The following is a 72089-nucleotide window of genomic DNA, read 5'->3' as shown; positions in this document are numbered from 1 at the left end:
GTCGGGTCAATTTGAGGTCAATAAATGCGCGCAAAATTGCGCGTACGCGTAGGCGCGCGCGTTAATGCGCGCGTAAAATTTTAGATTGCTCAAAATCGTCTTAAATTTTTTTTGCATACGTTTCAGGCCATTATAAGCATTTCATAAAAAATCACGCAAAACACGCATTTTTGCACGTTTTCGTTCGTCACGGCCGAACGAAAAATAATCCCCCAGCAAAAGCTTTTGACCGAATATTCCTCATATTTTTCCGAACAATTTGATACCCTTTTTATCTCTTGATCACTATTAATAACGGAATGAGCGTCCGTTCAAAATAACCGTCCGTACGCACGATTTTTGCAATACATAGCATATATGGGCAAAAACATGCCTATAAAAAGTCCATTGGGATGAATAGGGATTGCCATTTTTTTTTTTCATATTTAGATAGAGTATGAGTCGGAGGTATGATTTCATATCTCATTTGGCCATTAAGTACATGTTAACGGCATCATAATGGCCTTGGAAGTCAAAAAATACAAAATTGCATATTATGACGTCATTGTATTTGTGGAAAATGTAGTGTATTTCTCTCAATATTCATCGATTCTCTTTGAAATGTCGATATGTTGTAGATAAGGCAATTCTCTACAAGGTCAATTTTCACTAAGTTTCATTTTAATGAGGTCATCATAGTACAAAATTCAATTAAAGGCCACATGTCAAAATTTTCGTCATTTGCGTGTTATGTCTATGGAAGGTGAATTTCGTTCACATCATGAATCTACATGGCATTCATCTATGAGCACTATCTATCTTATGTGTGCTCTGTTTTCTCCCAAATTGGGGTATGTTATAGCTGAGACCATGGGCTATAAAAACGGTGTACTTTGTTTTTTAATCAGATGTTGGGATCATGTCGGAATTTTCAATCGAAAGTTGAAATTGCAAATTTTGAAGGAATCATTGAGTGATACGTATCATTAGGTGATACGTACGAAGTCTACGTATCACCTATTGATTTCGTCAAGATTTTCTTTTTTTAGGTGATACGTACGTAGACGTATCACCTTTTGATTTTGTCAAGATTTTTATTATTTATTTATTTATTATTATTTATTATTATTCTTCCTCGAATTTGTTCGCAGGATATCTCAAGACTGAATAAAGCCATTATCATGAAACTTGCCATGATGATAGATCTTAGTCTAACTTAGAACTGCATGACTTTTCAATGACTCAAAATTATCGTGACGTCATCTAGGCGCCATTTTGTGAAAATCAACTTATGATCATATCTTCATAACGGAAAGGAAATTCTCATTTATAATTATCAGGATTAAGATCAGTATCCGTCCGGTCAATTTCAGGTCAATAAATGCACGCAAAAATGCGCGTACGCGTTTGTGCGCGCGTTAACGCGCGCGTAAAATTTTAAATTGCTCAAAATCGTCTTAAATTTTTTTTGCATACGTTTTAGGCCATTATAAGCATTTTATAAAAAATCGCGCAAAACGCGCGTTTTTGCGCGTTTTCGTTCGTCACGGCCGAACGAAAAATAATTACCCATCAATTTTTTTTGACAGGATATTCCTCATATTTTTCTGAACAATTTGATACCATGTTCATCTTTTATCACTATTAATAACGGAATGAGCGTCCGTTGAAGATAAATATCCGTGCGTGCGAGCTCATGTATTACATAGCATATATGGGCAAAAACATGCCTATAAAAAGTACATCGGGATGAATAAGGACTGCCAATTTTGTTTCATATTTAGATACAGTATGAGTCGGAGATATGATTTCATATCTTATTAGGCCATTAAATACATCTTGACGTCATCATAATGGCCTTGAAAGTCAAAATACAAAATTGCATATTATGACGTCACTATATTTATGGAAAATTTTAGTGTATTTCTCATAATATTGACTGATTTTCTTCCAAATTTCGGTATCTTGTAGTTGAGGCAATTGCCTTCAAGGTAAATACACACTCCTTTTTTATTTCATTGACGTCATCATAGTACAAAATTCAATTAAAGGCCACATTTCAGAATTTTCTTAATTTGCGTGTTATGCCTAAGGAAGGTGAATTTCGTTCAAATCATGAATCTTCATGACATTGATCTTTGAGCACTATCTAGCTTATTTGTACTCTATGTTCTCCCAAATTCTGATACGGTGTAGCTAATAAATTATCTACAATATTGACGTACATCATTTATCATTTCGATGACATCATCATGTCAGAATTTTCTTAATTAGCGTGTTAGGCGACTTTTTCTGAAATCCTGATTCTACAAATCTCTATCGAATACCTGAAGGGGGCGCTATACCACTCTTAATGATGGTCTTTATCGTATTTATGATCATTATATAAGATCATCATCGGCACACTTTCATGATAACAAAATAGCACGTATCACCTAATTCGTCAAAGTGACGAATTAAAGTCTAGTATTTATTTTGTGTCTGTATAGAAGAAATTATTATTATTCTTCCTCAATTTTGTTCGCAGGATATCTCAAGAATGGCTAAAGCCATTATCAAAAAACTTGCCATGATGATAGATCTTAGTCTAAGTTAGAACTGCGTGACTTTTCAAAAACTCAAAGTCATCGTGACGTCATCCAGGCGCCATTTTGTGAAAATCAACTTATGATCATATCTTCATAACGGAAAAGTATTTCTCATTCATAATTATCACGATTAAGATTAATATCCGTCCGCTCAATTTCAGGTCATTTAACGTACGCAAATGCGTGCATGCGCGTTCGTCCGCGTGGTTACGCGTGCGCAAAAAATTAAAATGCTCTAAATCATCCCAAATTTTTTTTGCATACGTTTCAGGCCATATGGAGCATTTGACAAAAAATTATGCTCACGCGCATGCGCGCGCGTTTTTTGAGCGTACTAGCGTTTTGCAACATAAAATCGCCGAAATTTCTCTATCATCATATTTGGGACATTTTTCCAAGCATTTTGATAACTTGTTCACCTTTTATTAACGCAATGAGCGTCCGTCAAAGTTGACAGCACGCGCGGATTTGCGTTATCTTTATCCACAATACATGGGCAAAAAACATGCCTATATAAAATTCATTGTTACTCTTCAGAATAGATAAAAACTTCCAATCTTTGTTCATATTTAGATATATTATGAAATGGAAATATGATTTCATGTCTCATTTGATCCTCAATTAACTCATGACGTCATCATAATGGCCTCCAAACTCAAAATTAAAATTTGCATATTATGACGTCAGCACATTTTTGGAACATTAATTTTATCTCTATAAATATCGATCAATTTTCTTTAAAATTTTGATATGTTCTAGCTGAAACAATTTTCTACAAATGCAGTATTCACAAGTTTTATTTTTGACAAAAGTATCATGGTGTATTTTGGGGATTAAAGGAGGCATGTCAATTTTTCACATTTTGCATGTATTCTCTATGGCACATGACTATTTCTCAAAACTGGATTCTACATTTCCCTCTTTCGCGAGCAATATCTTCGTTGTTTTAGCTTTGTTTTTGCTGAGCTTCGGGTATGTTGTAGCTGAGATAAAAGGCTATCTCCAGTGTGCACTTTATTTTTCGATAATATGCCGGGATCATGCTCATATTTCACTTGCAAAGTAGGACTTCAGAATTCCATTTCCCGTTTACGTGTTATCGCTATGGGAGATGTATTGGTATATCAGTAACGCACTTGACTTCCAACCTCGAGATCCCTGGTTCGAGTCCGGGTGTCTCCAACACTTTTTTCTTCACTTTTTTTTCCTTTTGACCTTTCACTGTACCATCTCCTTTGATTTTTTAAACACGTAGAATCGCAAATAATGTCATAAACAACCCTTTTTACTTTATTATTACCCTATTATCACTTAATCCATTACTTTTTGCGTGTAATCCCTAAGGGAGGTGACTTTTTCTCAAATCTGGATTCTACATTCCTGTCTTTTGCAAGCAATATCGCCGTTAGTTCTGCTTGGATTTTGTTGATTTTTGAGTATGTTGTAGCTTAGACTATATGCTATCTAAATCAATCCTTATATTTTCAATAAGATGTCAGGATCGCGCTCATGATCATGATCATTATCATAATGATGAAAATCATTTATCAATTACATTTTCATTTCTTTGAATAAGATAAAATCGTCAAAAGGTGTTCTTCATGATGTAAATTAGAGTCAAATGTTTAACTGGTTACTGCACAGGGTCAAAGGTCATATATTGTTTCAATCTATTTTCCCTAGATCCATGATGATCAAGGAGACACAATTTAATCTTGACATATGAATAGATCATAATGGGAGAAGCATATAAATGGGAGAAGCATTTTACAGAATAATATGTCGTGTAATGCATTATTCGTTATGTAAACCATTATCATACGTATCACCTAATTCGTCTCAGTGACGAATTAAAGTCTAGTATTTATTTTGTGTCTGTATAGAAGAAATTATTATTATTCTTCCTCAATTTTGTTCGCAGGATATCTCAAGAATGGCTAAAGCCATTATCATGAAACTTGCCATGATGATAGATCTTAGTCTAACTTAGAACTGCGTGACTTTTCAAAAACTCAAAGTCATCGTGACGTCATCCAGGCGCCATTTTGTGAAAATCAACTTATGATCATATCTTCATAACGGAAAAATATTTCTCATTCATAATTATCATGATTAAGATCAATATCCGTCCGGTCAATTCCAGATAAATAAACGTGCGCAAATGCGCGCGTGCGCGCTCGTCCGCGCGTTTACGCGCGCGCAAAAATTTAAAATGCTCTAAATCATCCCAATTTTTTTTTGCATACGTTTTAGGCCATATGGAGCATTTGACAACAAATTATACTCACGCGCATGCGCGCGCGTTTTTTGCGCGTACTAGCATTTTGCAACATAGAATCGCCGAATTTTCTCTATCATCATATTTGGCACATTTTTCCAAGCATTTTTTGATAATTGTTAACCTTTTAATAACGCAATGAGCGTACGTCAAAGTTGACAGCGCGCGCGGACCTACGTTTTCTTTATCCACAATACATGAGCAAAAACATGCCTATACACAATTCTTTGTAACTCTTCAGAATAGATAGGAACTCCCAATATTTTTTCATATTTAGATAGATTATGGGTCGGAGATATGATTTCATGTCTCATTTGACCCTCAATTAACTCATGACGTCATCATAATGGCCTCCGAACTCAAAATTAAAATTTTGATAGTATGACGTTTGCATATTTTTGGACAATTGATTGTATCTCTGTAAATATTGAATTTTTTTCTTGCAAATTTTGATATGTTCTAGATGAGATAATTTTCTACAAATGCAGTGTCCACAATTTTCCAGTTTGACAAAAGTATCATGTCGTATTTTTGCGATTAAAGGAGGCATGTCAATTTTTCACATTTTGCGTGTATTGTTTAAGGCACATGACTATTTCTCAAAACTGGATTCTACATTTCCCTCTTTCGCGAGCAATATCTCCGTTGTTTTAGCTTTGTTTTTGCTGAGCTTCGGGTATGTTGTAGCTGAGACAAAAGGCTATCTCCAATGTGCACTTTATTTTTCGATCATACGCCGGGATCATGCTCATATTTCACTTGCAAAGTAGGACTTCAGAATTCCATTTCCCGTTTACGTGTTATCGCTATGGGAGATGTTTTGGTATATCAGTAACGCACTTGACTTCCAACCTCGAGATCCCTGGTTCGAGTCCGGGTGTCTCCAACAATTTTTTTCTTAACTTTTTTTTCCTTTTGACCTTTCACTGTACCATCTCCTTTGAATATTTAAACACGTAAAATCGAAAAATAATGTCATAAACAACCCTTTTTACTTCATTATTACCCTATTATCACTTAATCCATTACTTTTTGCGTGTAATCCCTATGGGAGATGACTTTTTTCAATTCTGGATTCTACATTCCTGTTCTTGCGAGCAATATCGCCGTTAGTTCTGCTTGGATTTTGTTGATTTTTGAGTATGTTGTAGCTGAGATTATATGCTATCTAAATCAACCCTCATTTTTTCAATAAGATGTCAGAATCGCGCTCATGATCATGATCATGATCATTATCATCATGATCATCATTATCATAATGATGATAATCATTTATCAATTACATTTTCATTTCTTTGAATAAGATAAAATCGTCAAAAGGTGTTCTTCTTGATGCAAATTAGAGTCAAATGTGTAACTGGTTACTGCACAGGGTCAAAGGTCATATATTGTTTCAATCTATCTTCCCTAGATCCATGATGATCAAGGAGACACAATTTAATCTTGACATATGGATAGATCATAATGGGAGAAGCATATAAATGGGAGAAGCATTTTATAAAATAATATATCGTGTAATGCATTATTCGCTATGTAAACCATTATCATACGTATCACCTAATTCGTCTAAGTGACGAATTAAAGTCTAGTTTTTTTTATTATTATTCTTCCTCGAATTTGTTCGCAGGATATCTCAAGACTCAATAAAGCCATTGTTATGAATCTTTCAATGATGATAGATCTTAGTCTAACTTAGAACTGCGTGACTTTTCAAAGACTCAAAGTCATCGTGACGTCATCCAGGCGCCATTTTGTAAAAATCAACTTATGATCATATCTTCATAACGGAAAGTAATTTTACATTCATATTTATCAAGATTAAGATCAATATCCGTCGGGTCAATTTGAGGTCAATAAATGCGCGCAAAATTGCGCGTACGCGTAGGCGCGCGCGTTAATGCGCGCGTAAAATTTTAGATTGCTCAAAATCGTCTTAAATTTTTTTTGCATACGTTTCAGGCCATTATAAGCATTTCATAAAAAATCACGCAAAACACGCATTTTTGCACGTTTTCGTTCGTCACGGCCGAACGAAAAATAATCCCCCAGCAAAAGCTTTTGACCGAATATTCCTCATATTTTTCCGAACAATTTGATACCCTTTTTATCTCTTGATCACTATTAATAACGGAATGAGCGTCCGTTCAAAATAACCGTCCGTACGCACGATTTTTGCAATACATAGCATATATGGGCAAAAACATGCCTATAAAAAGTCCATTGGGATGAATAGGGATTGCCAATTTTTTTTTTCATATTTAGATAGAGTATGAGTCGGAGGTATGATTTCATATCTCATTTGGCCATTAAGTACATGTTAACGGCATCATAATGGCCTTGGAAGTCAAAATACAAAATTGCATATTATGACGTCATTGTATTTGTGGAAAATGTAGTGTATTTCTCTCAATATTCATCGATTCTCTTTGAAATGTCGATATGTTGTAGATAAGGCAATTCTCTACAAGGTCAATTTTCACTAAGTTTCATTTTAATGAGGTCATCATAGTACAAAATTCAATTAAAGGCCACATGTCAAAATTTTCGTCATTTGCGTGTTATGTCTATGGAAGGTGAATTTCGTTCACATCATGAATCTACATGGCATTCATCTATGAGCACTATCTATCTTATGTGTGCTCTGTTTTCTCCCAAATTGGGGTATGTTATAGCTGAGACCATGGGCTATAAAAACGGTGTACTTTGTTTTTTAATCAGATGTTGGGATCATGTCGGAATTTTCAATCGAAAGTTGAAATTGCAAATTTTGAAGGAATCATTGAGTGATACGTATCATTAGGTGATACGTAACGAAGTCTACGTATCACCTATTGATTTCGTCAAGATTTTCTTTTTAGGTGATACGTAACGAAGTCAACGTATCACCTTTTGATTTCGTCAAGATTTTTATTTATTTTTTTTTTATTTATTATTCTTCCTCGAATTTGTTCGCAGGATATCTCAAGACTCAATAAAGCCATTGTTATGAATCTTTCACTGATGATAGATCTTAGTCTAACTTAGAACTGCGTGACTTTTCAAAGACTCAAAGTCATCGTGACGTCATCCAGGCGCCATTTTGTAAAAATCAACTTATGATCATATCTTCATAACGGAAAGTAATTTTACATTCATATTTATCAAGATTAAGATCAATATCCGTCGGATCAATATGAGGTCAATAAATGCGCGCAAAAATGCGCGTACGCGTAGGCGCGCGCGTCAATGCGCGCGTAAAATTTTAAATTGCTCAAAATCGTCTTAAATTTTTTTTGCATACGTTTCAGGCCATTTTAAGCATTTCATAAAAAATCACGCAAAACACGCATTTTTGCACGTTTTCGTTCGTCACGGCCGAACGAAAAATAATTTCTCCGCAAAAGCTCTTGACCGAATATTCCTCATATTTTTCCGGAAAATTTGATACCATGTTTAGCTCTTTATCACTATTAAAACGGAATGAGCGTCCGTTCAAGATAACCGTCCGTACGCGCGATTTTTGTAATACATTGCATATATGGGCAAAAACATGCCTATGAAAAGTCCATTGGGATGAATAGGGATTGCCAATTTTTTTTTCATATTTAGATAGAGTATGAGTCGGAGGTATGATTTCATATCTCATTTGGCCATTAAGTACATGTTAACGGCATCATAATGGCCTTGGAAGTCAAAAATACAAAATTGCATATTATGACGTCATTGTATTTGTGGAAAATGTAGTGTATTTCTCTCAATATTCATCGATTCTCTTTGAAATGTCGATATGTTGTAGATAAGGCAATTCTCTACAAGGTCAATTTTCACTAAGTTTCATTTTAATGAGGTCATCATAGTACAAAATTCAATTAAAGGCCACATGTCAAAATTTTCGTCATTTGCGTGTTATGTCTATGGAAGGTGAATTTCGTTCACATCATGAATCTACATGGCATTCATCTATGAGCACTATCTATCTTATGTGTGCTCTGTTTTCTCCCAAATTGGGGTATGTTATAGCTGAGACCATGGGCTATAAAAACGGTGTACTTTGTTTTTAATCAGATGTTGGGATCATGTCGGAATTTTCAATCGAAAGTTGAAATTGCAAATTTTGAAGGAATCATTGAGTGATACGTATCATTAGGTGATACGTAACAAAGTCTACGTATCACCTATTGATTTCGTCAAGATTTTCTTTTTAGGTGATACGTAACGAAGTCAACGTATCACCTTTTGATTTCGTCAAGATTTTTATTTATTTTTTTTTTTATTTATTATTCTTCCTCGAATTTGTTCGCAGGATATCTCAAGACTCAATAAAGCCATTGTTATGAATCTTTCACTGATGATAGATCTTAGTCTAACTTAGAACTGCGTGACTTTTCAAAGACTCAAAGTCATCGTGACGTCATCCAGGCGCCATTTTGTAAAAATCAACTTATGATCATATCTTCATAACGGAAAGTAATTTTACATTCATATTTATCAAGATTAAGATCAATATCCGTCGGATCAATATGAGGTCAATAAATGCGCGCAAAAATGCGCGTACGCGTAGGCGCGCGCGTCAATGCGCGCGTAAAATTTTAAATTGCTCAAAATCGTCTTAAATTTTTTTTGCATACGTTTCAGGCCATTTTAAGCATTTCATAAAAAATCACGCAAAACACGCATTTTTGCACGTTTTCGTTCGTCACGGCCGAACGAAAAATAATTTCTCCGCAAAAGCTCTTGACCGAATATTCCTCATATTTTTCCGGAAAATTTGATACCATGTTTAGCTCTTTATCACTATTAAAAACGGAATGAGCGTCCGTTCAAGATAACCGTCCGTACGCGCGATTTTTGTAATACATTGCATATATGGGCAAAAACATGCCTATGAAAAGTCCATTGGGATGAATAGGGATTGCCAATTTTTTTTTCATATTTAGATAGAGTATGAGTCGGAGGTATGATTTCATATCTCATTTGGCCATTAAGTACATGTTAACGGCATCATAATGGCCTTGGAAGTCAAAAATACAAAATTGCATATTATGACGTCATTGTATTTGTGGAAAATGTAGTGTATTTCTCTCAATATTCATCGATTCTCTTTGAAATGTCGATATGTTGTAGATAAGGCAATTCTCTACAAGGTCAATTTTCACTAAGTTTCATTTTAATGAGGTCATCATAGTACAAAATTCAATTAAAGGCCACATGTCAAAATTTTCGTCATTTGCGTGTTATGTCTATGGAAGGTGAATTTCGTTCACATCATGAATCTACATGGCATTCATCTATGAGCACTATCTATCTTATGTGTGCTCTGTTTTCTCCCAAATTGGGGTATGTTATAGCTGAGACCATGGGCTATAAAAACGGTGTACTTTGTTTTTTAATCAGATGTTGGGATCATGTCGGAATTTTCAATCGAAAGTTGAAATTGCAAATTTTGAAGGAATCATTGAGTGATACGTATCATTAGGTGATACGTAACGAAGTCTACGTATCACCTATTGATTTCGTCAAGATTTTCTTTTTAGGTGATACGTAACGAAGTCAACGTATCACCTTTTGATTTCGTCAAGATTTTTATTTATTTTTTTTTTTATTTATTATTCTTCCTCGAATTTGTTCGCAGGATATCTCAAGACTCAATAAAGCCATTGTTATGAATCTTTCACTGATGATAGATCTTAGTCTAACTTAGAACTGCGTGACTTTTCAAAGACTCAAAGTCATCGTGACGTCATCCAGGCGCCATTTTGTAAAAATCAACTTATGATCATATCTTCATAACGGAAAGTAATTTTACATTCATATTTATCAAGATTAAGATCAATATCCGTCGGATCAATATGAGGTCAATAAATGCGCGCAAAAATGCGCGTACGCGTAGGCGCGCGCGTCAATGCGCGCGTAAAATTTTAAATTGCTCAAAATCGTCTTAAATTTTTTTTGCATACGTTTCAGGCCATTTTAAGCATTTCATAAAAAATCACGCAAAACACGCATTTTTGCACGTTTTCGTTCGTCACGGCCGAACGAAAAATAATTTCTCCGCAAAAGCTCTTGACCGAATATTCCTCATATTTTTCCGGAAAATTTGATACCATGTTTAGCTCTTTATCACTATTAAAAACGGAATGAGCGTCCGTTCAAGATAACCGTCCGTACGCGCGATTTTTGTAATACATTGCATATATGGGCAAAAACATGCCTATGAAAAGTCCATTGGGATGAATAGGGATTGCCAATTTTTTTTTCATATTTAGATAGAGTATGAGTCGGAGGTATGATTTCATATCTCATTTGGCCATTAAGTACATCTTGACGGCATCATAATGGCCTTGGAAGTCAAAAATACAAAATTGCATATTATGACGTCATTGTATTTGTGGAAAATGTAGTGTATTTCTCTCAATATTCATCGATTCTCTTTGAAATGTCGATATGTTGTAGATAAGGCAATTCTCTACAAGATCAATTTTCACTAAGTTTCATTTTAATGAGGTCATCATAGTACAAAATTCAATTAAAGGCCACATGTCAAAATTTTCGTCATTTGCGTGTTATGTCTATGGAAGGTGAATTTCGTTCACATCATGAATCTACATGGCATTCATCTATGAGCACTATCTATCTTATGTGTGCTCTGTTTTCTCCCAAATTGGGGTATGTTATAGCTGAGACCATGGGCTATAAAAACGGTGTACTTTGTTTTTTAATCAGATGTTGGGATCATGTCGGAATTTTCAATCGAAAGTTGAAATTGCAAATTTTGAAGGAATCATTGAGTGATACGTATCATTAGGTGATACGTAACGAAGTCTACGTATCACCTATTGATTTCGTCAAGATTTTCTTTTAGGTGATACGTAACGAAGTCAACGTATCACCTTTTGATTTCGTCAAGATTTTTATTATTTTTTTTTTTATTTATTATTCTTCCTCGAATTTGTTCGCAGGATATCTCAAGACTCAATAAAGCCATTGTTATGAATCTTTCACTGATGATAGATCTTAGTCTAACTTAGAACTGCGTGACTTTTCAAAGACTCAAAGTCATCGTGACGTCATCCAGGCGCCATTTTGTAAAAATCAACTTATGATCATATCTTCATAACGGAAAGTAATTTTACATTCATATTTATCAAGATTAAGATCAATATCCGTCGGATCAATATGAGGTCAATAAATGCGCGCAAAAATGCGCGTACGCGTAGGCGCGCGCGTCAATGCGCGCGTAAAATTTTAAATTGCTCAAAATCGTCTTAAATTTTTTTTGCATACGTTTCAGGCCATTTTAAGCATTTCATAAAAAATCACGCAAAACACGCATTTTTGCACGTTTTCGTTCGTCACGGCCGAACGAAAAATAATTTCTCCGCAAAAGCTCTTGACCGAATATTCCTCATATTTTTCCGGAAAATTTGATACCATGTTTAGCTCTTTATCACTATTAAAAACGGAATGAGCGTCCGTTCAAGATAACCGTCCGTACGCGCGATTTTTGTAATACATTGCATATATGGGCAAAAACATGCCTATGAAAAGTCCATTGGGATGAATAGGGATTGCCAATTTTTTTTTCATATTTAGATAGAGTATGAGTCGGAGGTATGATTTCATATCTCATTTGGCCATTAAGTACATGTTAACGGCATCATAATGGCCTTGGAAGTCAAAAATACAAAATTGCATATTATGACGTCATTGTATTTGTGGAAAATGTAGTGTATTTCTCTCAATATTCATCGATTCTCTTTGAAATGTCGATATGTTGTAGATAAGGCAATTCTCTACAAGGTCAATTTTCACTAAGTTTCATTTTAATGAGGTCATCATAGTACAAAATTCAATTAAAGGCCACATGTCAAAATTTTCGTCATTTGCGTGTTATGTCTATGGAAGGTGAATTTCGTTCACATCATGAATCTACATGGCATTCATCTATGAGCACTATCTATCTTATGTGTGCTCTGTTTTCTCCCAAATTGGGGTATGTTATAGCTGAGACCATGGGCTATAAAAACGGTGTACTTTGTTTTTTAATCAGATGTTGGGATCATGTCGGAATTTTCAATCGAAAGTTGAAATTGCAAATTTTGAAGGAATCATTGAGTGATACGTATCATTAGGTGATACGTAACGAAGTCTACGTATCACCTATTGATTTCGTCAAGATTTTCTTTTTAGGTGATACGTAACGAAGTCAACGTATCACCTTTTGATTTCGTCAAGATTTTTATTTATTTTTTTTTTATTTATTATTCTTCCTCGAATTTGTTCGCAGGATATCTCAAGACTCAATAAAGCCATTGTTATGAATCTTTCACTGATGATAGATCTTAGTCTAACTTAGAACTGCGTGACTTTTCAAAGACTCAAAGTCATCGTGACGTCATCCAGGCGCCATTTTGTAAAAATCAACTTATGATCATATCTTCATAACGGAAAGTAATTTTACATTCATATTTATCAAGATTAAGATCAATATCCGTCGGATCAATATGAGGTCAATAAATGCGCGCAAAAATGCGCGTACGCGTAGGCGCGCGCGTCAATGCGCGCGTAAAATTTTAAATTGCTCAAAATCGTCTTAAATTTTTTTTGCATACGTTTCAGGCCATTTTAAGCATTTCATAAAAAATCACGCAAAACACGCATTTTTGCACGTTTTCGTTCGTCACGGCCGAACGAAAAATAATTTCTCCGCAAAAGCTCTTGACCGAATATTCCTCATATTTTTCCGGAAAATTTGATACCATGTTTAGCTCTTTATCACTATTAAAAACGGAATGAGCGTCCGTTCAAGATAACCGTCCGTACGCGCGATTTTTGTAATACATTGCATATATGGGCAAAAACATGCCTATGAAAAGTCCATTGGGATGAATAGGGATTGCCAATTTTTTTTTCATATTTAGATAGAGTATGAGTCGGAGGTATGATTTCATATTTCATTTGGCCATTAAGTACATCTTGACGGCATCATAATGGCCTTGGAAGTCAAAAATACAAAATTGCATATTATGACGTCATTGTATTTATGGAAAATGTAGTGTATTTCTCTCAATATTCATCGATTCTCTTTGAAATGTCGATATGTTGTAGATAAGGCAATTCTCTACAAGATCACTTTTCACTAAGTTTCATTTTCATGAGGTCATCATAGTACAAAATTCAATTAAAGGCCACATGTCAGAATTTTCGTCATTTGCGTGTTATGTCTATGGAAGGTGAATTTCGTTCACATCATGAATCTGCATGGCATTCATCTATGAGCACTATCTATCTTATGTGTGCTCTGTTTTCTCCCAAATTGGGGTATGTTATAGCTGAGACCATGGGCTATAAAAACGGTGCTTTTAGTTTTTTGATCAGATGATGAGATCATATCACAATTTTCAGTTGAATGTTGAAATGATGAATATGTCACGTATGTCCTATTTGTGAAACTTAAACGTTAGCAGTGTCCTCGTATTGAAATTATGTAAGGAAACCCTTTTACTTTCTAGACTGTACTCTCAGACACTATTGAGTGACTGACTGACATCTTTTTTTCTCTGGTAATAAAATACATAAAATGAGCGTTATAGAGAACATGAGCATTCGGCTACATTAATAACCCACTCTGTTCTCATTGTTCATTTCCTATTCAAGACTTGAATAATGACGAACTTCATTCAATATTTGGTAGTAATACTACAGATACTTATACTGATATCAATGATTTAAACTATTTATCCGAAAAAGAATATGAGTTTCATTTCAGTAGGTTTCTGAACTGTAAATATTATATTGATGAGGATTTTACGACTGAATTCAGTAACATTAACTATCATTTTTTAGTATTTTACATTTTAATTCGCGTAGTTTAAACATACATTGTAATGCTTTATCCAATTTCATCTGTACTTATGTATAGAAACTTGGGTTAATGATAGTACGCCACTATTATTCAATGTATCCGGTCATTCATTTATACAATTTAATCGCCAAGTACAAAAGAGTGGAGGTGTTGGTCTATTGGTCGCTGACAATTTTGAATATGAAATACGCAATGATATATGTATATTATACCCATCATACAACTATGAATCACTGTTTATTGAAAGCAATTTCCCTGTCGTTGAAAATGTTTTACAAAAAACACATACTGAACATAAACAGGTTTATATAATGGGAGATTTTAACATTGATCCCGTGAAATTTACTGGCAATGCTGTATGTAATTTCTTGAGCGAAATACATTCAAATCTTTGTATTCCTTTAATTGACAAGCCTTCAAGAAAGACTGACGGATCAATATCCCTCTAATCCACATTCTTTATACAGTGACAGTATATATCCATCCGATATTTAAAGATTTTATTTTCAAGCAACTAGTGAATCTCACGTCGACAACTCAAAATGATCGCTAATGTATTCTCACACTTTTCATTTACGCCGGGACATCGTGACGTCATACACTATACATTTTTAATTATTCAGGCATAAGCTCTTATTTATCAATTATATTTTCATTTCTTTGAATAAGATAAAAATCGTCAAAATGCGTTCTTCATGATGTAAATTAGAGTCAAAGGTGTAACTGGTTACTGCACAGAGTCAATGGTCATATATTGTCTCAATCTATCTTCCCTATATCCATAATGATCAAGGGATCGACACAATTTAAACTTGACATATGGATAGATCATTATGGGAAGAGCATTTTATAAAATAATATGATATCGTGTTATGCATTCTTTGTTATGTAAACCAATATCATACGTATCACCTAATTCGTCTAAGTGACGAATTAAAGTCTAGTTTTTTTTTATTATTATTCTTCCTCGAATTTGTTCGCAGGATATCTCAAGACTCAATAAAGCCATTGTTATGAATCTTTCAATGATGATAGATCTTAGTCTAACTTAGAACTGCGTGACTTTTCAAAGACTCAAAGTCATCGTGACGTCATCCAGGCGCCATTTTGTAAAAATCAACTTATGATCATATCTTCATAACGGAAAGTAATTTTACATTCATATTTATCAAGATTAAGATCAATATCCGTCGGGTCAATTTGAGGTCAATAAATGCGCGCAAAATTGCGCGTACGCGTAGGCGCGCGCGTTAATGCGCGCGTAAAATTTTAGATTGCTCAAAATCGTCTTAAATTTTTTTTGCATACGTTTCAGGCCATTATAAGCATTTCATAAAAAATCACGCAAAACACGCATTTTTGCACGTTTTCGTTCGTCACGGCCGAACGAAAAATAATCCCCCAGCAAAAGCTTTTGACCGAATATTCCTCATATTTTTCCGAACAATTTGATACCCTTTTTATCTCTTGATCACTATTAATAACGGAATGAGCGTCCGTTCAAAATAACCGTCCGTACGCACGATTTTTGCAATACATAGCATATATGGGCAAAAACATGCCTATAAAAAGTCCATTGGGATGAATAGGGATTGCCAATTTTTTTTCTTCATATTTAGATAGAGTATGAGTCGGAGGTATGATTTCATATCTCATTTGGCCATTAAGTACATGTTAACGGCATCATAATGGCCTTGGAAGTCAAAAATACAAAATTGCATATTATGACGTCATTGTATTTGTGGAAAATGTAGTGTATTTCTCTCAATATTCATCGATTCTCTTTGAAATGTCGATATGTTGTAGATAAGGCAATTCTCTACAAGGTCAATTTTCACTAAGTTTCATTTTAATGAGGTCATCATAGTACAAAATTCAATTAAAGGCCACATGTCAAAATTTTCGTCATTTGCGTGTTATGTCTATGGAAGGTGAATTTCGTTCACATCATGAATCTACATGGCATTCATCTATGAGCACTATCTATCTTATGTGTGCTCTGTTTTCTCCCAAATTGGGGTATGTTATAGCTGAGACCATGGGCTATAAAAACGGTGTACTTTGTTTTTTAATCAGATGTTGGGATCATGTCGGAATTTTCAATCGAAAGTTGAAATTGCAAATTTTGAAGGAATCATTGAGTGATACGTATCATTAGGTGATACGTAACGAAGTCTACGTATCACCTATTGATTTCGTCAAGATTTTCTTTTTAGGTGATACGTAACGAAGTCAACGTATCACCTTTTGATTTCGTCAAGATTTTTATTTATTTTTTTTTTATTTATTATTCTTCCTCGAATTTGTTCGCAGGATATCTCAAGACTCAATAAAGCCATTGTTATGAATCTTTCACTGATGATAGATCTTAGTCTAACTTAGAACTGCGTGACTTTTCAAAGACTCAAAGTCATCGTGACGTCATCCAGGCGCCATTTTGTAAAAATCAACTTATGATCATATCTTCATAACGGAAAGTAATTTTACATTCATATTTATCAAGATTAAGATCAATATCCGTCGGATCAATATGAGGTCAATAAATGCGCGCAAAAATGCGCGTACGCGTAGGCGCGCGCGTCAATGCGCGCGTAAAATTTTAAATTGCTCAAAATCGTCTTAAATTTTTTTTGCATACGTTTCAGGCCATTTTAAGCATTTCATAAAAAATCACGCAAAACACGCATTTTTGCACGTTTTCGTTCGTCACGGCCGAACGAAAAATAATTTCTCCGCAAAAGCTCTTGACCGAATATTCCTCATATTTTTCCGGAAAATTTGATACCATGTTTAGCTCTTTATCACTATTAAAAACGGAATGAGCGTCCGTTCAAGATAACCGTCCGTACGCGCGATTTTTGTAATACATTGCATATATGGGCAAAAACATGCCTATGAAAAGTCCATTGGGATGAATAGGGATTGCCAATTTTTTTTTTCATATTTAGATAGAGTATGAGTCGGAGGTATGATTTCATATTTCATTTGGCCATTAAGTACATCTTGACGGCATCATAATGGCCTTGGAAGTCAAAAATACAAAATTGCATATTATGACGTCATTGTATTTATGGAAAATGTAGTGTATTTCTCTCAATATTCATCGATTCTCTTTGAAATGTCGATATGTTGTAGATAAGGCAATTCTCTACAAGGTCAATTTTCACTAAGTTTCATTTTAATGAGGTCATCATAGTACAAAATTCAATTAAAGGCCACATGTCAAAATTTTCGTCATTTGCGTGTTATGTCTATGGAAGGTGAATTTCGTTCACATCATGAATCTACATGGCATTCATCTATGAGCACTATCTATCTTATGTGTGCTCTGTTTTCTCCCAAATTGGGGTATGTTATAGCTGAGACCATGGGCTATAAAAACGGTGTACTTTGTTTTTTAATCAGATGTTGGGATCATGTCGGAATTTTCAATCGAAAGTTGAAATTGCAAATTTTGAAGGAATCATTGAGTGATACGTATCATTAGGTGATACGTAACGAAGTCTACGTATCACCTATTGATTTCGTCAAGATTTTCTTTTTAGGTGATACGTAACGAAGTCAACGTATCACCTTTTGATTTCGTCAAGATTTTTATTTATTTTTTTTTTTATTTATTATTCTTCCTCGAATTTGTTCGCAGGATATCTCAAGACTCAATAAAGCCATTGTTATGAATCTTTCACTGATGATAGATCTTAGTCTAACTTAGAACTGCGTGACTTTTCAAAGACTCAAAGTCATCGTGACGTCATCCAGGCGCCATTTTGTAAAAATCAACTTATGATCATATCTTCATAACGGAAAGTAATTTTACATTCATATTTATCAAGATTAAGATCAATATCCGTCGGATCAATATGAGGTCAATAAATGCGCGCAAAAATGCGCGTACGCGTAGGCGCGCGCGTCAATGCGCGCGTAAAATTTTAAATTGCTCAAAATCGTCTTAAATTTTTTTTGCATACGTTTCAGGCCATTTTAAGCATTTCATAAAAAATCACGCAAAACACGCATTTTTGCACGTTTTCGTTCGTCACGGCCGAACGAAAAATAATTTCTCCGCAAAAGCTCTTGACCGAATATTCCTCATATTTTTCCGGAAAATTTGATACCATGTTTAGCTCTTTATCACTATTAAAAACGGAATGAGCGTCCGTTCAAGATAACCGTCCGTACGCGCGATTTTTGTAATACATTGCATATATGGGCAAAAACATGCCTATGAAAAGTCCATTGGGATGAATAGGGATTGCCAATTTTTTTTTCATATTTAGATAGAGTATGAGTCGGAGGTATGATTTCATATTTCATTTGGCCATTAAGTACATCTTGACGGCATCATAATGGCCTTGGAAGTCAAAAATACAAAATTGCATATTATGACGTCATTGTATTTATGGAAAATGTAGTGTATTTCTCTCAATATTCATCGATTCTCTTTGAAATGTCGATATGTTGTAGATAAGGCAATTCTCTACAAGATCACTTTTCACTAAGTTTCATTTTCATGAGGTCATCATAGTACAAAATTCAATTAAAGGCCACATGTCAGAATTTTCGTCATTTGCGTGTTATGTCTATGGAAGGTGAATTTCGTTCACATCATGAATCTGCATGGCATTCATCTATGAGCACTATCTATCTTATGTGTGCTCTGTTTTCTCCCAAATTGGGGTATGTTATAGCTGAGACCATGGGCTATAAAAACGGTGCTTTTAGTTTTTTGATCAGATGATGAGATCATATCACAATTTTCAGTTGAATGTTGAAATGATGAATATGTCACGTATGTCCTATTTGTGAAACTTAAACGTTAGCAGTGTCCTCGTATTGAAATTATGTAAGGAAACCCTTTTACTTTCTAGACTGTACTCTCAGACACTATTGAGTGACTGACTGACATCTTTTTTTCTCTGGTAATAAAATACATAAAATGAGCGTTATAGAGAACATGAGCATTCGGCTACATTAATAACCCACTCTGTTCTCATTGTTCATTTCCTATTCAAGACTTGAATAATGACGAACTTCATTCAATATTTGGTAGTAATACTACAGATACTTATACTGATATCAATGATTTAAACTATTTATCCGAAAAAGAATATGAGTTTCATTTCAGTAGGTTTCTGAACTGTAAATATTATATTGATGAGGATTTTACGACTGAATTCAGTAACATTAACTATCATTTTTTAGTATTTTACATTTTAATTCGCGTAGTTTAAACATACATTGTAATGCTTTATCCAATTTCATCTGTACTTATGTATAGAAACTTGGGTTAATGATAGTACGCCACTATTATTCAATGTATCCGGTCATTCATTTATACAATTTAATCGCCAAGTACAAAAGAGTGGAGGTGTTGGTCTATTGGTCGCTGACAATTTTGAATATGAAATACGCAATGATATATGTATATTATACCCATCATACAACTATGAATCACTGTTTATTGAAAGCAATTTCCCTGTCGTTGAAAATGTTTTACAAAAAACACATACTGAACATAAACAGGTTTATATAATGGGAGATTTTAACATTGATCCCGTGAAATTTACTGGCAATGCTGTATGTAATTTCTTGAGCGAAATACATTCAAATCTTTGTATTCCTTTAATTGACAAGCCTTCAAGAAAGACTGACGGATCAATATCCCTCTAATCCACATTCTTTATACAGTGACAGTATATATCCATCCGATATTTAAAGATTTTATTTTCAAGCAACTAGTGAATCTCACGTCGACAACTCAAAATGATCGCTAATGTATTCTCACACTTTTCATTTACGCCGGGACATCGTGACGTCATACACTATACATTTTTAATTATTCAGGCATAAGCTCTTATTTATCAATTATATTTTCATTTCTTTGAATAAGATAAAAATCGTCAAAATGCGTTCTTCATGATGTAAATTAGAGTCAAAGGTGTAACTGGTTACTGCACAGAGTCAATGGTCATATATTGTCTCAATCTATCTTCCCTATATCCATAATGATCAAGGGATCGACACAATTTAAACTTGACATATGGATAGATCATTATGGGAAGAGCATTTTATAAAATAATATGATATCGTGTTATGCATTCTTTGTTATGTAAACCAATATCATACGTATCACCTAATTCGTCTAAGTGACGAATTAAAGTCTAGTTTTTTTTTATTATTATTCTTCCTCGAATTTGTTCGCAGGATATCTCAAGACTCAATAAAGCCATTGTTATGAATCTTTCAATGATGATAGATCTTAGTCTAACTTAGAACTGCGTGACTTTTCAAAGACTCAAAGTCATCGTGACGTCATCCAGGCGCCATTTTGTAAAAATCAACTTATGATCATATCTTCATAACGGAAAGTAATTTTACATTCATATTTATCAAGATTAAGATCAATATCCGTCGGGTCAATTTGAGGTCAATAAATGCGCGCAAAATTGCGCGTACGCGTAGGCGCGCGCGTTAATGCGCGCGTAAAATTTTAGATTGCTCAAAATCGTCTTAAATTTTTTTTGCATACGTTTCAGGCCATTATAAGCATTTCATAAAAAATCACGCAAAACACGCATTTTTGCACGTTTTCGTTCGTCACGGCCGAACGAAAAATAATCCCCCAGCAAAAGCTTTTGACCGAATATTCCTCATATTTTTCCGAACAATTTGATACCCTTTTTATCTCTTGATCACTATTAATAACGGAATGAGCGTCCGTTCAAAATAACCGTCCGTACGCACGATTTTTGCAATACATAGCATATATGGGCAAAAACATGCCTATAAAAAGTCCATTGGGATGAATAGGGATTGCCAATTTTTTTTCTTCATATTTAGATAGAGTATGAGTCGGAGGTATGATTTCATATCTCATTTGGCCATTAAGTACATGTTAACGGCATCATAATGGCCTTGGAAGTCAAAAATACAAAATTGCATATTATGACGTCATTGTATTTGTGGAAAATGTAGTGTATTTCTCTCAATATTCATCGATTCTCTTTGAAATGTCGATATGTTGTAGATAAGGCAATTCTCTACAAGGTCAATTTTCACTAAGTTTCATTTTAATGAGGTCATCATAGTACAAAATTCAATTAAAGGCCACATGTCAAAATTTTCGTCATTTGCGTGTTATGTCTATGGAAGGTGAATTTCGTTCACATCATGAATCTACATGGCATTCATCTATGAGCACTATCTATCTTATGTGTGCTCTGTTTTCTCCCAAATTGGGGTATGTTATAGCTGAGACCATGGGCTATAAAAACGGTGCTTTTAGTTTTTCGGTCAGATGATGGTATCATGTCACAATTTTCAATTGAAAGTCGAATTTGCAAATTCCGTAGAACTTTGCAGTAATTATGATGTCACGTATGTCCTATTTGTGAAATTTTAACGTTAGCAGTGTTCTAGTATTGAGTTTAATTGATGATGGTTTGATTGAGAATAAAAATAAAAGAACAACAATGCATTGCGGCATAAACGGATGAATTAGGAAATGTTTTACAAATTTAAAATACAATATATTCAAACATTCATATCAAATAACATCGAAATTAAAGAATTGAACCTGAATGAGTAAATTGTTAAAAACAATATTCAACTTCGAAATTTGTATTTCATTTTTGATCTTCCGAAATCATTTGATATAAAAAGGAGATACACAAAGTGAAGAAGAACATGATGATGATGTAAAGCAAAGAAAGAAAAGAAAAGTTGATGGTAAGATGGTAAGAGGATAGACAGAGGGTATAGTAACACTATCCTAAGGTATCGATATCAATATTCAAGCATTACACATTATACAAATTACAAATGATAGAGGCGAAGTTATTATGCGAATACTTATATGACAAATTGTACACATTTATATTTTCCTCTAGGTAATAGCTACTACAAGAAAAAGGTTATGTTTTATCCAAACTGTAAAAAAAGGGGAATTATTAGAAGAAGTAAAAGTAGAAGAAGAAAGAGGGAAAAGAGAATTGAGAAAAAAGGAGATGGGTGAGATGCCTTGCTGCCTTCCTCTTTATCTCTTGTTCTGTCTCGATCTGCCTCTCTATTTCTGTATAGTCTCCCCCTTTCTCTCTGCATCATCCCAGTGTCTCATTTATTAGTGTATTACATGTATACAAATCAAATCAAAGGAAATTTGAGGCAATTTCAATCGTTTAGCCATTCACTGCCATGCATACTAACAATCATTTCTAGAATTAACATCTTATAGATGTTGGTTTATGGATGGGTAAAATATAAATATCTTACTCATATTTTATATTGAATCAGGACTAAATAAATCACTGTGTTCATGTTTAATTGATAAAAAAAGGGCTTACAAACTTTATTTGCATGTTATCTCAAGACTTGACAGATGGCACACGGAAACATTCACATCCTTAGTGCGTTAAAACGTTATTCAAACGGTAGATCTTTCTTTCCAATACGGAACGGTCAATAAGCAGCATGAAACTTAGTTAAGATATAGTCCTTATTAGTCATAATCAGCTCTATTGACGTCATTGTTGCGTATTTAGTGCGTCGAAATATCACTTCAATGATTGGTATAAGTATATCTCTGCAATGTTTAGTAATAGCAGGGCACTCTCCCTGGTAATAGTTAACAGTTATCATATATAACGATCCTCAATCGAAAACATGAAGGGGGCGCTTTGCCACTTTCAATCATGGTCATCATTTTAATATCGTCATCATCGTATTCATGAACATAATCGTTTTTTGATTATCGGCAACACTTTCATGACCAGTATTCAAAAGAGCTTATTTATGCTAGAAATATGGAAGGCATTGTTCTCAATTGCATCTCTCTCTCTCCTCTCTCTTGCTGTGTTTCCCTTCTCCCCTCATGTTCTGCCCCTCTCCTTTACTTGGTCTGTCTCTGCATCTCTCTCTCACTCTCTATCTCTCTTTCCCTCTCTACACTTTTATCCTCTCCCCCTCTCTCTCTCTCTCTCTCTTTCTCTTGCCTTGCCTTCTTCTTATTATATTGCTCTGTCTCCCTCTGTTCTACACAGTTGAAACTTGACTCATGGATATACCATAATGGAAGTAGTATTTAATAACGAAAGATGAAATCGTGAAAATGCGTTCTTCATTATGTTACACACGTATCACCTAATTCGTCAAAGTGACGAATTAAAGTCTAGTATTTATTTTGTGTCTGTATAGAAGAAATTATTATTATTCTTCCTCAATTTTGTTCGCAGGATATCTCAAGACTGAATGAAGCCATTGTTATGAAACTTTCCATGATGATAGATCTTAGTCTAACTTAGAACTGCGTGACTTTTTAGAGAGTCAAAATTATCGTGACGTCATCCAGGCGCCATTTTGTGAAAATCAACTAATGCTCATATCTTCATAACGGAAAAGTATTTCTCATTCATAATTATCACGATTAAGATAAATATCCGTCCGGTTAAGTTGAGGTCAATAAAAGTGCGCAAATGCGCGCGTGCGCGTTCTACCGCGCGTTTACGCGCGCGCAAAAATTTAAAATGCTCCAAATCATCCCAAATTTTTTTTGCATACGTTTCAGGCCATATGGAGCATTTGATAAAAAAATTACGCACACGCGCATGCGCGCGCGTTTTCGCGCGTACTGGCATTTTGCAACATAGAATCGCCGATTTTTTTCTGTCATCATATTCGGTACATTTTTCCAAGCCTTTTGATAATTTGTTCACCTTTTATTAACGCAATGAGCGTCCGTCAAAGTTGACAGCACGCGCGGATTTGCGTTATCTTTATCTACAATACATGGGCAAAAACATGCCTATATAAAATTCATTGTAACTCTTTAGAATAAATAGAAACTCCTAATATTTTTTCATATTTATATAGATTATGAGTCGGAGATATGATTTCATGTCTCATTTTATCCTCAATTAACTCATGACGTCATCATAATGGCCTCCAAACTCAAAATTTTAATTTGCATATTATGACGTCAGCATATTTTTGGAACATTAATTTTATCTCTGTAAATATGGATCAATTTTCTTTTTAATTTTGATATGTTCTAGCTGAGACAATTTTCTACAAATGTAGTATTCACAATTTTTATTTTTGACAAAAGTATCATGGTGTATTTTTGCGATTAAATGAGCCATGTCAATTTTTCGCATTTTGCGTGTATTCTCTATGGGACATGACTTTTTCTCAAAACTGGATTCTACACTCCTGTCTTTCGCGAGCAAAATCTCCGTTGTTTTAGCTTTGTTTTCGCTGAGCTTTGGATATGTTGTAGCTGAGACAATGAGTGATTTCAAGTTGGGTGTTTAAGGCTGGTGTTAGTGTTTAATAAACACTAACACCAGCCTAAACACCGAAATGGAAATCAGCTGGTGTTAAGGCTTTGACCTCTGAATATCGTCAACTTCCGGTAGCTAGTGTTATCGATTTTGCAAAATTGTCGTCTGCTGAACCGACCTTTGTGGCTGGTGTTAATATTTTACATACAAATGTCCTATTCACTAACACTAGCCCCTAGGGATTAAGCAAATGTTGATTTCCAGTTCGGTGTTAGTGTTGTACCCGCACACATTCAACACACGAACGACGCCAATTTATTGTCTGACGATCAAATAAAAATATGTGAAACACGTAATTCCTATATTCTTTCGTGTAAAATAAGTTATTTTTTAAGACCAGAGAAATAGGTGTAAATTTATTCTGTACTTTTCATGATATCTTTAGTTTTGATGTACTATTTTTAAATCATCGTCGTAAAATCAAGTATGTGGTGACGTCACTTTTTGTTTTGTAATATTCTTTATTGTATTCACTCAATAAATAATATTAATTCATACAAATTGTAATATATAACATATTAAAACAAATTACAGAGCACAAAATACAATAATCTCAATTATATTGAATGAATTAATATTGTTATAACCCCCCCCCTCTATATTTTGTTCTGTAGTACTAGTATCCCTATAACATATTATAATATATAACATATTGGAACAAAGTACAGACTACAATCAACTTAGTTATATCGAATGAATAAAGTTTGTTATATCCCCTACCCCCGTTAAAAACAAAACCAACAACAACAAACACAAAACAAAAACAGAAAAAAAAAAAAAAAAAAAAAAAAAAAAAAAAAAAAAAAAAAAAAAAAAACGATACAAGAAGACGTGGGCAGTCTATGGCAGTCGAGACCGGTCAATCACACACAGCTGTGAACCGGGCAGGCCCCCCCTTTCCTCATCCCTTGCATTTTCTTGCATATTATCCATGTTTACCTTGAGATGTTCCCATTTTTTATAGTGGAGCGTCAACGTATTTCGTTCAGTAGCACTCTTTCTTTCTTCCTGTTTACTTTTGAATATTTTCTCTCTTATTTCTTCAATACTTGGAGGCTTCTTTTTTTCCCTACTAATAAATATCAAATATTTAATTAATAAAACCACGTGATTAATCATTTGCCTATCTTCGGTTATTTCGTCTAATCCAATGTGAACTTCCTTCCAGCTCATATCTTTAAGGATTGGAATATCCAAACTATCACTACATTGATCCCATAATTTTCTCACCATTTCGCATTCAAAAATATGTGCCTATATGTTTCCTCTTCTTTTCCACAAAATGAGCATTTATCACTTAATATGAATTGAAACCTGTATAAATAACGATTGACATAAACAATTTTATAAAGCAATTTGAATTGAAATTCTCTTAGTTTATTATCTAAAGTACTAATTCTTGGTCGGACAAAAACCTTTTCAATTTCTTTAACCGACAGATTGTATGATGAATGTAAATTCTGAAAACTGACAGGGACGTCTTGCATTTTTTTTGTATGCATGCCCTGTACAGATTTTTCGAACAAACCGATTCAAATTGGAATGTTTTTTTTGTGAACATAAATTCTATTTTTAACACGGCTCGTGTTAAGCTATCGATTTTGATATCGGTATCGGGCTCTTAATTTCATCAGCAAATTCTCCGCTCGATCATAGAGCTCTTGACTGCTCTAAACACTAACACTAACACTAACACCAAACTTGAAATCACTCATTGAGCTATCAAAAGTGTGTCTTTTATTTTTCGATTAGATGCCAGAATTATGCTCATATTTCACTTGCAAAGTAGGATTTCTGAATTCCATTTCCCGTTTACGTGTAATCGCTATGGGAGATGTTTTGGTATATCGGTAACGCACTTGACTTCCAACCTCGAGATCCCTGGTTCGAGTCCGGGTGTCTCCAACACTTTTTTTTCTCACTTTTTTTTCCTTTTGACCTTCACTGTACCATCTCCTTTGATTATTTAAACACGTAGATTCGCAAATAATGTCATAAATAACGCTTTTTACTTTATTATTACCCTATTTTTACTTAATCCATTACTTTTTGCGTGTAATCCCTATGGGAGATGACTTTTTCTAAAATCTGAAGTCTACATTCGTGTCTTTTGCGAGCAATATCGCCGTTATTTCGGCTTGGATTTTGTTGATTTTTGAGTATGTTGTAGCTGAGACTATATGCTATCTAAATCAACCCTCATTTTTTTCAATAAGATGTCATGATCGCGCTTGTGATCATGATCATTATCATCATGATCATCATTATCATAATGATGATAATCATTTATCAATTACATTTTCATTTCTTTGAATAAGATAAAATCGTCAAAAGGTGTTCTTCATGATGTAAATTAGAGTCAAATGTGTAACTGGTTACTGCACAGGGTCAAAGGTCATATATTGTTTCAATCTATCTTCCCTAGATCCATCATGATCAAGGAGACACAATTTAATCTAGACATATGAATAGATCATAACGGGAGAAGCATATAAGTGGGAGAAGCATTTTACAAAATAATATATCGTGTAATGCATTATTCGTTATGTAAACCATTATCATACGTATCACCTAATTCGTCTAAGTGACGAATTAAAGTCTAGTCTTTTTTTATTATTATTCTTCCTCGAATTTGTTCGCAGGATATCTCAAGACTCAATAAAGCCATTGTTATGAATCTTTCACTGATGATAGATCTTAGTCTAACTTAGAACTGCGTGACTTTTCAAAGACTCAAAGTCATCGTGACGTCATCCAGGCGCCATTTTGTAAAAATCAACTTATGATCATATCTTCATAACGGAAAGTAATTTTACATTCATATTTATCAAGATTAAGATCAATATCCGTCGGATCAATATGAGGTCAATAAATGCGCGCAAAAATGCGCGTACGCGTAGGCGCGCGCGTCAATGCGCGCGTAAAATTTTAAATTGCTCAAAATCGTCTTAAATTTTTTTTGCATACGTTTCAGGCCATTTTAAGCATTTCATAAAAAATCACGCAAAACACGCATTTTTGCACGTTTTCGTTCGTCACGGCCGAACGAAAAATAATTTCTCCGCAAAAGCTCTTGACCGAATATTCCTCATATTTTTCCGGAAAATTTGATACCATGTTTAGCTCTTTATCACTATTAAAAACGGAATGAGCGTCCGTTCAAGATAACCGTCCGTACGCGCGATTTTTGTAATACATTGCATATATGGGCAAAAACATGCCTATGAAAAGTCCATTGGGATGAATAGGGATTGCCAATTTTTTTTTCATATTTAGATAGAGTATGAGTCGGAGGTATGATTTCATATTTCATTTGGCCATTAAGTACATCTTGACGGCATCATAATGGCCTTGGAAGTCAAAAATACAAAATTGCATATTATGACGTCATTGTATTTGTGGAAAATGTAGTGTATTTCTCTCAATATTCATCGATTCTCTTTGAAATGTCGATATGTTGTAGATAAGGCAATTCTCTACAAGGTCAATTTTCACTAAGTTTCATTTTAATGAGGTCATCATAGTACAAAATTCAATTAAAGGCCACATGTCAAAATTTTCGTCATTTGCGTGTTATGTCTATGGAAGGTGAATTTCGTTCACATCATGAATCTACATGGCATTCATCTATGAGCACTATCTATCTTATGTGTGCTCTGTTTTCTCCCAAATTGGGGTATGTTATAGCTGAGACCATGGGCTATAAAAACGGTGTACTTTGTTTTTTAATCAGATGTTGGGATCATGTCGGAATTTTCAATCGAAAGTTGAAATTGCAAATTTTGAAGGAATCATTGAGTGATACGTATCATTAGGTGATACGTAACGAAGTCTACGTATCACCTATTGATTTCGTCAAGATTTTCTTTTTAGGTGATACGTAACGAAGTCAACGTATCACCTTTTGATTTCGTCAAGATTTTTATTTATTTTTTTTTTTATTTATTATTCTTCCTCGAATTTGTTCGCAGGATATCTCAAGACTCAATAAAGCCATTGTTATGAATCTTTCACTGATGATAGATCTTAGTCTAACTTAGAACTGCGTGACTTTTCAAAGACTCAAAGTCATCGTGACGTCATCCAGGCGCCATTTTGTAAAAATCAACTTATGATCATATCTTCATAACGGAAAGTAATTTTACATTCATATTTATCAAGATTAAGATCAATATCCGTCGGATCAATATGAGGTCAATAAATGCGCGCAAAAATGCGCGTACGCGTAGGCGCGCGCGTCAATGCGCGCGTAAAATTTTAAATTGCTCAAAATCGTCTTAAATTTTTTTTGCATACGTTTCAGGCCATTTTAAGCATTTCATAAAAAATCACGCAAAACACGCATTTTTGCACGTTTTCGTTCGTCACGGCCGAACGAAAAATAATTTCTCCGCAAAAGCTCTTGACCGAATATTCCTCATATTTTTCCGGAAAATTTGATACCATGTTTAGCTCTTTATCACTATTAAAAACGGAATGAGCGTCCGTTCAAGATAACCGTCCGTACGCGCGATTTTTGTAATACATTGCATATATGGGCAAAAACATGCCTATGAAAAGTCCATTGGGATGAATAGGGATTGCCAATTTTTTTTTCATATTTAGATAGAGTATGAGTCGGAGGTATGATTTCATATCTCATTTGGCCATTAAGTACATGTTAACGGCATCATAATGGCCTTGGAAGTCAAAAATACAAAATTGCATATTATGACGTCATTGTATTTGTGGAAAATGTAGTGTATTTCTCTCAATATTCATCGATTCTCTTTGAAATGTCGATATGTTGTAGATAAGGCAATTCTCTACAAGGTCAATTTTCACTAAGTTTCATTTTAATGAGGTCATCATAGTACAAAATTCAATTAAAGGCCACATGTCAAAATTTTCGTCATTTGCGTGTTATGTCTATGGAAGGTGAATTTCGTTCACATCATGAATCTACATGGCATTCATCTATGAGCACTATCTATCTTATGTGTGCTCTGTTTTCTCCCAAATTGGGGTATGTTATAGCTGAGACCATGGGCTATAAAAACGGTGTACTTTGTTTTTTAATCAGATGTTGGGATCATGTCGGAATTTTCAATCGAAAGTTGAAATTGCAAATTTTGAAGGAATCATTGAGTGATACGTATCATTAGGTGATACGTAACGAAGTCTACGTATCACCTATTGATTTCGTCAAGATTTTCTTTTTAGGTGATACGTAACGAAGTCAACGTATCACCTTTTGATTTCGTCAAGATTTTTATTTATTTTTTTTTTTATTTATTATTCTTCCTCGAATTTGTTCGCAGGATATCTCAAGACTCAATAAAGCCATTGTTATGAATCTTTCACTGATGATAGATCTTAGTCTAACTTAGAACTGCGTGACTTTTCAAAGACTCAAAGTCATCGTGACGTCATCCAGGCGCCATTTTGTAAAAATCAACTTATGATCATATCTTCATAACGGAAAGTAATTTTACATTCATATTTATCAAGATTAAGATCAATATCCGTCGGATCAATATGAGGTCAATAAATGCGCGCAAAAATGCGCGTACGCGTAGGCGCGCGCGTCAATGCGCGCGTAAAATTTTAAATTGCTCAAAATCGTCTTAAATTTTTTTTGCATACGTTTCAGGCCATTTTAAGCATTTCATAAAAAATCACGCAAAACACGCATTTTTGCACGTTTTCGTTCGTCACGGCCGAACGAAAAATAATTTCTCCGCAAAAGCTCTTGACCGAATATTCCTCATATTTTTCCGGAAAATTTGATACCATGTTTAGCTCTTTATCACTATTAAAAACGGAATGAGCGTCCGTTCAAGATAACCGTCCGTACGCGCGATTTTTGTAATACATTGCATATATGGGCAAAAACATGCCTATGAAAAGTCCATTGGGATGAATAGGGATTGCCAATTTTTTTTTCATATTTAGATAGAGTATGAGTCGGAGGTATGATTTCATATTTCATTTGGCCATTAAGTACATCTTGACGGCATCATAATGGCCTTGGAAGTCAAAAATACAAAATTGCATATTATGACGTCATTGTATTTATGGAAAATGTAGTGTATTTCTCTCAATATTCATCGATTCTCTTTGAAATGTCGATATGTTGTAGATAAGGCAATTCTCTACAAGATCACTTTTCACTAAGTTTCATTTTCATGAGGTCATCATAGTACAAAATTCAATTAAAGGCCACATGTCAGAATTTTCGTCATTTGCGTGTTATGTCTATGGAAGGTGAATTTCGTTCACATCATGAATCTGCATGGCATTCATCTATGAGCACTATCTATCTTATGTGTGCTCTGTTTTCTCCCAAATTGGGGTATGTTATAGCTGAGACCATGGGCTATAAAAACGGTGCTTTTAGTTTTTTGATCAGATGATGAGATCATATCACAATTTTCAGTTGAATGTTGAAATGATGAATATGTCACGTATGTCCTATTTGTGAAACTTAAACGTTAGCAGTGTCCTCGTATTGAAATTATGTAAGGAAACCCTTTTACTTTCTAGACTGTACTCTCAGACACTATTGAGTGACTGACTGACATCTTTTTTTCTCTGGTAATAAAATACATAAAATGAGCGTTATAGAGAACATGAGCATTCGGCTACATTAATAACCCACTCTGTTCTCATTGTTCATTTCCTATTCAAGACTTGAATAATGACGAACTTCATTCAATATTTGGTAGTAATACTACAGATACTTATACTGATATCAATGATTTAAACTATTTATCCGAAAAAGAATATGAGTTTCATTTCAGTAGGTTTCTGAACTGTAAATATTATATTGATGAGGATTTTACGACTGAATTCAGTAACATTAACTATCATTTTTTAGTATTTTACATTTTAATTCGCGTAGTTTAAACATACATTGTAATGCTTTATCCAATTTCATCTGTACTTATGTATAGAAACTTGGGTTAATGATAGTACGCCACTATTATTCAATGTATCCGGTCATTCATTTATACAATTTAATCGCCAAGTACAAAAGAGTGGAGGTGTTGGTCTATTGGTCGCTGACAATTTTGAATATGAAATACGCAATGATATATGTATATTATACCCATCATACAACTATGAATCACTGTTTATTGAAAGCAATTTCCCTGTCGTTGAAAATGTTTTACAAAAAACACATACTGAACATAAACAGGTTTATATAATGGGAGATTTTAACATTGATCCCGTGAAATTTACTGGCAATGCTGTATGTAATTTCTTGAGCGAAATACATTCAAATCTTTGTATTCCTTTAATTGACAAGCCTTCAAGAAAGACTGACGGATCAATATCCCTCTAATCCACATTCTTTATACAGTGACAGTATATATCCATCCGATATTTAAAGATTTTATTTTCAAGCAACTAGTGAATCTCACGTCGACAACTCAAAATGATCGCTAATGTATTCTCACACTTTTCATTTACGCCGGGACATCGTGACGTCATACACTATACATTTTTAATTATTCAGGCATAAGCTCTTATTTATCAATTATATTTTCATTTCTTTGAATAAGATAAAAATCGTCAAAATGCGTTCTTCATGATGTAAATTAGAGTCAAAGGTGTAACTGGTTACTGCACAGAGTCAATGGTCATATATTGTCTCAATCTATCTTCCCTATATCCATAATGATCAAGGGATCGACACAATTTAAACTTGACATATGGATAGATCATTATGGGAAGAGCATTTTATAAAATAATATGATATCGTGTTATGCATTCTTTGTTATGTAAACCAATATCATACGTATCACCTAATTCGTCTAAGTGACGAATTAAAGTCTAGTTTTTTTTTATTATTATTCTTCCTCGAATTTGTTCGCAGGATATCTCAAGACTCAATAAAGCCATTGTTATGAATCTTTCAATGATGATAGATCTTAGTCTAACTTAGAACTGCGTGACTTTTCAAAGACTCAAAGTCATCGTGACGTCATCCAGGCGCCATTTTGTAAAAATCAACTTATGATCATATCTTCATAACGGAAAGTAATTTTACATTCATATTTATCAAGATTAAGATCAATATCCGTCGGGTCAATTTGAGGTCAATAAATGCGCGCAAAATTGCGCGTACGCGTAGGCGCGCGCGTTAATGCGCGCGTAAAATTTTAGATTGCTCAAAATCGTCTTAAATTTTTTTTGCATACGTTTCAGGCCATTATAAGCATTTCATAAAAAATCACGCAAAACACGCATTTTTGCACGTTTTCGTTCGTCACGGCCGAACGAAAAATAATCCCCCAGCAAAAGCTTTTGACCGAATATTCCTCATATTTTTCCGAACAATTTGATACCCTTTTTATCTCTTGATCACTATTAATAACGGAATGAGCGTCCGTTCAAAATAACCGTCCGTACGCACGATTTTTGCAATACATAGCATATATGGGCAAAAACATGCCTATAAAAAGTCCATTGGGATGAATAGGGATTGCCAATTTTTTTTCTTCATATTTAGATAGAGTATGAGTCGGAGGTATGATTTCATATCTCATTTGGCCATTAAGTACATGTTAACGGCATCATAATGGCCTTGGAAGTCAAAAATACAAAATTGCATATTATGACGTCATTGTATTTGTGGAAAATGTAGTGTATTTCTCTCAATATTCATCGATTCTCTTTGAAATGTCGATATGTTGTAGATAAGGCAATTCTCTACAAGGTCAATTTTCACTAAGTTTCATTTTAATGAGGTCATCATAGTACAAAATTCAATTAAAGGCCACATGTCAAAATTTTCGTCATTTGCGTGTTATGTCTATGGAAGGTGAATTTCGTTCACATCATGAATCTACATGGCATTCATCTATGAGCACTATCTATCTTATGTGTGCTCTGTTTTCTCCCAAATTGGGGTATGTTATAGCTGAGACCATGGGCTATAAAAACGGTGTACTTTGTTTTTTAATCAGATGTTGGGATCATGTCGGAATTTTCAATCGAAAGTTGAAATTGCAAATTTTGAAGGAATCATTGAGTGATACGTATCATTAGGTGATACGTAACGAAGTCTACGTATCACCTATTGATTTCGTCAAGATTTTCTTTTTAGGTGATACGTAACGAAGTCAACGTATCACCTTTTGATTTCGTCAAGATTTTTATTTATTTTTTTTTTTATTTATTATTCTTCCTCGAATTTGTTCGCAGGATATCTCAAGACTCAATAAAGCCATTGTTATGAATCTTTCACTGATGATAGATCTTAGTCTAACTTAGAACTGCGTGACTTTTCAAAGACTCAAAGTCATCGTGACGTCATCCAGGCGCCATTTTGTAAAAATCAACTTATGATCATATCTTCATAACGGAAAGTAATTTTACATTCATATTTATCAAGATTAAGATCAATATCCGTCGGATCAATATGAGGTCAATAAATGCGCGCAAAAATGCGCGTACGCGTAGGCGCGCGCGTCAATGCGCGCGTAAAATTTTAAATTGCTCAAAATCGTCTTAAATTTTTTTTGCATACGTTTCAGGCCATTTTAAGCATTTCATAAAAAATCACGCAAAACACGCATTTTTGCACGTTTTCGTTCGTCACGGCCGAACGAAAAATAATTTCTCCGCAAAAGCTCTTGACCGAATATTCCTCATATTTTTCCGGAAAATTTGATACCATGTTTAGCTCTTTATCACTATTAAAAACGGAATGAGCGTCCGTTCAAGATAACCGTCCGTACGCGCGATTTTTGTAATACATTGCATATATGGGCAAAAACATGCCTATGAAAAGTCCATTGGGATGAATAGGGATTGCCAATTTTTTTTTCATATTTAGATAGAGTATGAGTCGGAGGTATGATTTCATATTTCATTTGGCCATTAAGTACATCTTGACGGCATCATAATGGCCTTGGAAGTCAAAAATACAAAATTGCATATTATGACGTCATTGTATTTATGGAAAATGTAGTGTATTTCTCTCAATATTCATCGATTCTCTTTGAAATGTCGATATGTTGTAGATAAGGCAATTCTCTACAAGATCACTTTTCACTAAGTTTCATTTTCATGAGGTCATCATAGTACAAAATTCAATTAAAGGCCACATGTCAGAATTTTCGTCATTTGCGTGTTATGTCTATGGAAGGTGAATTTCGTTCACATCATGAATCTGCATGGCATTCATCTATGAGCACTATCTATCTTATGTGTGCTCTGTTTTCTCCCAAATTGGGGTATGTTATAGCTGAGACCATGGGCTATAAAAACGGTGCTTTTAGTTTTTTGATCAGATGATGAGATCATATCACAATTTTCAGTTGAATGTTGAAATGATGAATATGTCACGTATGTCCTATTTGTGAAACTTAAACGTTAGCAGTGTCCTCGTATTGAAATTATGTAAGGAAACCCTTTTACTTTCTAGACTGTACTCTCAGACACTATTGAGTGACTGACTGACATCTTTTTTTCTCTGGTAATAAAATACATAAAATGAGCGTTATAGAGAACATGAGCATTCGGCTACATTAATAACCCACTCTGTTCTCATTGTTCATTTCCTATTCAAGACTTGAATAATGACGAACTTCATTCAATATTTGGTAGTAATACTACAGATACTTATACTGATATCAATGATTTAAACTATTTATCCGAAAAAGAATATGAGTTTCATTTCAGTAGGTTTCTGAACTGTAAATATTATATTGATGAGGATTTTACGACTGAATTCAGTAACATTAACTATCATTTTTTAGTATTTTACATTTTAATTCGCGTAGTTTAAACATACATTGTAATGCTTTATCCAATTTCATCTGTACTTATGTATAGAAACTTGGGTTAATGATAGTACGCCACTATTATTCAATGTATCCGGTCATTCATTTATACAATTTAATCGCCAAGTACAAAAGAGTGGAGGTGTTGGTCTATTGGTCGCTGACAATTTTGAATATGAAATACGCAATGATATATGTATATTATACCCATCATACAACTATGAATCACTGTTTATTGAAAGCAATTTCCCTGTCGTTGAAAATGTTTTACAAAAAACACATACTGAACATAAACAGGTTTATATAATGGGAGATTTTAACATTGATCCCGTGAAATTTACTGGCAATGCTGTATGTAATTTCTTGAGCGAAATACATTCAAATCTTTGTATTCCTTTAATTGACAAGCCTTCAAGAAAGACTGACGGATCAATATCCCTCTAATCCACATTCTTTATACAGTGACAGTATATATCCATCCGATATTTAAAGATTTTATTTTCAAGCAACTAGTGAATCTCACGTCGACAACTCAAAATGATCGCTAATGTATTCTCACACTTTTCATTTACGCCGGGACATCGTGACGTCATACACTATACATTTTTAATTATTCAGGCATAAGCTCTTATTTATCAATTATATTTTCATTTCTTTGAATAAGATAAAAATCGTCAAAATGCGTTCTTCATGATGTAAATTAGAGTCAAAGGTGTAACTGGTTACTGCACAGAGTCAATGGTCATATATTGTCTCAATCTATCTTCCCTATATCCATAATGATCAAGGGATCGACACAATTTAAACTTGACATATGGATAGATCATTATGGGAAGAGCATTTTATAAAATAATATGATATCGTGTTATGCATTCTTTGTTATGTAAACCAATATCATACGTATCACCTAATTCGTCTAAGTGACGAATTAAAGTCTAGTTTTTTTTTATTATTATTCTTCCTCGAATTTGTTCGCAGGATATCTCAAGACTCAATAAAGCCATTGTTATGAATCTTTCAATGATGATAGATCTTAGTCTAACTTAGAACTGCGTGACTTTTCAAAGACTCAAAGTCATCGTGACGTCATCCAGGCGCCATTTTGTAAAAATCAACTTATGATCATATCTTCATAACGGAAAGTAATTTTACATTCATATTTATCAAGATTAAGATCAATATCCGTCGGGTCAATTTGAGGTCAATAAATGCGCGCAAAATTGCGCGTACGCGTAGGCGCGCGCGTTAATGCGCGCGTAAAATTTTAGATTGCTCAAAATCGTCTTAAATTTTTTTTGCATACGTTTCAGGCCATTATAAGCATTTCATAAAAAATCACGCAAAACACGCATTTTTGCACGTTTTCGTTCGTCACGGCCGAACGAAAAATAATCCCCCAGCAAAAGCTTTTGACCGAATATTCCTCATATTTTTCCGAACAATTTGATACCCTTTTTATCTCTTGATCACTATTAATAACGGAATGAGCGTCCGTTCAAAATAACCGTCCGTACGCACGATTTTTGCAATACATAGCATATATGGGCAAAAACATGCCTATAAAAAGTCCATTGGGATGAATAGGGATTGCCAATTTTTTTTCTTCATATTTAGATAGAGTATGAGTCGGAGGTATGATTTCATATCTCATTTGGCCATTAAGTACATGTTAACGGCATCATAATGGCCTTGGAAGTCAAAAATACAAAATTGCATATTATGACGTCATTGTATTTGTGGAAAATGTAGTGTATTTCTCTCAATATTCATCGATTCTCTTTGAAATGTCGATATGTTGTAGATAAGGCAATTCTCTACAAGGTCAATTTTCACTAAGTTTCATTTTAATGAGGTCATCATAGTACAAAATTCAATTAAAGGCCACATGTCAAAATTTTCGTCATTTGCGTGTTATGTCTATGGAAGGTGAATTTCGTTCACATCATGAATCTACATGGCATTCATCTATGAGCACTATCTATCTTATGTGTGCTCTGTTTTCTCCCAAATTGGGGTATGTTATAGCTGAGACCATGGGCTATAAAAACGGTGCTTTTAGTTTTTCGGTCAGATGATGGTATCATGTCACAATTTTCAATTGAAAGTCGAATTTGCAAATTCCGTAGAACTTTGCAGTAATTATGATGTCACGTATGTCCTATTTGTGAAATTTTAACGTTAGCAGTGTTCTAGTATTGAGTTTAATTGATGATGGTTTGATTGAGAATAAAAATAAAAGAACAACAATGCATTGCGGCATAAACGGATGAATTAGGAAATGTTTTACAAATTTAAAATACAATATATTCAAACATTCATATCAAATAACATCGAAATTAAAGAATTGAACCTGAATGAGTAAATTGTTAAAAACAATATTCAACTTCGAAATTTGTATTTCATTTTTGATCTTCCGAAATCATTTGATATAAAAAGGAGATACACAAAGTGAAGAAGAACATGATGATGATGTAAAGCAAAGAAAGAAAAGAAAAGTTGATGGTAAGATGGTAAGAGGATAGACAGAGGGTATAGTAACACTATCCTAAGGTATCGATATCAATATTCAAGCATTACACATTATACAAATTACAAATGATAGAGGCGAAGTTATTATGCGAATACTTATATGACAAATTGTACACATTTATATTTTCCTCTAGGTAATAGCTACTACAAGAAAAAGGTTATGTTTTATCCAAACTGTAAAAAAAGGGGAATTATTAGAAGAAGTAAAAGTAGAAGAAGAAAGAGGGAAAAGAGAATTGAGAAAAAAGGAGATGGGTGAGATGCCTTGCTGCCTTCCTCTTTATCTCTTGTTCTGTCTCGATCTGCCTCTCTATTTCTGTATAGTCTCCCCCTTTCTCTCTGCATCATCCCAGTGTCTCATTTATTAGTGTATTACATGTATACAAATCAAATCAAAGGAAATTTGAGGCAATTTCAATCGTTTAGCCATTCACTGCCATGCATACTAACAATCATTTCTAGAATTAACATCTTATAGATGTTGGTTTATGGATGGGTAAAATATAAATATCTTACTCATATTTTATATTGAATCAGGACTAAATAAATCACTGTGTTCATGTTTAATTGATAAAAAAAGGGCTTACAAACTTTATTTGCATGTTATCTCAAGACTTGACAGATGGCACACGGAAACATTCACATCCTTAGTGCGTTAAAACGTTATTCAAACGGTAGATCTTTCTTTCCAATACGGAACGGTCAATAAGCAGCATGAAACTTAGTTAAGATATAGTCCTTATTAGTCATAATCAGCTCTATTGACGTCATTGTTGCGTATTTAGTGCGTCGAAATATCACTTCAATGATTGGTATAAGTATATCTCTGCAATGTTTAGTAATAGCAGGGCACTCTCCCTGGTAATAGTTAACAGTTATCATATATAACGATCCTCAATCGAAAACATGAAGGGGGCGCTTTGCCACTTTCAATCATGGTCATCATTTTAATATCGTCATCATCGTATTCATGAACATAATCGTTTTTTGATTATCGGCAACACTTTCATGACCAGTATTCAAAAGAGCTTATTTATGCTAGAAATATGGAAGGCATTGTTCTCAATTGCATCTCTCTCTCTCCTCTCTCTTGCTGTGTTTCCCTTCTCCCCTCATGTTCTGCCCCTCTCCTTTACTTGGTCTGTCTCTGCATCTCTCTCTCACTCTCTATCTCTCTTTCCCTCTCTACACTTTTATCCTCTCCCCCTCTCTCTCTCTCTCTCTCTTTCTCTTGCCTTGCCTTCTTCTTATTATATTGCTCTGTCTCCCTCTGTTCTACACAGTTGAAACTTGACTCATGGATATACCATAATGGAAGTAGTATTTAATAACGAAAGATGAAATCGTGAAAATGCGTTCTTCATTATGTTACACACGTATCACCTAATTCGTCAAAGTGACGAATTAAAGTCTAGTATTTATTTTGTGTCTGTATAGAAGAAATTATTATTATTCTTCCTCAATTTTGTTCGCAGGATATCTCAAGACTGAATGAAGCCATTGTTATGAAACTTTCCATGATGATAGATCTTAGTCTAACTTAGAACTGCGTGACTTTTTAGAGAGTCAAAATTATCGTGACGTCATCCAGGCGCCATTTTGTGAAAATCAACTAATGCTCATATCTTCATAACGGAAAAGTATTTCTCATTCATAATTATCACGATTAAGATAAATATCCGTCCGGTTAAGTTGAGGTCAATAAAAGTGCGCAAATGCGCGCGTGCGCGTTCTACCGCGCGTTTACGCGCGCGCAAAAATTTAAAATGCTCCAAATCATCCCAAATTTTTTTTGCATACGTTTCAGGCCATATGGAGCATTTGATAAAAAAATTACGCACACGCGCATGCGCGCGCGTTTTCGCGCGTACTGGCATTTTGCAACATAGAATCGCCGATTTTTTTCTGTCATCATATTCGGTACATTTTTCCAAGCCTTTTGATAATTTGTTCACCTTTTATTAACGCAATGAGCGTCCGTCAAAGTTGACAGCACGCGCGGATTTGCGTTATCTTTATCTACAATACATGGGCAAAAACATGCCTATATAAAATTCATTGTAACTCTTTAGAATAAATAGAAACTCCTAATATTTTTTCATATTTATATAGATTATGAGTCGGAGATATGATTTCATGTCTCATTTTATCCTCAATTAACTCATGACGTCATCATAATGGCCTCCAAACTCAAAATTTTAATTTGCATATTATGACGTCAGCATATTTTTGGAACATTAATTTTATCTCTGTAAATATGGATCAATTTTCTTTTTAATTTTGATATGTTCTAGCTGAGACAATTTTCTACAAATGTAGTATTCACAATTTTTATTTTTGACAAAAGTATCATGGTGTATTTTTGCGATTAAATGAGCCATGTCAATTTTTCGCATTTTGCGTGTATTCTCTATGGGACATGACTTTTTCTCAAAACTGGATTCTACACTCCTGTCTTTCGCGAGCAAAATCTCCGTTGTTTTAGCTTTGTTTTCGCTGAGCTTTGGATATGTTGTAGCTGAGACAATGAGTGATTTCAAGTTGGGTGTTTAAGGCTGGTGTTAGTGTTTAATAAACACTAACACCAGCCTAAACACCGAAATGGAAATCAGCTGGTGTTAAGGCTTTGACCTCTGAATATCGTCAACTTCCGGTAGCTAGTGTTATCGATTTTGCAAAATTGTCGTCTGCTGAACCGACCTTTGTGGCTGGTGTTAATATTTTACATACAAATGTCCTATTCACTAACACTAGCCCCTAGGGATTAAGCAAATGTTGATTTCCAGTTCGGTGTTAGTGTTGTACCCGCACACATTCAACACACGAACGACGCCAATTTATTGTCTGACGATCAAATAAAAATATGTGAAACACGTAATTCCTATATTCTTTCGTGTAAAATAAGTTATTTTTTAAGACCAGAGAAATAGGTGTAAATTTATTCTGTACTTTTCATGATATCTTTAGTTTTGATGTACTATTTTTAAATCATCGTCGTAAAATCAAGTATGTGGTGACGTCACTTTTTGTTTTGTAATATTCTTTATTGTATTCACTCAATAAATAATATTAATTCATACAAATTGTAATATATAACATATTAAAACAAATTACAGAGCACAAAATACAATAATCTCAATTATATTGAATGAATTAATATTGTTATAACCCCCCCCCTCTATATTTTGTTCTGTAGTACTAGTATCCCTATAACATATTATAATATATAACATATTGGAACAAAGTACAGACTACAATCAACTTAGTTATATCGAATGAATAAAGTTTGTTATATCCCCTACCCCCGTTAAAAACAAAACCAACAACAACAAACACAAAACAAAAACAGAAAAAAAAAAAAAAACAGAAAAAAAAAAAAAAAAAAAAAAAAAAACGATACAAGAAGACGTGGGCAGTCTATGGCAGTCGAGACCGGTCAATCACACACAGCTGTGAACCGGGCAGGCCCCCCCTTTCCTCATCCCTTGCATTTTCTTGCATATTATCCATGTTTACCTTGAGATGTTCCCATTTTTTATAGTGGAGCGTCAACGTATTTCGTTCAGTAGCACTCTTTCTTTCTTCCTGTTTACTTTTGAATATTTTCTCTCTTATTTCTTCAATACTTGGAGGCTTCTTTTTTTCCCTACTAATAAATATCAAATATTTAATTAATAAAACCACGTGATTAATCATTTGCCTATCTTCGGTTATTTCGTCTAATCCAATGTGAACTTCCTTCCAGCTCATATCTTTAAGGATTGGAATATCCAAACTATCACTACATTGATCCCATAATTTTCTCACCATTTCGCATTCAAAAAATATGTGCCTATATGTTTCCTCTTCTTTTCCACAAAATGAGCATTTATCACTTAATATGAATTGAAACCTGTATAAATAACGATTGACATAAACAATTTTATAAAGCAATTTGAATTGAAATTCTCTTAGTTTATTATCTAAAGTACTAATTCTTGGTCGGACAAAAACCTTTTCAATTTCTTTAACCGACAGATTGTATGATGAATGTAAATTCTGAAAACTGACAGGGACGTCTTGCATTTTTTTTGTATGCATGCCCTGTACAGATTTTTCGAACAAACCGATTCAAATTGGAATGTTTTTTTTGTGAACATAAATTCTATTTTTAACACGGCTCGTGTTAAGCTATCGATTTTGATATCGGTATCGGGCTCTTAATTTCATCAGCAAATTCTCCGCTCGATCATAGAGCTCTTGACTGCTCTAAACACTAACACTAACACTAACACCAAACTTGAAATCACTCATTGAGCTATCAAAAGTGTGTCTTTTATTTTTCGATTAGATGCCAGAATTATGCTCATATTTCACTTGCAAAGTAGGATTTCTGAATTCCATTTCCCGTTTACGTGTAATCGCTATGGGAGATGTTTTGGTATATCGGTAACGCACTTGACTTCCAACCTCGAGATCCCTGGTTCGAGTCCGGGTGTCTCCAACACTTTTTTTTTCTCACTTTTTTTTCCTTTTGACCTTCACTGTACCATCTCCTTTGATTATTTAAACACGTAGATTCGCAAATAATGTCATAAATAACGCTTTTTACTTTATTATTACCCTATTTTTACTTAATCCATTACTTTTTGCGTGTAATCCCTATGGGAGATGACTTTTTCTAAAATCTGAAGTCTACATTCGTGTCTTTTGCGAGCAATATCGCCGTTATTTCGGCTTGGATTTTGTTGATTTTTGAGTATGTTGTAGCTGAGACTATATGCTATCTAAATCAACCCTCATTTTTTTCAATAAGATGTCATGATCGCGCTTGTGATCATGATCATTATCATCATGATCATCATTATCATAATGATGATAATCATTTATCAATTACATTTTCATTTCTTTGAATAAGATAAAATCGTCAAAAGGTGTTCTTCATGATGTAAATTAGAGTCAAATGTGTAACTGGTTACTGCACAGGGTCAAAGGTCATATATTGTTTCAATCTATCTTCCCTAGATCCATCATGATCAAGGAGACACAATTTAATCTAGACATATGAATAGATCATAACGGGAGAAGCATATAAGTGGGAGAAGCATTTTACAAAATAATATATCGTGTAATGCATTATTCGTTATGTAAACCATTATCATACGTATCACCTAATTCGTCTAAGTGACGAATTAAAGTCTAGTCTTTTTTTATTATTATTCTTCCTCGAATTTGTTCGCAGGATATCTCAAGACTCAATAAAGCCATTGTTATGAATCTTTCACTGATGATAGATCTTAGTCTAACTTAGAACTGCGTGACTTTTCAAAGACTCAAAGTCATCGTGACGTCATCCAGGCGCCATTTTGTAAAAATCAACTTATGATCATATCTTCATAACGGAAAGTAATTTTACATTCATATTTATCAAGATTAAGATCAATATCCGTCGGATCAATATGAGGTCAATAAATGCGCGCAAAAATGCGCGTACGCGTAGGCGCGCGCGTCAATGCGCGCGTAAAATTTTAAATTGCTCAAAATCGTCTTAAATTTTTTTTACATACGTTTCAGGCCATTATAAGCATTTCATAAAAAATCACGCAAAACACGCATTTTTGCACGTTTTCGTTCGTCACGGCCGAACGAAAAATAATTTCTCCGCAAAAGCTTTTGACCGAATATTCCTCATATTTTTCCGGAAAATTTGATACCATGTTAAGCTCTTTATCACTATTAAAAACGGAATGAGCGTCCGTTCAAGATAACCGTCCGTACGCGCGATTTTTGTAATACATTGCATATATGGGCAAAAACATGCCTATGAAAAGTCCATTGGGATGAATAGGGATTGCCAATTTTTTTTTCATATTTAGATAGAGTATGAGTCGTAGGTAGGATTTCATATCTCATTTGGCCATTAAGTACATCTTAACGTCATCATAATGGCCTTGGAAGTCAAAAATACAAAATTGCATATTATGACGTCATTGTATTTATGAAAAATGTAGTGTATTTCTCTCAATATTCATCGATTCTCTTTGAAATGTCGATATGTTGTAGATAAGGCAATTCTCTACAAGATCACCTTTCACTAAGTTTCATTTTAATGAGGTCATCATAGTACAAAATTCAATTAAAGGCCACATGTCAGAATTTTCGTCATTTGCGTGTTATGTCTAGGGAAGGTGAATTTCGTTCACATCATGAATCTACATGGCATTCATCTATGAGCACTATCTATCTTATGTGAGCTCTGTTTTCTCCCAAATTGGGCTATGTTATAGCTGAGACCATGGGCTATCAAAACGGTGTACTTTGTTTTTTAATCAGATGTTGGGATCATGTTAAAATTTTCGATCGAAAGTTGAAATTGCAAATTTTGAAGGAATCATTAGGTGATACGTAACGAAGTCAACGTATCACCTTTTGATTTCGTCAAGATTTTCTTTTCTTTTTTTATTATTATTCTTCCTCGAATTTGTTCGCAGGATATCTCAAGACTCAATAAAGCCATTGTTATGAATCTTTCACTGATGATAGATCTTAGTCTAACTTAGAACTGCGTGACTTTTCAAAGACTCAAAGTCATCGTGACGTCATCCAGGCGCCATTTTGTAAAAATCAACTTATGATCATATCTTCATAACGGAAAGTAATTTTACATTCATATTTATCAAGATTAAGATCAATATCCGTCGGATCAATATGAGGTCAATAAATGCGCGCAAAAATGCGCGTACGCGTAGGCGCGCGCGTCAATGCGCGCGTAAAATTTTAAATTGCTCAAAATCGTCTTAAATTTTTTTTGCATACGTTTCAGGCCATTATAAGCATTTCATAAAAAATCACGCAAAACACGCATTTTTGCACGTTTTCGTTCGTCACGGCCGAACGAAAAATAATTTCTCCGCAAAAGCTTTTGACCGAATATTCCTCATATTTTTCCGGAAAATTTGATACCATGTTAAGCTCTTTATCACTATTAAAAACGGAATGAGCGTCCGTTCAAGATAACCGTCCGTACGCGCGATTTTTGTAATACATTGCATATATGGGCAAAAACATGCCTATGAAAAGTCCATTGGGATGAATAGGGATTGCCAATTTTTTTTTCATATTTAGATAGAGTATGAGTCGTAGGTAGGATTTCATATCTCATTTGGCCATTAAGTACATCTTAACGTCATCATAATGGCCTTGGAAGTCAAAAATACAAAATTGCATATTATGACGTCATTGTATTTATGAAAAATGTAGTGTATTTCTCTCAATATTCATCGATTCTCTTTGAAATGTCGATATGTTGTAGATAAGGCAATTCTCTACAAGATCACCTTTCACTAAGTTTCATTTTAATGAGGTCATCATAGTACAAAATTCAATTAAAGGCCACATGTCAGAATTTTCGTCATTTGCGTGTTATGTCTAGGGAAGGTGAATTTCGTTCACATCATGAATCTACATGGCATTCATCTATGAGCACTATCTATCTTATGTGAGCTCTGTTTTCTCCCAAATTGGGCTATGTTATAGCTGAGACCATGGGCTATCAAAACGGTGCTTTTTAGTTTTTTGATCAGATGATGAGATCATATCACAATTTTCAGTTAAATGTTGAAATGATGAATATGTCACGTATGTCCTATTTGTGAAACTTAAACGTTAGCAGTGTCCTCGTATTGAAATTATGTAAGGAAACCCTTTTACTTTCTAGACTTTACTCTCAGACACTATTGAGTGACTGACTGACATCTTTTTTTCTCTGGTAATAAAATACATAAAATGAGCGTTATAGAGAACATGAGCATTCGGCTACATTAATAACCCACTCTGTTCTCATTGTTCATTTCCTATTCAAGACTTGAATAATGACGAACTTCATTCAATATTTGGTAGTAATACTACATATACTTATACTGATATCAATGATTTAAACTATTTATCCGAAAAAGAATATGAGTTTCATTTCAGTAGGTTTCTGAACTGTAAATATTATATTGATGAGGATTTTACGACTGAATTCAGTAACATTAACTATCATTTTAGTATTTTACATTTTAATTCGCGTAGTTTAAACATACATTGTAATGCTTTATCCAATTTCATCTGTACTTATGTATAGAAACTTGGGTTAATGATAGTACGCCACTATTATTCAATGTGTCTGGTCATTCATTTATACATTTTAATCGCCAAGTAGAAAAGAGTAGAGGTGTTGGTCTATTGGTCGCTGACAATTTTGAATATGAAATACGCAATGATATATTTATATCGTCGCTGTTTTCACGAAGTGACGGTAGTGAAAAAAAATTGCATTCACTTTGCGTTACGATTTTCCTCACTACCGTCACTTCGTGAAAACAAGGACGATATTATACCCATCATACAACTATGAATCACTGTTTATTGAAAGCAATTTGCCGAGACATAATAATATTATTGTAGGTGTCATATTTAGGAAACCCCAATCAAATATCAATGATTTCATCCCTGTCTTTGAAAATGTTTTACAAAAAACACATACTGAACATAAACAGGTTTATATAATGGGAGATTTTAACATTGATCCCGTGAAATTTACTGGCAATGCTGTATGTAATTTCTTGAGCGAAATACATTCAAATCTTTGTATTTCTTTAATTGACAAGCCTTCAAGAAAGACTGACGGATCAATATCCCTCTAATCCACATTCCTTATACAGTGACAGTATATATCCATCCGATATTTAAAGATTTTATTTTCAAGCAACTAGTGAATCTCACGTCGACAACTCCAAATGATCGCTAATGTATTCTCACATTTATTTTGACTTTTCATTTACGCCGGGACATCGTGACGTCATACACTATTCATTTTTAATTATTCAGGCATAAGCTCTTATTTATCAATTACATTTTCATTTCTATGAATAAGATAAAAATCGTCAAAATGCGTTCTTCATGATGTAAATTAGAGTCAAAGGTGTAACTGGTTACTGCACAGAGTCAATGGTCATATATTGTCTCAATCTATCTTCCCTAGATCCATAATGATAAAGGGATCGACACAATTTAAACTTGACATATGGATAGATCATTATGGGAGGAGCATTTTATAAAATAATATGATATCGTGTAATGCATTCTTTGTTATGTAAACCAATATCATACGTATCACCTAATTCGTCTAAGTGACGAATTAAAGTCTAGTATTTATTTTGTGTCTGTATAGAAGAAATTATTATTATTCTTCCTCAATTTTGTTCGCAGGATATCTCAAGAATGGCTAAAGCCATTATCATGAAACTTGCTATGATGATAGATCTTAGTCTAACTTAAAACTGCGTGACTTTTCATAAACTCAACATCATCGTGACGTCATCTAGACGCCATCTTGTGAAAATCAACTTATGATCATATCTTCATAACGGAAAGTTATTTCTCATTCATAAATATCATGATTAAGATCAATATCCGTCCAGTCAATTTCAGGTCAAAAAACGTCCGCAAATCCGCGCGTGCGCGCTCGTCCGCGCGTTTACGCGCGCGCAAAAATTTAAAATGCTCTTAATCATCCCAAAATTTTTTTGCATACGTTTCAGGCCATTTAAAGCATTTGATAAAAAATCGCGCTCACGCGCATGCGCGCGCGTTTTTTGCGCGTACTAGCATTTTGCAACATAGAATCGCCGAATTTTCTTTATCATCATATTTGGCACATTTTTCCAAGCATTTTGATAACTTGTTCATCTTTTAATAACGCAATGAGCGTCCGCCAAAGTTGACAGCGCGCGCGGATCTGCGTTATCTTTATCCACAATACATGGGCAAAAACATGCCTATACAAAATTCATTGTAACTCTTCAGAATAGATAGGACCTCCCAATATGTTTTCATATGTGGATAGATTATGAGTTGGAAATATGATTTAATGTCTCATTTGACCCTCAATTAATTCATAATGTCATCATAATGGCCTCCGAACTCAAAATTTCAATTTGCATATTATGACGTTTGCATATTTTTGGAAAACTGATTGTATCTCTGTAAATATTGATTGATTTTGTTTCAAATTTTGATATGTTCTAGCTGAGACAATTTTCTACAAATGCAGTGTCCACATCTTTCCAGTTTGACAAAAGTATCATGGCGTATTTTTGCGATTAAAGGAGGCATGTCAGTTTTTTCACATTTTGCGTGTATTGTCTAAGGGACATGACTATTTCTCAAAACTGGATTCTACATTTCCGTCTTTCGCGAGCAATATCTCTGTTGTTTTATCTTTGTTTACGCTGAGCTTCGAGTATGTTGTAGCGGAGACAATAAGCTATCTCAAATGTGCCTTTTATTTTTTGATCAGATGCCGGGATCATGCTCATATTGCACTTGCAAAGTGGGATTTGAGAATCCCATTTTCCGTTTACGTGTAATCGCTATGTAAATTGTTTTGGTATATCGTTAACGCACTTGACTTCTTTCCTCGAGGTCCCTGGTTCGAGTCTGGGCGTCTCCAACCATTTTTTTTTCCTTTACTTTTTTTTTCTTTTTGACCTTTCACTGTACCATCTCCTTTGATTATTAAAACACGTAGATACGCAAATAATGTAATAAACTATTTGCTTTATTATTACTCTATTTTCATTTAACCGATTACTTTTTGTGTCTAATCCCTATGGGAGATGACTTTTCCTCAAATCTGGATTCTACATTTCTGTCTTTTGCGAGCAATATCGCCGTAATTCCTGCTTGGATTTTGTTAATTTTTGAGGATGTTGTAGCTGAGACTATATGCTATCTAAATCACCCGTCATTTTTTCAATAAGATATCAGGATCACGCTCATGATCATGATCATCTTCATTATTATTATGATCATCATTATCATAATGATGATAATCATTTATCAATTACATTTTCATTTCTTTGAATAAGATAAAATCGTCAAAATGTGTTCTTCATGATGTAAATTAGAGTCAAAGGTGTAACCGGTTACTGCATATAGTCAATGGTCATAAATTGTTACAATCTATCTTCCCTAGATCCATAATGATCAAGGGTTCGACACAATTTAAACTTGACATATGGATAGATCATAATGGGAAAAGTATTTAATAAAATAATATGATATCGTGTATTAAATGCATTCTTCGTTATGTAAACCAATATCATACGTATCACCTAATTCGTCTAAGTGACGAATTAAAGTCTAGTTAGGTGATACGTAACGAAGTCAACGTATCACCTTTTGATTTCGTCAAGATTTTCTTCTTTTTTTTTATTATTATTCTTCCTCGAATTTGTTCGCAGGATATCTCAAGACTGAATAAAGCCATTGTCATGAATCTTTCAATGATGATAGATGTTAGTCTAACTTAGAACTGCGTGACTTTTCAAAGACTCAAAGTTATCGTGACGTCATCCAGGCGCCATTTTGTGAAAATCAACTAGTGATCATATCTTCATAACGGAAAGTTATTTTTCATTCATATTTATCATGAATAAGATCAATATCCGTCGGGTCAATTTGAGGTCAATAAATACGCGCAAAAATGCGCGTACGCGTAGGCGCGCGCGTTAATGCGCGCGTAAAATTTTAAATTGCTCAAAATCGTCTTAAATTTTTTTGGCATACGTTTCAGGCCATTATAAGCATTTTATAAAAAATCACGCAAAACACGCATTTTTGGACGTTTTCGTTCGTCACGGCCGAACGAAAAATAATTTCTCCGCAAAAGCTTTTGACCGAATATTCCTCATATTTTTCCGGAAAATTTGATACCATGTTTAGCTCTTTATCACTATTAAAAACGGAATGAGCGTCCGTTCAAGATTACCGTCCGTACGCGCGATTTTTGTAATACATTGCATATATGGGCAAAAACATGCCTATAAAAAGTCCTTTGGGATGAATAGGGATTACCAATTTTTTTGTCATATTTAGATAGAGTATGAGTCGGAGGTATGATTTCATATCTCATTTGGCCATTAAGTACATCTTAACGTCATCATAATGGCCTTGGAAGTCAAAAATACAAAATTGCATATTATGACGTCATTGTATTTATGGAAAATGTAGTGTATTTCTCTCAATATTCATCGATTCTCTTTGAAATGTCGATATGTTGTAGATAAGGCAATTCTCTACAAGATCACTTTTCACTAAGTTTCATTTTAATGAGGTCATCATAGTACAAAATTCAATTAAAGGCCACATGTCAGAATTTTCGTCATTTGCGTGTTATGTCTATGGAAGGTGAATTTCGTTCACATCATGAATCTACATGGCATTCATCTATGAGCACTATCTATCTTATGTGTGCTCTGTTTTCTCCCAAATTGGGGTATGTTATAGCTGAGACCATGGGCTATAAAAACGGTGTACTTTGTTTTTTCATCGGATGTTGGGATCATGTCGGAATTTTCAATCGAAAGTTGAAATTGCAAATTTTGACGGAATCATTAGGTGATACGTAACGAAGTCTACGTATCACCTTTTGATTTCGTCAAGATTTTCTTTATTAGGTGATACGTAACGAAGTCAACGTATCACCTTTTGATTTCGTCAAGATTTTCTTTTTAGGTGATACGTAACGAAGTCTACGTATCACCTATTGATTTCGTCAAGATTTTTATTATTATTATTCTTCCTATTATTCTTCCTCGATTTTGTTCGCAGGATATCTCAAGACTGAATAAAACCATTGTCATGAAACTTTCAATGATGATAGATCTTAGTCTAACTTAGAACTGCGTGACTTTTCAAAGACTCAAAGTCATCGTGACGTCATCCAGGCGCCATTTTGTAAAAATCAACTTGTGATCATATCTTCATAACGGAAAGTAATTTTACATTCATATTTATCAAGATTAAGATCAATATCCGTCGGGTCAATTTGAGGTCAATAAATGCGCGCAAAAATGCGCGTACGCGTGGGCGCGCGCGTTAATGCGCGCGTAAAATTTTAAATTGCTCAAAATTGTCTATGGAAGGTGAATTTCGTTCACATCACGAATCTACATGGCATTCATCTATGAGCACTATCTATCTTATGTGTGCTCTGTTTTCTCCCAAATTGGGGTATGTTATAGCTGAGACCATGGGCTATAAAAACGGTGTACTTTGTTTTTTCATCGGATGTTGGGATCATGTCGGAATTTTCAATCGAAAGTTGAAATTGCAAATTTTGAAGAAAGCATCATTAGGTGATACGTAACGAAGTCTACGTATCACCTATTGATTTCGTCAAGATTTTTATTCCTATTCCTATTATTCTTATTATTCTTCCTCGATTTTGTTCGCAGGATATCTCAAGATTGAATAAAGCCATTGTCATGAAACTTTCAATGATGATAGATCTTAGTCTAACTTAGAACTGCGTGACTTTTCAAAGACTCAAAATCATCGTGACGTCATCCAGACGCCATTTTGTGAAAATCAACTTATGATCATATCTTCATAAAAGAAAGCCATTTCTCATTCATATTTGTCATGATCAAGGTCAATATGTGTCGGGTCAATTTGAGGTCAATAAATGCGCGCAAAAATGCGCGTACGCGAAGGTGCGCGCGTTAATGCGCGCGTAAAATTTAAAATTGCTCAAAATCGTCTTAAATTTTTTTTGCATACGTTTCAGGCCATTATAAGCATTTCATAAAAAATCACGCAAAACACGCATTTTTGCACGTTTTCGTTCGTCACGGCCGAACGAAAAATAATCCCCCAGCAAAAACTTTTGACAGAATATTCCTCATATTTTTTCGGAAAATTTGATACCATGTTTAGCTCTTTATCACTATTAAAAACGGAATGAGCGTCCGTTCAAGATAACCGTCCGTACGCGCGATTTTTGTAATACATTGCATATATGGGCAAAAACATGCCTATAAAAAGTCCATTGGGATGAATAGGGATTGCCAATTTTTTTTTCATATTTAGATAGAGTATGAGTCGGAGGTATGATTTCATATCTCATTTGGCCATTAAGTACATCTTAACGTCATCATAATGGCCTTGGAAGTCAAAAATACAAAATTGCATATTATGACGTCATTGTATTTATGGAAAATGGAGTGTATTTCTCTCAATATTCATCGATTCTCTTTGAAATGTCGATATGTTGTAGATAAGGCAATTCTCTACAAGATCACTTTTCACTAAGTTTCATTTTAATGAGGTCATCATAGTACAAAATTCAATTAAAGGCCACATGTCAGAATTTTCGTCATTTGCGTGTTATGTCTATGGAAGGTGAATTTCGTTCACATCATGAATCTACATGGCATTCATCTATGAGCACTATCTATCTTATGTGTGCTCTGTTTTCTCCCAAATTGGGGTATGTTATAGCTGAGACCATGGGCTATAAAAACGGTGTACTTTGTTTTTTCATCGGATGTTGGGATCATGTCGGAATTTTCAATCGAAAGTTGAATTTGCAAATTTTGACGGAATCATTAGGTCGTGCGTATCATTAGGTGATACGTAACGAAGTCTACGTATCACCTATTGATTTCGTCAAGATTTTTATTATTATTCTTCTTCCTATTATTCTTCCTCGATTTTGTTCGCAGGATATCTCAAGACTGAATAAAACCATTGTCATGAAACTTTCAATGATGATAGATCTTAGTCTAACTTAGAACTGCGTGACTTTTCAAAGACTCAAAGTCATCGTGACGTCATCCAGGCGCCATTTTGTAAAAATCAACTTGTGATCATATCTTCATAACGGAAAGTAATTTTACATTCATATTTATCAAGATTAAGATCAATATCCGTCGGGTCAATTTGAGGTCAATAAATGCGCGCAAAAATGCGCGTACGCGTGGGCGCGCGCGTTAATGCGCGCGTAAAATTTTAAATTGCTCAAAATTGTCTATGGAAGGTGAATTTCGTTCACATCACGAATCTACATGGCATTCATCTATGAGCACTATCTATCTTATGTGTGCTCTGTTTTCTCCCAAATTGGGGTATGTTATAGCTGAGACCATGGGCTATGAAAACGGTGCTTTTAGTTTTTCGATCAGATGATGAGATCATATCACAATTTTCAGTTGAATGTTGAAATGATGAATATGTCACGTATGTCCTATTTGTGAAACTTAAACGTTAGCAGTGTCCTCGTATTGAAATTATGTAAGGAAACCCTTTTACTTTCTAGACTTTACTCTCAGACACTATTGAGTGACTGACTGACATCTTTTTTTTCTCTGGTAATAAAATACATAAAATGAGCGTTATAGAGAACATGAGCATTCGACTACATTAATAACCCACTCTGTTCTCATTGTTCATTTCCTATTCAAGACTTGAATAATGACGAACTTCATTCAATATTTGGTAGTAATACTACAGATACTTATACTGATATCAATGATTTAAACTATTTATCCGAAAAAGAATATTAGTTTCATTTCAGTAGGTTTCTGAACTGTAAATATTATATTGATGAGGATTTTACGACTGAATTCAGTAACATTAACTATCATTTTAGTATTTTACATTTTAATTCGCGTAGTTTAAACATACATTGTAATGCTTTATCCAATTTCATCTGTACTTATGTATAGAAACTTGGGTTAATGATAGTACGCCACTATTATTCAATGTGTCTGGTCATTCATTTATACATTTTAATCGCCAAGTAGAAAAGAGTAGAGGTGTTGGTCTATTGGTCGCTGACAATTTTGAATATGAAATACGCAATGATATATTTATATTATACCCATCATACAACTATGAATCACTGTTTATTGAAAGCAATTTGCCGAGACATAAGAATATTATTGTAGGTGTCATATATAGGAAACCCCAATCAAATATCAATGATTTCATCCCTGTCTTTGAAAATGTTTTACAAAAAACACATACTGAACATAAACAGGTTTATATAATGGGGGATTTTAACATTGATCCCGTGAAATTTACTGGCAATGCTGTATGTAATTTCTTGAGCGAAATACATTCAAATCTTTGTATTCCTTTAATTGACAAGCCTTCAAGAAAGACTGACGGATCAATATCCCTCTAATCCAAATTCCTTATACAGTGACAGTATAATTATATCCATCCGATATTTAAAGATTTTATTTTCAAGCAACTAGTGAATCTCACGTCGACAACTCAAAATGATCGCTAATGTATTCTCACATTTATTTTGACTTTTCATTTACGCCGGGACATCGTGACGTCATACACTATTCATTTTTAATTATTCAGGCATAAGCTCTTATTTATCAATTACATTTTCATTTCTTTGAATAAGATAAAAATCGTCAAAATGCGTTCTTCATGATGTAAATTAGAGTCAAAGGTGTAACTGGTTACTACACAGAGTCAATGGTCATATATTGTCTCAATCTATCTTTCCTAGATCCATAATGATCAAGGGATCGACACAATTTAAACTTGACATATGGATAGATCATTATGGGAGGAGCATTTTATAAAATAATATGATATCGTGTAATGCATTCTTTGTTATGTAAACCAATATCATACGTATCACCTAATTCGTCTAAGTGACGATTTAAAGTCTAGTATTTATTTTGTGTCTGTATAGAAGAAATTATTATTATTCTTCCTCAATTTTGTTCGCAGGATATCTCAAGAATGGCTAAAGCCATTATCATGAAACTTGCCATGATGATAGATCTTAGTCTAACTTAGAACTGCGTGACTTTTTAGAGAGTCAAATTTATCGTGACGTCATCCAGGCGCCATTTTGTGAAAATCAACTTATGATCATATCTTTATAACGGAAAAGTATTTCTCATTCATAATTATCATGATTAAGATCAATATCCGTCCGGTCAAGTTGAGGTCAATAAAAGTGCGCAAATGCGCGCGTGCGCGTTCGTCCGCGCGTTTACGCGCGCGCAAAAATTTAAAATGCTCCAAATCATCCCAAATTTTTTTTGCATACGTTTGAGGCCATATGGAGCATTTGATAAAAAAATTACGCACACGCGCATTCGCGCGCGTTTTCGCGCTTACTGGCATTTTGCAACATAGAATCGCCGATTTTTTTCTGTCATCATATTCGGTATATTTTTCCAAGCATTTTGATAATTTGTTCACCTTTTATTAACGCAATGAGCGTCCGTCAAAGTTGACAGCACGCGCGGATTTGCGTTATCTTTATCCACAATACATGGGCAAAAACATGCCTATATAAAATTTATTGTAACTCTTTAGAATAGATAGAAACTCCTAATATTTTTTTATATTTGGATAAATTATGAGTTGGAGATATGATTTCATGTCTCATTTAATCCTTAATTAACTCATGACGTCATCATAATGGCCTCCAAACTCAAAATTTTAATTTGCATATTATGACGTCAGCATATTTTTGGAAAATTGATTGTATCTCTGTAAATATGGATCAATTTCCTTTTTAATTTTGATATGTTCTAGCTGAGACAATGTTGTACAAATGTAGTATTCACAATTTTTATTTTTGACAAAAGTATCATGGTGTATTTTTGCGATTAAAGGAGGCATGTCAATTTTTCACATTTTGCGTGTATTGTCTATGGGACATGACTATTTCTCAAAACTGCATTCTACATTTCCGTCTTTCGCGAGCAACATCTCCGTTTTTTTAACTTTGTTTTCCGTGAGCTTTGGATATGTAACATATCCAATGAAGTACACATTGGAGATAGCGCATTGTCTCAGCTACAACAGTTGTAGCTGAGACAATGCGCTATCTCCAATGTGTACTTCATTTCTCGATCATATGCCGGGATCATGCTCATATTTTACTTGCAAAGTGGGATTTTAGAATTCCATTATCGTTTACGTGTAATCGCTATGGGAAATGTTTTGGTATATCGGTAACGCACTTGACTTCCGACCTTGAGATCCCGGGTTCGAGTCCGGGTGTCTCCAACAATTTTTTCTCCACTTTTTTTTTTCCTTTTGACCTTCACTGTACCATGTCCTTTGATTATTTAAACACGTAGAATCGCAAATAATGTAATAAACAACCCTATTTACTTTAGTGTTTCCCTATTTTCACCTAATCCATTACTTTTTGCGTGTAATCCCTGTGGGAGATAATTTTTTCTCAAATCTGGATTCTACATTCCTGTCTTTTGCGAGCAATATCGCCGTTATTTCGGCTTGGATTTTGTTGATTTTTGAGTATGTTGTAGCTGAGACTATATGCTATCTAAATCAACCCTCATTTTTTCAATAAGATGTCATGATCGCGCTCATGATCATGATCATCACGATCATCATTATCATAATGATGCTAATCATTTATCAATTACATTTTCATTTCTTTGAATAAGATAAAATCGTCAAAATGTGTTCTTCATGATGTAAATTAGAGTCAAATGTGTAACTGGTTACTGCACAGGGTCAAAGGTCATATATTGTTTCAATCTATCTTCCCTAGATCCATGATGATCAAGGAGACACAATTTAATCTTGACATATGAATAGATCATAATGGGAGAAGCATATGAATGGGAGAAGCATTTTACAAAATAATATATCGTGTAATGCATTATTCGTTATGTAAACCATTATCATACGTATCACCTAATTCGTCTAAGTGACGAATTAAAGTCTAGTTTTTTTTTATTATTATTCTTCCTCGAATTTGTTCGCAGGATATCTCAAGACTGAATAAAGCCATTGTCATGAATCTTTCAATGATGATAGATGTTAGTCTAACTTAGAACTGCGTGACTTTTCAAAGACTCAAAGTTATCGTGACGTCATCCAGGCGCCATTTTGTGAAAATCAACTAGTGATCATATCTTCATAACGGAAAGTTATTTTTCATTCATATTTATCATGAATAAGATCAATATCCGTCGGGTCAATTTGAGGTCAATAAATGCGCGCAAAAATGCGCGTACGCGTAGGCGCGCGCGTTAATGCGCGCGTAAAATTTTAAATTGCTCAAAATCGTCTTAAATTTTTTTGGCATACGTTTCAGGCCATTATAAGCATTTTATAAAAAATCACGCAAAACACGCATTTTTGGACGTTTTCGTTCGTCACGGCCGAACGAAAAATAATTTCTCCGCAAAAGCTTTTGACCGAATATTCCTCATATTTTTCCGGAAAATTTGATACCATGTTTAGCTCTTTATCACTATTAAAAACGGAATGAGCGTCCGTTCAAGATTACCGTCCGTACGCGCGATTTTTGTAATACATTGCATATATGGGCAAAAACATGCCTATAAAAAGTCCTTTGGGATGAATAGGGATTACCAATTTTTTTGTCATATTTAGATAGAGTATGAGTCGGAGGTATGATTTCATATCTCATTTGGCCATTAAGTACATCTTAACGTCATCATAATGGCCTTGGAAGTCAAAAATACAAAATTGCATATTATGACGTCATTGTATTTATGGAAAATGTAGTGTATTTCTCTCAATATTCATCGATTCTCTTTGAAATGTCGATATGTTGTAGATAAGGCAATTCTCTACAAGATCACTTTTCACTAAGTTTCATTTTAATGAGGTCATCATAGTACAAAATTCAATTAAAGGCCACATGTCAGAATTTTCGTCATTTGCGTGTTATGTCTATGGAAGGTGAATTTCGTTCACATCATGAATCTACATGGCATTCATCTATGAGCACTATCTATCTTATGTGTGCTCTGTTTTCTCCCAAATTGGGGTATGTTATAGCTGAGACCATGGGCTATAAAAACGGTGTACTTTGTTTTTTCATCGGATGTTGGGATCATGTCGGAATTTTCAATCGAAAGTTGAAATTGCAAATTTTGACGGAATCATTAGGTGATACGTAACGAAGTCTACGTATCACCTTTTGATTTCGTCAAGATTTTCTTTATTAGGTGATACGTAACGAAGTCAACGTATCACCTTTTGATTTCGTCAAGATTTTCTTTTTAGGTGATACGTAACGAAGTCAACGTATCACCTTTTGATTTCGTCAAGATTTTCTTTTTTTTAGGTGATACGTAACGAAGTCAACGTATCACCTTTTGATTTCGTCAAGATTTTTATTTATTTTTTTTTTTATTTATTATTCTTCCTCGAATTTGTTCGCAGGATATCTCAAGACTCAATAAAGCCATTGTTATGAATCTTTCACTGATGATAGATCTTAGTCTAACTTAGAACTGCGTGACTTTTCAAAGACTCAAAGTCATCGTGACGTCATCCAGGCGCCATTTTGTAAAAATCAACTTATGATCATATCTTCATAACGGAAAGTAATTTTACATCCATATTTATCAAGATTAAGATCAATATCCGTCGGATCAATATGAGGTCAATAAATGCGCGCAAAAATGCGCGTACGCGTAGGCGCGCGCGTCAATGCGCGCGTAAAATTTTAAATTGCTCAAAATCGTCTTAAATTTTTTTTGCATACGTTTCAGGCCATTTTAAGCATTTCATAAAAAATCACGCAAAACACGCATTTTTGCACGTTTTCGTTCGTCACGGCCGAACGAAAAATAATTTCTCCGCAAAAGCTCTTGACCGAATATTCCTCATATTTTTCCGGAAAATTTGATACCATGTTTAGCTCTTTATCACTATTAAAAACGGAATGAGCGTCCGTTCAAGATAACCGTCCGTACGCGCGATTTTTGTAATACATTGCATATATGGGCAAAAACATGCCTATGAAAAGTCCATTGGGATGAATAGGGATTGCCAATTTTTTTTTCATATTTAGATAGAGTATGAGTCGGAGGTATGATTTCATATTTCATTTGGCCATTAAGTACATCTTGACGGCATCATAATGGCCTTGGAAGTCAAAAATACAAAATTGCATATTATGACGTCATTGTATTTATGGAAAATGTAGTGTATTTCTCTCAATATTCATCGATTCTCTTTGAAATGTCGATATGTTGTAGATAAGGCAATTCTCTACAAGATCACTTTTCACTAAGTTTCATTTTCATGAGGTCATCATAGTACAAAATTCAATTAAAGGCCACATGTCAGAATTTTCGTCATTTGCGTGTTATGTCTATGGAAGGTGAATTTCGTTCACATCATGAATCTGCATGGCATTCATCTATGAGCACTATCTATCTTATGTGTGCTCTGTTTTCTCCCAAATTGGGGTATGTTATAGCTGAGACCATGGGCTATAAAAACGGTGCTTTTAGTTTTTTGATCAGATGATGAGATCATATCACAATTTTCAGTTGAATGTTGAAATGATGAATATGTCACGTATGTCCTATTTGTGAAACTTAAACGTTAGCAGTGTCCTCGTATTGAAATTATGTAAGGAAACCCTTTTACTTTCTAGACTGTACTCTCAGACACTATTGAGTGACTGACTGACATCTTTTTTTCTCTGGTAATAAAATACATAAAATGAGCGTTATAGAGAACATGAGCATTCGGCTACATTAATAACCCACTCTGTTCTCATTGTTCATTTCCTATTCAAGACTTGAATAATGACGAACTTCATTCAATATTTGGTAGTAATACTACAGATACTTATACTGATATCAATGATTTAAACTATTTATCCGAAAAAGAATATGAGTTTCATTTCAGTAGGTTTCTGAACTGTAAATATTATATTGATGAGGATTTTACGACTGAATTCAGTAACATTAACTATCATTTTTTAGTATTTTACATTTTAATTCGCGTAGTTTAAACATACATTGTAATGCTTTATCCAATTTCATCTGTACTTATGTATAGAAACTTGGGTTAATGATAGTACGCCACTATTATTCAATGTATCCGGTCATTCATTTATACAATTTAATCGCCAAGTACAAAAGAGTGGAGGTGTTGGTCTATTGGTCGCTGACAATTTTGAATATGAAATACGCAATGATATATGTATATTATACCCATCATACAACTATGAATCACTGTTTATTGAAAGCAATTTCCCTGTCGTTGAAAATGTTTTACAAAAAACACATACTGAACATAAACAGGTTTATATAATGGGAGATTTTAACATTGATCCCGTGAAATTTACTGGCAATGCTGTATGTAATTTCTTGAGCGAAATACATTCAAATCTTTGTATTCCTTTAATTGACAAGCCTTCAAGAAAGACTGACGGATCAATATCCCTCTAATCCACATTCTTTATACAGTGACAGTATATATCCATCCGATATTTAAAGATTTTATTTTCAAGCAACTAGTGAATCTCACGTCGACAACTCAAAATGATCGCTAATGTATTCTCACACTTTTCATTTACGCCGGGACATCGTGACGTCATACACTATACATTTTTAATTATTCAGGCATAAGCTCTTATTTATCAATTATATTTTCATTTCTTTGAATAAGATAAAAATCGTCAAAATGCGTTCTTCATGATGTAAATTAGAGTCAAAGGTGTAACTGGTTACTGCACAGAGTCAATGGTCATATATTGTCTCAATCTATCTTCCCTATATCCATAATGATCAAGGGATCGACACAATTTAAACTTGACATATGGATAGATCATTATGGGAAGAGCATTTTATAAAATAATATGATATCGTGTAATGCATTCTTTGTTATGTAAACCAATATCATACGTATCACCTAATTCGTCTAAGTGACGAATTAAAGTCTAGTTTTTTATTATTATTCTTCCTCGAATTTGTTCGCAGGATATCTCAAGACTCAATAAAGCCATTGTTATGAATCTTTCACTGATGATAGATCTTAGTCTAACTTAGAACTGCGTGACTTTTCAAAGACTCAAAGTCATCGTGACGTCATCCAGGCGCCATTTTGTAAAAATCAACTTATGATCATATCTTCATAACGGAAAGTAATTTTACATCCATATTTATCAAGATTAAGATCAATATCCGTCGGATCAATATGAGGTCAATAAATGCGCGCAAAAATGCGCGTACGCGTAGGCGCGCGCGTCAATGCGCGCGTAAAATTTTAAATTGCTCAAAATCGTCTTAAATTTTTTTTGCATACGTTTCAGGCCATTTTAAGCATTTCATAAAAAATCACGCAAAACACGCATTTTTGCACGTTTTCGTTCGTCACGGCCGAACGAAAAATAATTTCTCCGCAAAAGCTCTTGACCGAATATTCCTCATATTTTTCCGGAAAATTTGATACCATGTTTAGCTCTTTATCACTATTAAAAACGGAATGAGCGTCCGTTCAAGATAACCGTCCGTACGCGCGATTTTTGTAATACATTGCATATATGGGCAAAAACATGCCTATGAAAAGTCCATTGGGATGAATAGGGATTGCCAATTTTTTTTTCATATTTAGATAGAGTATGAGTCGGAGGTATGATTTCATATTTCATTTGGCCATTAAGTACATCTTGACGGCATCATAATGGCCTTGGAAGTCAAAAATACAAAATTGCATATTATGACGTCATTGTATTTATGGAAAATGTAGTGTATTTCTCTCAATATTCATCGATTCTCTTTGAAATGTCGATATGTTGTAGATAAGGCAATTCTCTACAAGATCACTTTTCACTAAGTTTCATTTTAATGAGGTCATCATAGTACAAAATTCAATTAAAGGCCACATGTCAGAATTTTCGTCATTTGCGTGTTATGTCTATGGAAGGTGAATTTCGTTCACATCATGAATCTACATGGCATTCATCTATGAGCACTATCTATCTTATGTGTGCTCTGTTTTCTCCCAAATTGGGGTATGTTATAGCTGAGACCATGGGCTATAAAAAGGGGTGACTTTGTTTTTTAATCAGATGTTGGGATCATGTTAAAATTTTCGATCGAAAGTTGAAATTGCAAATTTTGAAGGAATCATTAGGTGATACGTAACGAAGTCAACGTATCACCTTTTGATTTCGTCAAGATTTTCTTTTTTTTTAGGTGATACGTAACGAAGTCTACGTATCACCTATTGATTTCGTCAAGATTTTTATTCCTATTCCTATTATTAGGTGATACGTAACGAAGTCTACGTATCACCTTTTGATTTCGTCAAGATTTTTATTATTATTTATTTATTTATTTATTATTATTCTTCCTCGAATTTGTTCGCAGGATATCTCAAGACTGAATGAAGCCATTGTTATGAATCTTTCAATGATGATAGATCTTATTCTAACTTAGAACTGCGTAACTTTTCAAAGACTCAAAGTCATCGTGACGTCATCCAGGCGCCATTTTGTGAAAATCAACTAATGATCATATCTTTATAACGAATAGTAATTTTTCATTCATATTTATCATGATTAAGATCAATATCCGTCCGGTCAATTTTAGGTCAATAAACGTGCGTAAATGTGCGCGTGCGCGCTCGTCCGCGCGTTTACGCGCGCGCAAAAATTTAAAATGCTCTAAATCATCCCAATTTTTTTTTGCATACGTTTCAGGCCATATGGAGCATTTGATAAAAAATTACGCACACGCGCATGCGCGCTCGTTTTCGCGCGTACTGGCATTTTGCAACATAGAATCGCAGATTTTTTTCTGTCATCATATTTGGTACATTTTTCCAAGCATTTTGATAATTTGTTCACCTTTTATTAACGCAATGAGCGTCCGTCAAAGTTGACAGCACGCGCGGATTTGCGTTATCTTTATCCACAATACATGGGCAAAAACATGCCTATATAAAATTCATTGTAACTCTTTAGAATAGATAGAAACTCCTAATATTTTTTCATATTTGGATAGATTATGAGTTGGAAATATGATTTCATGTCTCATTTGATCCTCAATTAACTCATGACGTCATCATAATGGCCTCCAAACTCAAAATTTTAATTTGCATATTATGACGTCAGCATATTATTGGAAAATTGATTGTATCTCTGTAGATATTAATTGTTTTTGTTCCACATTTTAATATGTTCTAGCTGAGACAATTTTCTACAAACGCCATTGTCATAATTGTTTATTTAGACAAAGGCATCATGGCGTATTTTTTCGATTAAAGGAGGCATGTACATTTTTTCACATCTTGCGTGTATTCTCTATGGGACATGACTTTTTCTCAAAACTGGATTCTACATTCCGGTCTTTCGTGAGCAATATCTCCGTTGTTTAAAATTCGTTTTCGCTGAGCTTCGAGTATGTTGTAGCTTAGACAATCAGCTATTACAAATGTGCCTTTTATTTTTCAATGTGATGCCGGGATCATGCTTATGTTTCACTTGCAAAGTAGGATTTGAGAATTCCATTTCCCGTTTACGTGTAATCGCTTTGGGAAATGTTTTGGTATATCGGTAACTCACTTGACTTCCAAGCTCGAGATCTCTGGTTGGAGTCCGGGTGTCTCCAACAAATTTTTTCTTCATTTTTTTTTCTTTTTGACCTTTCACTATACAATCTTCTTTGATTATTAAAACACTAAATCATCCCTCATTTTTTCAAAAAGATATAAGGATCACGCTCATGATCATGATTATCATTATCATAATGATGATAATTATTTATCAATTACATTTTCATTTCTTTGAATAAGATAATAACGTAAAAATGTGTTCTTCATGATGTAAATTAGAGTCAAAGGTGTAACTGGTTACTGTACAGGGTCAACGGTCATATATTGTTTCAATCTATCTTCCCTAGATCCATGATGATCAAGGGGACACAATTTAAACTTGACATATAAATAGATCATAATGGGAGAAGCATTTTATAAAATAATATATGGTGTAATACATTATTCGTTATGTAAACCATTATCATACGTATCACCTAATTCGTCAAAGTGACGAATTAAAGTCTAGTATTTATTTTGTGTCTGTATAGAAGAAATTATTATTATTCTTCCTCAATTTTGTTCGCAGGATATCTCAAGAATGGCTAAAGCCATTATCATGAAACTTGCTATGATGATAGATCTTAGTCTAACTTGGAACTGCGTGACTTTTCATAAACTCAACATCATCGTGACGTCATCTAGGCGCCATCTTGTGAAAATCAACTTATGATCATATCTTAATAACGGAAAGTTATTTCTCATTCATAAATATCATGATTAAGATCAATATCCGTCCGGTCAATTTCAGGTCAAAAAAACGTCCGCAAATGCGCGCGTACGCGCTCGTCCGCGCGTTTACGCGCGCGCAAAAATTTAAAACGCTCTAAATCATCCCAAATTTTTTTTGCATACGTTTCAGGCCATTTAGAGCATTTGATAAAAATCGCGCTCACGCGCATGCGCGCGCGTTATTTGCGCGTACTAGCATTTTGCAACATAGAATCGCCGAATTTTCTTTATCATCATATTTGGAACATTTTTCCAAGCATTTTAATAACTTGTTCATCTTTTAATAACGCAATGAGCGTCCGCCAAAGTTGACAGCGCGCGCGGATCTGCGTTATCTTTATCCACAATACATGGGCAAAAACATGCCTATACAAAATTCATTGTAACTCTTCAGAATAGATAGGACCTCCCAATATGTTTTCATATGTGGATAGATTATGAGTTGGAAATATGATTTAATGTCTCATCTGACCCTCAATTCATTCATAATGTCATCATAATGGCCTCCGAACTCAAAATTTTAATTTGCATATTATGACGTTTGCATTTTTTTGGAAAATTGATTGTATTTCTGTAAATATAGATTGTTTTTCTCCTAAATTTCGATATGTTCTAGCTGAGATAATTTTCTACAAATGCAGTGCCACACCTTTCCAGTTTGACAAAGGTATCATGGCGTATTTTTGCGATTAAAGGAGGCATGTCAGTTTTTCACATTTTGCGTGTATTGTCCAAGGGACATGACTATTTCTCAAAACTGGATTCTACATTTCCCTCTTTCGCGAGCAATATCTCTGTTGTTTTATCTTTGTTTACGCTGAGCTTCGAGTATGTTGTAGTGGAGACAATAAGCTATCTCAAATGTGGCTTTTATTTTTTGATCAGAGGCCGGGATCATGCTCGTGGGATTTGAGAATCCCATTTTCCGTTTACGTGTAATCGCTATGTGAATTGTTTTGGTATATCGTTAACGCACTTGACTTGTATCCTCGAGGTCCCTGGTTCGAGTCTGGGCGTCTCCAACCATTTATTTTTCCTTTACTTTTTTCTTCTTTTTGACCTTTCACTGTACCATCTCCTTTGATTATTAAAACACGTAAATCCGCAAATAATGTAGTAAACTATTTGCTTTATTATTACTCTATTTTCACTTAAACGATTACTTTTTGTGTCTAATCCCTATGGGAGATGACTTTTCCTCAAATCTGGATTCTACATTTCTGTCTTTTGCGAGCAATATCGCCGTAATTCCTGCTTGGATTTTGTTGATTTTTGAGGATGTTGTAGCTGAGACTATATGCTATCTAAATCACCTGTCATTTTTTCAATAAGATATCAGGATCATGCTCATGATCATGATCATCTTCATTATCATTATGATCATCATTATCATAATGATGATAATCATTTATCAATTACATTTTCATTTCTTTGAATAAGATAAAATCGTCAAAATGTGTTCTTCATGATGTAAATTAGAGTCAAAGGTGTAACCGGTTACTGCATATAGTCAATGGTCATAAATTGTTACAATCTATCTTCCCTAGATCCATAATGATCAAGGGTTCGACACAATTTAAACTTGACATATGGATAGATCATGATGGGAAAAGTATTTTATAAAATAATATGATATCGTGTATTAAATTCATTCTTCGTTATGTAAACCAATATCATACGTATCACCTAATTCGTCTAAGTGACGAATTAAAGTCTAGTTTATTATTATTCTTCCTCGAATTTGTTCGCAGGATATCTCAAGACTGAATGAAGCCATTGTTATGAATCTTTCAATGATGATAGATCTTAGTCTAACTTAGAACTGCGTGACTTTTCAAAGACTCAAAGTCATCATGACGTCATCTAGGCGCCATTTTGTGAAAATCAACTAATGATCATATCTTCATAACGGAAAAGTATTTCTCATTCATAATTATCACGATTAAGATCAATATCCGTCCGGTCAATTTCAGGTCAAAAAACGTGCGCAAATACGCGCGTGCGCGCTCGTCCGCGCGTTTACGCGCGCGCAAAAGTTTAAAATGCTCTAAATCATCCCAAATTTTTTTTGCATACGTTTCAGGCCATATAGAGCATTTGATAAAAAATCGCGCTCACGCGCATGCGCGCGCGTTTTTTGCGCGTACTAGCATTTTGCAACATAGAATCGCCGAATTTTCTTTATCATCATATTTGGCACATTTTTCCAAGCATTTTGATAACTTGTTCATCTTTTAATAACGCAATGAGCGTCCGCCAAATTTGACAGCGCGCGCGGATCTGCGTTATCTTTATCCACAATACATGGGCAAAATCATGCCTATACAAAATTCATTGTAACTCTTTAGAATATATAGGAACTCCCAATTTTTTTTCATATTTAGATAGATTATGAGTCGGAGATATGATTTCATGTCTCGTTTGACCCTCAATTAAATCATGACGTCATCATAATGGCCTCCGAACTCAAAATTTTAATTTGCACATTATGACGTAAGCATATTTTTGGAAAACTGATTGTATCTCTGTAAATATTGATTAATTTTGTTTAAAATTTTGATATGTTCTAGCTGAGACAATTTTCTACAAATTTAGTATCCACAATTTTTCATTTTGACAAAGGCATCTTGGCGTAATCTTGCAATTTAAGGAGGCATGTCAATTTTTTACATTTTGCATGCATTCTCTATGGGACATGACTTTTTCTCAAAAGTGGATTCTACATTTTTGTCTTTCGCGAGCAATATCTCCGTTGTTTTAGCTTTGTTTACGCTGAGCTTTGGATATGTTGTAGCTGAGACAATTACCTATCTCCAATGTGCACTTCATTTTTTGATCATATGCCGGGATCATGCTCATATTTCACTTGCAAAGTAGGACTTCAGAATTCCATTTCCCGTTTACGTGTAATCGCTATGGGAGATGTTTTGGTATATCAGTAACGCACTTGACTTTCAACCTCGAGATCCCTGGTTCGAGTCCGGGTGTCTCCAACAATTTTTTCTCCACTTTTTTTCCTTTTGACCTTTCACTGTACCATCTCCTTTGATTATTTAAACACGTAGAATCGCAAATAATGTGATAAACAACCCTTTCTACTTTATTATTACCTTATTTTCACTAAATCCATTACTTTTTGCGTGTTATCCCTATGGGAGATGACTTTTTCTCAAATCTGGAGTCTACATTCCTGTCTTTTGCGAGCAATATCGCCGTTATTTCTGCTTGGATTTTGTTTATTTAGAAGTATGTTGTAACTGAGACTATATGCTATCTGAATCAACCCTCATTTTTTCAATAAGATGTCAGGATCGCGCTCATGATCATGATCATGATCATTATCATCATGATCATCGTTATCATAATGATGATAATCATTTATCAATTACATTTTCATTTCTTTGAATAAGATAAAATCGTCAAAAGGTGTTTTTCATGACGTAAATTAGAGTCAAATGTGTAACTGGTTACTGCACAGGGTCAAAGGTCATATATTGTTTCAATCTATCTTCCCTAGATCCATGATGATCAAGGAGACACAATTTAATCTTGACATATGGATAGATCATAATGGGAGAAGCATATAAATGGGAGAAGCATTTCATAAAATAATATATCGTGTAATGCATTATTCTTTATTTAACCCATTATCATACGTATCACCTAATTCGTCTAAGTGACGAATTAAAGTCTAGTATTTATTTTGTGTCTGTATAGAAGAAATTATTATTATTCTTCCTCAATTTTGTTCGCAGGATATCTCAAGAATGGCTAAAGCCATTATCATGAAACTTGCCATGATGATAGATCTTAGTCTAACTTAGAACTGCGTGACTTTTCAAAAACTCAAAGTCATCGTGACGTCATCCAGGCGCCATTTTGTGAAAATCAACTTATGATCATATCTTCATAACGGAAAAGTATTTCTCATTCATAATTATCATGATTAAGATCAATATCCTACCGGTCAATTCCAGGTCAATAAACGTGCGCAAATGCGCGCGTGCGCGTTCATCCGCGCGTTTACGCGCGCGCAAAAATTTAAAATGCTCTAAATCATCCCAAATTTTTTTTGCATACGTTTTAGGCCATATGGAGCATTTGACAAAAAATTATGCTCACGCGCATGCGCGCGCGTTTTTTGCGCGTACTAGCATTTTGCAACATAGAATCGCCGAATTTTCTCTATCATCATATTTGGCACATTTTTCCAAGCATTTTGATAACTTGTTAACCTTTTAATAACGCAATGAGCGTCCGTCAAAGTTGACAGCGAGCGCGGACCTGCGTTTTCTTTATCCACAATACATGAGCAAAAACATGCCTATACAAAATTCTTTGTAACTCTTTAGAATAGATAGGAACTCCAAATTTTTTTCATATTTAGATAGATTATGGGTCGGAGATATGATTTCATGTGTCATTTGACCCTCAATTAACTCATGACGTCATCATAATGGCCTCCGAACTCAAAAACTAAATTTTGATAGTATGACGTTTGCATATTTTTGGAAAATTGATTGTATCTCTGTAAATATTGATTTTTTTTCTTGCAAATTTTGATATGTTCTAGCTGAGATAATTTTCTACAAATGCAGTGTCCACAATTTTCCAGTTTGACAAAGGTATCATGTCGTATTTTTGCGATTAAAGGAGGCATGTCAATTTTTCACATTTTGCGTGTATTGTCTAAGGCACATGACTATTTCTCAAAACTGGATTCTACATTTCCCTCTTTCGCGAGCAATATCTCCGTTGTTTTAGCTTTGTTTTTGCTGAGCTTCGGGTATGTTGTAACTGAGACAAAAGGCTATCTCCAGTGTGCACTTTATTTTTCGATCATATGCCGGGATCATGCTCATATTTCACTTGCAATGTAGGACTTCAGAATTCCATTTCCCGTTTACGTGTTATCGCTATGGGAGATGTTTTGGTATATCAGTAACGCACTTGACTTCCAACCTCGAGATCCCTGGTTCGAGTCCGGGTGTCTCCAAGAATTTTTTTCTCAACTTTTTTTTCCTTTTGACCTTTCACTGTACCATCTCCTTTGATTATTTAAACACGTAGAATCGCAAATAATGTCATAAACAACCCTTTTTACTTTATTATTACCCTATTATCACTTAATCCATTACTTTTTGCGTGTAATCCCTATGGGAGATGACTTTTTCTCAAATCTGGATTCTACATTCCTGTCTTTTGCGAGCAATATCGCCGTTAGTTCTGCTTGGATTTTGTTGATTTTTGAGTATGTTGTAGCTTAGACTATATGCTATCTGAAGCAATCCTTATTTTCTCAATAAGATGTCAGGATCGCGCTCATGATCATGATCATGATAATTATCATCATGATCATCATTATCATAATGATGATAATCATTTATCAATTACATTTTCATTTCTTTGAATGAGATAAAATCGTCCAAATGTGTTCTTCATGATGTAAATTAGAGTCAAATGTGTAACTGGTTACTGCACAGGGTCAAAGGTCATATATTGTTTCAATCTATCTTCCCTAGATCCATCATGATCAAGGAGACACAATTTAATCTTGACATATGGATAGATCATAATGGGAGAAGCAAATAAATGAGAGAAGCATTTTATAAATTAATATATCGTGTATTGCATTATTCGTTATGTAAACCATTATCATACGTATCACCTAATTCGTCTAAGTGACGATTTAAAGTCTAGTTCTTATTATTCTTCCTCGATTTTGTTCGCAGGATATCTCAAGATTGAATAAAGCCATTGTCATGAAACTTTCAATGATGATAGATCTTAGTCTAACTTAGAACTGCGTGACTTTTCAAAGACTCAAAATCATCGTGACGTCATCCAGACGCCATTTTGTGAAAATCAACTTATGATCATATCTTCATAAAAGAAAGCCATTTCTCATTCATATTTGTCATGATCAAGGTCAATATGTGTCGGGTCAATTTGAGGTCAATAAATGCGCGCAAAAATGCGCGTACGCGAAGGTGCGCGCGTTAATGCGCGCGTAAAATTTAAAATTGCTCAAAATCGTCTTAAATTTTTTTTGCATACGTTTCAGGCCATTTTAAGCATTTCATAAAAAATCACGCAAAACACGCATTTTTGCACGTTTTCGTTCGTCACGGCCGAACGAAAAATAATCCCCCAGCAAAAACTTTTGACAGAATATTCCTCATATTTTTTCGGAAAATTTGATACCATGTTTAGCTCTTTATCACTATTAAAAACGGAATGAGCGTCCGTTCAAGATAACCGTCCGTACGCGCGATTTTTGTAATACATTGCATATATGGGCAAAAACATGCCTATAAAAAGTCCATTGGGATGAATAGGGATTGCCAATTTTTTTTTCATATTTAGATAGAGTATGAGTCGGAGGTATGATTTCATATCTCATTTGGCCATTAAGTACATCTTAACGTCATCATAATGGCCTTGGAAGTCAAAAATACAAAATTGCATATTATGACGTCATTGTATTTATGGAAAATGGAGTGTATTTCTCTCAATATTCATCGATTCTCTTTGAAATGTCGATATGTTGTAGATAAGGCAATTCTCTACAAGATCACTTTTCACTAAGTTTCATTTTAATGAGGTCATCATAGTACAAAATTCAATTAAAGGCCACATGTCAGAATTTTCGTCATTTGCGTGTTATGTCTATGGAAGGTGAATTTCGTTCACATCATGAATCTACATGGCATTCATCTATGAGCACTATCTATCTTATGTGTACTCTGTTTTCTCCCAAATTGGGGTATGTTATAGCTGAGACCATGGGCTATAAAAGCGGTGTACTTTGTTTTTTAATCAGATGTTGAGATCATGTCGAAATTTTCAATCAAAAGTTGAAATTGCAAATTTTGAAGAAAGCATCATTAGGTGATACGTAACGAAGTCTACGTATCACCTATTGATTTCGTCAAGATTTTTATTCCTATTCCTATTATTCTTATTATTCTTCCTCGATTTTGTTCGCAGGATATCTCAAGATTGAATAAAGCCATTGTCATGAAACTTTCAATGATGATAGATCTTAGTCTAACTTAGAACTGCGTGACTTTTCAAAGACTCAAAATCATCGTGACGTCATCCAGACGCCATTTTGTGAAAATCAACTTATGATCATATCTTCATAAAAGAAAGCCATTTCTCATTCATATTTGTCATGATCAAGGTCAATATGTGTCGGGTCAATTTGAGGTCAATAAATGCGCGCAAAAATGCGCGTACGCGAAGGTGCGCGCGTTAATGCGCGCGTAAAATTTAAAATTGCTCAAAATCGTCTTAAATTTTTTTTGCATACGTTTCAGGCCATTATAAGCATTTCATAAAAAATCACGCAAAACACGCATTTTTGCACGTTTTCGTTCGTCACGGCCGAACGAAAAATAATCCCCCAGCAAAAACTTTTGACAGAATATTCCTCATATTTTTTCGGAAAATTTGATACCATGTTTAGCTCTTTATCACTATTAAAAACGGAATGAGCGTCCGTTCAAGATAACCGTCCGTACGCGCGATTTTTGTAATACATTGCATATATGGGCAAAAACATGCCTATAAAAAGTCCATTGGGATGAATAGGGATTGCCAATTTTTTTTTCATATTTAGATAGAGTATGAGTCGGAGGTATGATTTCATATCTCATTTGGCCATTAAGTACATCTTAACGTCATCATAATGGCCTTGGAAGTCAAAAATACAAAATTGCATATTATGACGTCATTGTATTTATGGAAAATGGAGTGTATTTCTCTCAATATTCATCGATTCTCTTTGAAATGTCGATATGTTGTAGATAAGGCAATTCTCTACAA

Source organism: Strongylocentrotus purpuratus, unplaced genomic scaffold (assembly GCF_000002235.5).
Source record: "Strongylocentrotus purpuratus isolate Spur 01 unplaced genomic scaffold, Spur_5.0 spur5_scaffold_14, whole genome shotgun sequence".
Classification (NCBI taxonomy): domain Eukaryota; kingdom Metazoa; phylum Echinodermata; class Echinoidea; order Camarodonta; family Strongylocentrotidae; genus Strongylocentrotus; species Strongylocentrotus purpuratus.
The sequence above is the reverse complement of the archived record's forward strand: the minus strand, read 5'-3'. Positions refer to the sequence as shown.